The sequence below is a fragment of the Aythya fuligula genome, chromosome 1, assembly GCF_009819795.1.
Source record: "Aythya fuligula isolate bAytFul2 chromosome 1, bAytFul2.pri, whole genome shotgun sequence".
Lineage (NCBI taxonomy): Eukaryota > Metazoa > Chordata > Aves > Anseriformes > Anatidae > Aythya > Aythya fuligula.
This window is the reverse complement of record NC_045559.1, coordinates 190,196,518-190,253,220: the sequence shown is the minus strand read 5'-3', so window position 1 is coordinate 190,253,220 and position 56,703 is coordinate 190,196,518. Positions and strand designations below refer to the sequence as shown.

General features: G+C 40.1%; 1 protein-coding gene across 2 annotated transcripts; it reads right to left on the bottom strand.

Moving 5' to 3' along the window:
• Window positions 1-742: 742 nt before the first annotated feature.
• On the bottom strand, window positions 743-48,647 carry ALKBH8 (alkB homolog 8, tRNA methyltransferase). 2 transcript variants are annotated; one of them, XM_032196992.1, is made up of 12 exons: window positions 48,619-48,647; window positions 44,173-44,316; window positions 38,832-39,072; window positions 37,603-37,734; window positions 36,670-36,765; window positions 35,105-35,209; window positions 32,828-32,898; window positions 15,209-15,315; window positions 11,324-11,478; window positions 10,227-10,492; window positions 2,425-2,574; window positions 743-1,361 (listed from the first exon to the last, which is right to left on the bottom strand). In XM_032196992.1, exons 1-12 carry the CDS (start codon window positions 48,634-48,636, stop codon window positions 792-794), a joined length of 2,055 nt encoding a protein of 684 aa, XP_032052883.1. In that variant the 5' UTR covers window positions 48,637-48,647; the 3' UTR covers window positions 743-791. The 2 variants fall into 2 exon arrangements, with proteins under 2 accessions (XP_032052883.1, XP_032052892.1); XM_032197001.1 differs by having other exon boundaries at window positions 44,236-44,316.
• Window positions 48,648-56,703: the final 8,056 nt, after the last annotated feature.

Here is a 56,703-nt window from a genome sequence, read left to right as displayed (position 1 = left end):
CGGGCACCTTGGTTTAGATGCTGTTAATTACAGCAGCATTGACCTGCTTATGCTGTAGAGCTACCCACAGGCAATGAATCAGTGAAAAGGGCAATGAAGGCATAGCCCTGCAGGTCTGGGTTTCAGAGACACCGATAGCCATTCACGCTGAAAAAGCGAGTCCATTATATTTTAATTCTGGAAAGTCACTGCAGGTGGCGTGCCCCTTTGATAGCACGAGGGCTGCGTTAAATAAATCCTGCTGTGACTCTGCGCTGGTCACTGCAGGCAATGGCAGCAGTGGCTGCGTAACTGTGAGTCAGCCAGCTCAGCGTCAGTTCTGAAGCACAATAAATAAAACTTGTTCCAGCTACCAGCATTTATGGGTTGAAACTACCCTGCAGAAAATTTGCACTGCTTCTGCCCTTAATTTAATCTTTTTCCTGAATTTTTCAGGGCCACCTAAGCTGGCACCACACCACAAGGCCACTACAGCAATATCAGCATAAACTGGCGTAAGAGAATGAAGAACCAGGCCTTTTGTCTTTAAAAGCTCAACCGTGGCCTTACTGACTTCCATGGCCAGTATTTTACTCATTGCATTCTCTTCCCTGTAATTCACAGAAGTGAAATAAACACTCCACGGAGGTAATATCTGAATTTGGTCCTTATTTAGTTAACACAGGCACACAGTGATAGTTACTAATTCAGTAAACAACCTTTTATTCTGTTATTTTAAAAGAGGTAATAGGTATAGCCTGCATTAAAAGTACTTCCAGAAAAAAAACAGGTAATGGAGGAAATACCAAGGACTACAACTTTTCTAGAACCACACACCAGTTTCCCTGATCATAGTAACTCTTCTGAACCCTCACACCATCCAGGGATCTGCACGCTGCTTCCAGCTCGCCTTCGCAGAAGACGTGGTAATAGCGGTGGAAAACAGGGCTGGGTCCTTGCGATTCCTTAGAGCCAGCTGGAAACAACACAGTCTCACCACTTTCCCCTCTCTTTTTAGTGCCACCTTTCAGGTGCCAGGGAACCAGCAAATCCTGAGAGTGAAAGGAGGTTCGGTTGGTGTGAACGGGCAGTCTGCAGTCCGCCACTGGCTTTGCACCACAGCCTTTGTCCTTGGAGTTGTCGAGGAGCTGGTCAGTACACGCTGAGTCTTGGCTGCTGCTCTCAGGCATCTGATCACCAGGCAGTCTCTGGGCCATGCCAGAACTGATTTCCTCCTCCTTGTCTTTATTGCTGTGCTTTTCCTTAAGGTATTTAGACTTCTGGTTCTTGTATTCTTGTTCCATTGCCCAGACATAAATGAGTGCTGTTCCCCCAGGTCTCAGAAGCCGGGCTAGTTCACGGAGAGCTGCCAGCCTCCTTTCCTACAACAGAAAAGCAGAAGTGGGAAGTTAGTATATAAACAGACATAATAACAGACCTGGCAGCACGTCCTGCTTACTGCCGTCCGTCTGCTCACCCCCTGATGCAATGAAGACCAGAGGAATTTTTTCCACTCTGCATTTTGGGCAACGTCCATTTCTGCCTGACATGCGTGGGTACAGAGCACCATAATCCACTAATGGCCAAGCACTGGTAAATAACTCTTAGAATCACAGAATCATTTGGGTTGGAAAAGACCTCTAAGATCATCTGGTCCAACCTTTAACCTAGTACCGCCAAGTCCACCGTTAAACCAAGTCCCTAAGCACTACATCTACACATTTCTTTAAGACCTCCATGGATGGTGACTAAACAACTTCCCTGGGCAGCTTGTTCCAATGCTTCACAACCCCTTCCGTGCAGAAATTTTTCCTAGTAACCAACCTAAATTTCCCCTAGTGCAATTTGTGGCCACTTCCTTCTGTCTTATCACAGTGCTTAGGAGAAGAAACTGACCTCCATCGCACTACAACCTCCTTTAAGATCATTGTAGAGAGCTATAAGGTCTCCCCTGAGCCTCCTCTTCTCCAGGCTAAACAGGAGAAGCTTACACAACCCAGACAGAAGGCAGACAAATGACCAGTCTCCCTGTTGTTCTTTGTAGATGAAGAATGAAGGCACATAGGAAAAACGATGAGATCTGTTCAAGATCTGGGCTAGGAAGTAACGTATCTGCTGATTCCCAAAGCAAAACCCCTTCCCCAGAGTCATTAATTTTAAGCAGAACAAAATGAAACACAAACACCCAGAGATCCAAGTGCCAGGTGGAGCAAATGCACCTGACAGGGAGAATGTAAAGAGAATGTCTCAAAGGCAGCAGCACTGTAACAGCTTAACTCTGCTCAGACAACAGCTTATTTGAATTAATAGCAAACGCTAGTCTTCAATTTCACCCCACTTGTTCTTCCCTTGTGCTCCCATGAGCCCAAACCAGCAGATTTTTATACCATTAATAGCTGTGCACAGCCATACAGCAGTACAGCGGAGCACAGGGGGGCGACTTACTGCTGTTGAGAAATGGTGAATGACGGCGATAGAGATGCAGGCGTCACAGGAACCACTTCGCATTGGCACTGACAGGGCATCGCCCACAAAAGCCTGGAAATTTTTTTCTCCACAAATATCCACAAGGTTTTTGCTGCGATCACAGCCAATCTGTAACAGAAAGCGTTTCATTAAGCTTTTCCTAAGAGGACAATTACAAGACTGGAAAATGATTTTCACTCGATGCTTACACTAATGGAGTCATCACAGTCTCCTAGCAAGGTAACACATTTTAGTTCAAAACAAAAAAGCAAGTGAGCATGAGAAAAGTGTCAAATAAGCAGCAAATATGATTCCTGGGTACGGACAAAAAAGAAAGAAAAAAAGTGTTTACTTAAAACTGAAAGATAACAGATGGGCTATTAGACAGCTCATTATAGCACCTTGATTTTGAACCAGCATACGACAGAACAGCTTTCAGCCTAACATTTCTCAAAACTGGTCACAAAAATAGCATAGGAGCCAGAAAATAGTAACGGAAGAGATGACCCAACCTAACCTCGGTATCGTTGTCTCCTTTCAATTGCTACTTGTAATCCGATGACATTTTAAGCAGCCGAATTCTGAACTCACAAATGCTGAATCTACAAGTATAAACACCAAAGTGTCGACTTCGGTGGCATCTCTAAGGCATGTCACACAGCTTCATTAATCATCCAGGTTTTGTCATTTCAGTGTAAGAAAGTGTTCAGGTACAGTCCTTTTCAACCTCAGCACCAAAATGCACAAAAGATTAAGCTTTCCTATTCAGCACAACAAAATTTTCAATGTCCCTGTACAGTCCAAACAAAATGATCCCCAGGAAGCATTTCAGAACACGTCATTAAATGTTTCTTTTGCCCTTTGAATCTTACCCAGTGTTTAAGTCAAAGATAGTAGGAAAAAGCGTCTAGAAATTTTTTTTTTTTTTTTACATTTGCATAAAAATAATAAATCCAAACTAGTCAACGCTCTTCTGTAAGAGGAGACAGCGTGAGGCATGTACCACTCGTTTGCATGTCAGCCACAAACATTCACTACTCAAACCAAAGCCCCACTACCAAGCCATATATATCAAACTCAGCCTGCATCAGAATATTACGTTTATTTTGATTTTCAATGATTAGCAACAAGCAAATACCAGAGCACAGATTCAGGTTCCTATATAAGTAATTCTGACAGTGTTTATTTTGTTTGATGCAAAAAGAATACTAAACTGTCCTTGATGCACAAGAATAGCAAACTGCTCTGGTTAATCAACCCAGTAGAGACAACAGCATTGCTAAAATTCAAAATCTCTTTTGCAATGATTAGTCTATTTGCAATGATAAATCTATTTTCCAACATAACTTCTCATTTTATCAGTTCAGTTTATTTTAGCTTTCCACCTACCATCACAACTTTGAGGAAAAACATGATTCTGTCCCAGTCAGATTTCCTGAAAGCTTCCAAGTGAGCTTCTGTCTACTGATGCCCCTGACTTTTGGTCCAAAGTAAATTAAACTGTTGTGGAAATGCCAGTCTGACTACCCAGGATCATTTTCCAGAAAGCCAGCACTATGGTTATGTACATATCATCCTGCCAATTAGCTCTGAATGGACCTGAAAAGATCAAGATCAATCCAAGTATTGCTTCCTTCCCATTTATTTCTTGGCCTCTTCTCAGAATTTACTGAAGCATAAAGTGAATAAAAGAGGGAACTCTTGTCTACTTGGAAGTACACATAAATCCCCACCATTTCATGCTGGAAACCAACTGAAGTATCTTTAAATTACTCTCATCAAGAGGCAGGCTTAGCTGACAACCTGCATGCTGGTGATTCCACACCTCATTACCAGTGCCTTCAACTACTTTTGCAATTAAGACATTAGCATGGGGTACTTAATAAAGCTCAAAGGGTCCAATTTGATGCAAACCAAAAAAGAAGGAAGAGCATTTGCAACTTCCACAGGCTTTCCCAGAAAGAATTGCTCGGGCACTACACTACCACAGTAAAAACAGGCTGGAGAGTGAAGTTCGATCCTCCCCTCCTAAAATGACCTTGAAAAGGACTACGTTGTATGTTGATGAAATTCAGTGAACTGAGAACAAGAACAAAGGCACGACTGCCAGAATGTGAAGTCCTCATTTGCATCTAAATTACATCAAATAATTACGAAGTCAGGCTTCCTTGTAATGTCATACTGGTTAAAGTGGATCTACATCCAAGCAAAAAGATTCCATTTTGCAAGGAAAATTGAAGCCTTGAAATGGATCAATTTGGATGCACAGCTGCTCTGAAACAGGTATATTAGGCTTACCTTTAAACTGGTTTTAATGCTTACCTTATAATAGGTGCTACATACATATGCATAAATACTGAAGTTGGGGAGTCACCACAAACCTGCCTGGTTCTGGAGCTAACCAAACTTAGCATCCTTATTCAATAACCTCCCCATGATATTTTAACAAGACTTCTAATCACCACATTCCTGCATTTTGTAGCTTACAAGAAACGCATTCATTCAAAACCAGTATCTGTTGGTTTCAGTCTCTTTGAAACCATTAACCTAGCAAAAAGCAGCTAACTTCAGCAGTGTAGTGCCAGCTTATAGGTAGAAACTGGCTCTATGATTTTTAACATATGGGGCATTTTCCAAAACAAGACGGACATCCCATAAGAAAACATTTACAGCAAGAGACAGAGACCTCAAACTAAGCTTCTTCCAGTCCTGTTACTAACAGATTTCTAGTTCTGAAGCAAGTGGAAGCTTTGATGTGATGAAGCTTCATTTACAGAAAATAGTCCAAAGAAATGTTTTGATTCAAAATAGTTTTGTTTTTTTTTTTTTTTTCTTTCTCCAGTTAAACACAAATCATTTAAAAAATCTTAAAATGAAACTGGAATGCTTTAATTTTCGCCAGTTTGTATTTCTGATGTTGAAGTTTAGCACAGGATACTGTCCTTGCTAAGCTCTCCTAGAACCACGTAGAAAGGTAGAGAAAGTGCTATTAGCTCGGTGTCCAAAAAGAAGAAAATCTTTATCTAGCATATTCCTTGATGAACCAAGCTGTATACATTTTAAGGTTCCCTATTTCTCGTTATCTTTGAGTCTTCTCTAATATTTCTTACACTTTTCTCAAAGTTTTCCAGATCAAACTGCTTGCTTCAGCCATGCAATTTCTTACATGTATCCCCAACAGCATGGCTGACTGTTCAGCTGAACCCAGCTCTTAGCCAGTCCACCTCCAAGCAAGCTGCTCTGCTCCTCTCAGTGTTCCCCCAGAGGATGTCTGCTTCTCAGGATTCATCAATTTTACTCCAGGCAGCCATTCCCTACATCCCTGCCTTTTTGTCAGGCACGTACAAACTTCTTCACTGTTTTTTGTTTGTTTGTTTGTCTGTTTTTGTGATCACAGGAGCTCCAGAGTCAGAGTGGCCACTGACACCTATTTGTTGAGGCTCATGGTACACTTTTTTTTTTTTTAAACAGGTATATCTGCCACTGATTTTCATTTTATCTGGATAAAACCATCTACATCCAACTCCTGTTTTAAGCCAGGAAATGTGTATTATCAAACCTTTAGACAAATTAAAGAAGCATCAAAAAAGACTAAGATAAAAGATGGGGAGAAGGGAAGGGAGAAAGACATGTAAAACCTGTGATTTGTCTGAGTTTCCAGCAGCTCTGCACTGGGTTCCTCGGAAAGGGATAAGACAGGCAGAAATCCCATCCCAATCCTTCAGGTTCTCAGGCAACTTCACCTACCCCATTTCAGCTAGGAGTTGTTAAACTAAATTTTATAAAATCTTGTTAATGCAGTTGTTTGGAATTGATCATTAGGGGCCATAAGACACTAAATAAATAGCTTGCTTTGTAACGGTACTGCAAATCTGCAAAAGGTAAATCTTACAGGCTTAAATAAAGATAGGTAAAGACAGGTCAGTGGTGCCCACCATTATATATTTTCTTTCTATGTTATCTCATTATTACTAACTCTACCTGGTTGCATTAGCTCATTTAAGTATCTGGGAACCTGATTGATTCAGCACATTAGAAACTGATGAAGAAAACCACATCTAATTCTGAAATGCAACTACCAAATGCAATTATGTGGCTCCCCGGAGGAACACCTCAGCTATAACTAATAGCGTCAGAGCCTCAAGGAACCAAATTACATTCCAGCACACATGCACACACACAGGAAGAAACACCAGCGCAGACACGGCAAGGAAGACAAATCTCCTTGCTCCAGTTGGTCTGCCAGGCCTTCAGCGTTCTCTTCACGCGGTGCTTTGTTTTTCCATCGCATGCAGTCAGGGTGCCTATGGAAACTGCTGGGACTAAACCGGGAAGCTCATTCCTCAATTACACAGCAACAGAGCCAAGTTGAGCAAGTCAGTGCTCATTCTGGTTTTGTCTTGCTCTTGTCCAGTTCCTTTTGAGCCCCGAACTCCCATCAGTTTAACGACTCCTAATTCAGTGAGAGAAAAGGGCAGGAAAGGTTCCTCTGCCTCACCCTGCAATCACTGAAATATACAGTGACCTGGCTCTACGTATACCTTGGCCAGATAGTTTTGTCCTTCCTCACTACTAAGGCCTTCAGATAGAAATCTGTTCTCAAGCAGCATGGATCCATTGCAACTAAAAACCACTCACAAGTACGCAACATTAATGCAGCTGATCTTCACAGTCCCTCTTCCGCACACCCTCACAAAATCGAACTTACGTGTACTTACAGTTCCAGCTGGTAACAGGTTGGGACAATAATGCAGGGGGGAAAAATAAAGGAAGATACGCATCTCACTGCCATGGGGTGATTTACAAGGTCACATGAAATACAGACAACATTACTGAGTGCCTCTGAATGACATGCAACGCAGAAATAGGAATGTCTGTATTAAAACAAACCCTTTAGGCTCCTGTGTTGTCATCATTTTTCTTCCTAGCATCAGTATTCTGGCAAGTCGAGTCATTTCTTTTTATATAAGAAAAACAGCTACCCAATGCACGGTCAGTTATTACTGGTTTTCCCACCAGTTTTAGTTCAACTGCAAGTGTTAACCACAAAACTGAAAGGCTTCAATGGCTTCCACTCACACTAGCCCCACAGGAATGCTGCACATTTCTGTGGTGATTTACACATCACCACACCTGCTTGGACACTGGGAGACAGAGCTACAGCTCATCAAAATGGATGAGATACACTGCGATGATGTCAACAGGCTCTGGAAGGAAACCCTTGTGGTGATGGGGGAACAGGAAAGGCTGAAATACTGTGTTCCATAAAAATAAAAGTGCTGCTTATACATATGAAAATTAAGCTTGAAAACGCTTACATATATAGTGTTAAAGTAATCAATCCCCCCAAATGAGGTTAGGTAGGAAAACAAACAAAAAACCTGTAGACATCTCTATTTGCATTCCTTCCAATATAAACATAGCTGGGGGAGACAGAGAAACAAAAGTAATCTGAAACTAGAAGTCAGATTTTCTCCAGTCTCTGCCCTAACTACATCAGACACAGATTCTCTCTCTCAAACATTCTTAACCTGAACTTGTGCTTGTCACGAATTTGCTGTTCCTTGACTGTGTCAGAACAATGCAGCTGTTGCAGTGCTGTCATTTTCACTGAGCACAGCTGGACTCGCGTGCATTTCGTTGTAACACAATGATACCCGGGTAGGTAAGGCTCTATGTAATCATCCAAAGAAACTGAAGCAAATTCAACTGCTCAGGCCACGGCAAAGACATTTTCAGGCACTGCCTGAAGATTAAAACATCAAGAGAGATACCTTAGCTGTGACCCACCGTTAGAGCTGCTACTTGGAAGCATCCTGTCTAAAAATGTACAGTAACCTTTCAAGTACATCACTTTACCTCAGAAAGTGCTTGTCTCAGGTCCCTCTGCCTAATTTTCAGTATTTCTGAGAAAAACATTTCCAAGCTGCATGGCTGTCCTGTTTTTCTCCTTTCCCAACTAGATTCAGAGCTCCAATGCACTGTGCATAAAAACTTACCAAGAGGCACAGCAATCCTGTGAAGGAAGGATGCAGATGAGTAAGTTTCCGCCTTGACTTTATGCTCACGAGCTACAAGGAGTAAGCGAGGGAGGAAATGGGTGCCCTGTATCTAGAGACCGTCCTGTTAGCCCAACAATGCACCTGGTATATAAAGCATGAAGCACCCCCTCAGCCTCAGATCCATGCCTAACCCATGGTAAGTGGCCAGCTGGAGGAAACCATCTCCAGATGCTTATTTTCAACTGTCTCAACTGCTTTAAAACTTTCCTCTCTTTCACTCTCACTTTCCACTTTCGGGACTTCTGCAGGCATGTAGGAGATGAGTTAATACCCAAGGGAACAGAAGGGCAGGGCTGGCATTCAGCTGACTGCCAGCAGAGGCATGATCCTTCTTTCCCTCTCTGTTGGTTAACAGTGGGCTCCAGAACACAGCCTGGTCCTGGGAATTTCCGAACCTCACTGAGACTTCACTTTAAAAGCCTACCAGAAACCTATACAGCAGCAATTTCTCAAATTCATTCTAGCACCAGGTGACTTACACGAAGCCCTGGAAAACCTTTTTCCCCTCTAGTTAGGTTTGCTGATTTTTCTTACAGGAAAGCGATTAGTTGGGAGCAGAAGACTGAAATGTATTGAACATTAATAATTATTTTCAGGCTACTGCAGTCAGGCACAAACATGCCTACTTATAAATCAGTTGCTTTTTTTTTTTTTTTTTCCTCTATCTTATAAGAGCTGTAATGAAAATAAATGCATTACAAATACAGACAGGGCTGTAAATAACAACTTATGTCTTATAGCTGAATATAAATAGCAGTACAGAAACTCTCGTTTCTCTTTTGCAACAGACAAACAAGTCTGACTTTTATTATTGATAATGAATGTTTTGCCTTGCATAGAATCTTTCAAGCCTGATGGATTTTTAAGTGTTTCATGAAAGAATCAGTTCTGGAACAGGGGACAGCTTAATGTACACCTCTCGAAGTTTTGCTTTGGGTAAAAGGAACAACAAAAAGTTTGACCCTGCAAGAAAGTCTTTGAAACATTTGCAGTAAAACAGTCTGTTGGTCCATATTTGTATGTGCTTCATGATCCCATAATAGGAAGGGAGAGAAGTAAAACTGAGCTAAGCACAGACTGTGCGAGAGGGAAGGTGATGAGAACACAGGAACAATAACATCAGGACGACTGAAAAGTGAAGAAAAGAGTGAGAGAGAAATTATAGAAACATGTGCTGAAGTTGAAACTCCCGCACGCATTTTATGTTGGTATATTTACCGGGACTATGCACAGATTCAAGTGGGAAGGCCAACCATGGTATCATTCACAAATGAGCCATGCCATCAGGCCAAAGGGAACTGAAGATGTATTAAAACAAGGAATGTCCATGGAGACCTCAGCAACCTGTACACTGCATTTCCCACATATCAGCCACTTCTTGGAAGAATTCAAATTGCCCAACTATTTTCCCTTTAATAATCTTACTTAATAACAATAACAAAAAAACAATAACATGCATTACAAATTTTCAATCAACTGCACCCATCACAATTTTTTTTCTTAACATATTCTGACTTGCAAAGCAAAAATTTTTTTGAAAGGTTAACACACATCGCAAATGGATCAGGAAGCCTAACACAATTGGTAATTGATCTTGGATCAGGCAACAGCTTTCTGTTCTTGGCACTCCTCCTGCAGTTGAAGCTCCAACATAGTACAACTGCACAACAGAATAAATGCTAGTACTAATGAAAACAAATGACTTTGGCTACTACTTACCATGTACAGATCCTTGTTGATGCCCAGATATTTCCCATTTCCACAACCAACATCAGCGACTACTGACCCTTCTGGTAGTGACCTGAGAAACTCCACAATTTGGGGCCACGGGCTATGCCTGGTACTGCTGAAGTGTGTGGCAATCTCTTCATACACCTTGTGGACATATTCCTGCTCCAGCTCCGAGGCTTCCATCTCATTGTGGGGAAACGATGGTTGTACCTGTCTTTGCTGTCCTTTCTGGCTGTCACAGACAGATGGGTAAACTAGATGTACCAACAGATATGCAAACAAGAACATCTTTTTTTAAACAAAGTCATTTCACATTAATTAAACTTACTTAGCAAAACAAAACAAAAATAAAAGTGAAATATTAAATTGCAACAAGTGTTTCATTCCTTCCTTTACCTTTTAAGAACTGAAACACAGGTCAAACTGCAGCACCGTTTGATTTTACAGCAAGCAACCTGCCCATGTGTACCAGAGGCTGTCTACAGTGATCACTCATCCTACTCTATTAACAAGGTTTGTGTTTTCAAAACTGAGACAGTGCCCCTAGCATCAGAGACCATGCCATTGCAATTCTGCCTCTGAAATTCCCATGAAATGCTGTTCTGAGGGCACAACTGGACTTCAGGTTCCACATAACAACTGAGCAATCAAACAATTATTATCTGTACTGCCCTAAGGCACTTACATGGTTCTATCATTGCAGATCTGACTGCTTTTCCCACTCTAATGTACTTATTTCCACAAAACTACAGTCCACTTCAAATACCCAGAACTGAAGAATAGTAGCTACTTCTGTTATATTACATTCTTCCAGCACTTAAGGTCCCAGAAAAACACAAAATTCTGTATTAATCATCTGACTCCAGTGTTAGAAAATTACCTTCCTGTATACTAAAACTCCAGCAACCACACAGATACAACTAATTCAAACCATACTGCATGGCTAACCCCGTAGTGTTTAGGAACAACTCCCAGGACTGCCAAAATTATCTAAAGGCATAAACCAATTTGCTCAAGAAATGTGCTTACATATTGATGATATGCAAATAACAGTTTTGACTGGGAGATCACCTCAAGACACTTACTGCAGTTGCAAGGGCTTCTCCTCACTTTCCTGAATGTAAACGATGTCCTTGTTTTCCTTTGATTTAGTGTTAAATCTCCAACATCAGCAGTGATCGTTCCAACTTTCTGTCCCAGCTCAGAAGCTTGAATGATATCATATTTTCTGGGTGTAATCCTAAAACAAAGTAACACAAAATCAACTAATAATTCAATTTGCATCAGAAAAAAATAAGCAATCCATCTTTATAACAAGGCAATTCTTAAATGCTCTGACAAGTGTGATTACAACATGCCATTTAATGTACTGCTGCTTCTATTTTCAGCTTATTCAATTTCAGAGAACAAAAAAAGAAGTGCTGACACGTAAACTAATGATGTTAATTAAAGTGTTATTTAATTGAAAGGAACTATATTTCCCTTTCCTTACTTCTTTTCCCTCCACAAGTTCGATTATTTTTTAGGCCTTTATCTGAAATATATTCATTAAAGATAAAATACACTAGAAAAAATGGAGGCTATGGACTTAGAATAGTATTGACCAGCTCTAAACTGGCAGATTGAAGGTTCTTGTTACAAATGAGCCTTTTCACAAAGCCTGCTTTGCAACAGAATTGCTTTTCCATTTATTGACTGCAGAAGATGCAAAGACTAGCACTTCAGAGATCTGCAAAAATGCCTGAAGGGTGCAGCTCTGCTGTTCATCTTTCTTAACCAGAATCTATCAATCAAGTGAACGGAGAACAGAGCTTCGTAAGCTACTTCTGGCTTTGACACAGATTTTAATGGAAAACAAAAACATTTTTGGAAGCATAAAATTCATAAAATGAAAGCAACTTGGAACATTTTTTGGAGGTGAAAAAAGTTTCAAACAATTTTATGAAGAGATTTACATCGCAAAAAGCACCACAATGTAGAATTTTGAATAGCTCTACAGTAGATCTCTTAAAATTGACGAGGAAAATGAGAAAGTAAATTGGGAAACACAACATGAGATAAGAGATACAGCTGCACCCACATGTGGCTTCCTATCACTTGCACATGGGATAAAGTAGATATTCTTTGAAGAAAATCAAAACTCTTTAGGGAAATAGCTTGGTACTTCAAAGCTGCTACTGTCACTGATACATTTCCCTTTCCTGAACTTAGTCATCAAGGAGACAAATGCAGAAATTTTCCCAAGGAAAAAAAAAAAAAAAGAGAACATCTCTAAGGAATTGGCCTCAGTGAAGCCTCTTCAGAGCTGCTGACTTCAAAGTCCTTGATTCCCAAAAGGAAAAACTCTCAGTATAAAACTGACTTCCATATTGGTTAGCTGTGTTTAACCCTCATAAGCTGAACTAGAAGCAAGGGGAAAAGTCTCTGATATTTTTCAATAAAGCAGAACAGTCTCAACTCTTATTGCTACTGGAACTTGTTTGCAGGTCACACGAAACTACTGATCAGTGCCTGTGCTTAACCAAGCAGCAGAATGATGTGAATGCCAAGAAGGCAGCCTGATCAGCGGGACAGTACTTTGTTGTATGTCACCTTTCCTACCGCAGGGAAGCCAATCATTAGTCCCATCACAGAGAAAGAGCACAGGTCCTTCCTGTCTGGAAATCACTGATGGTCCATGAAGATCTTGCACAAAGACAACACAGGGCAGACCTAGTAGAAATCTCCCAGAGACAGCCATGGGAAGCATGGGATCTAATAAGAAAACTGCCTTGTCCATGGCAGTTATTACAACTATGATGAAATAACCAGCTAATGATGGCCAAGATTCCCTTGACAGCAGAACTTCAAATCCCAAGTTTGCAGATTTGCTATTTGATTTTCTCTTTACATAAAGTATTTTTGAATCTGCAGCAATAAGCTGTGAATGCTGTGAATATTTTCAGATATAAGTCTTCTTTTTCTGGGCTCTGTGGTTCCAATCTACATGCTTTCTCCTTTTGTCCATGCTACAAGAAAGAATGCTAGATAAAGGCTGGACTGATAACAATATTCTCAATGTCAACAATAAAATGCTGTAAAAATCCTTTTCCTGTGCACCTTTTGTTAACAGGGTTAATTAAAATAAAATCTCTAGTTCTCTTGGCTCCCAAACAAACAAAGTGAATACATTTCCAGAATGATTCCAAAAATGAACCTTTTGCTCTCTAATTTGATTTCTGGGGAATAGATAAAAGGCATCACAAACGATCTTAAATACATGTTGATGTTATGTATGCAAGTGAATTAACTACACTTGTTTGCTGGATTATTCATCTCATTAATTGCAACGGCGTATTTCACTAGCATGAAGGAAAACTTTCTCTTTACTGGCAAACTGTGCAAGCCCACCCTATTATCTCTGTTCTCCTTGGTTTCAGATGATGCCCATTAAGTAACAAAGTGCACCAGGTGAAGTTGAGAGAAATATCTGAAGTACCTATTGTTGCAACATCAGAAAAAAAAATAAGAAAAAAGATAAAAGAAAAACATAAAAAGCGTTACCCATTCTGAAATAAAGAGATTCCATTACCCATCTACCTCAGTTGAGCATCTTGACCCACTACTGCTTTTAAAAATATTTATCGTACAGAAAAACTATTTTTAAGGAAGGCAGACAAGCACCAGGAATGAGAATATATGGGTAGAAAGTCCCAGGGCTGGAGACGCCCTGCCAGCTCCCCTGGGCCACCTCCTGGTCCCCAGGCCAGCAACATCACTGACATGGAAGCAACTATGTTCTCAGATTTGTAGACAACCCTTCCAAAAAAGACTGACAGTATTTGACAGAACAGAGTAAGAAGTCTATAATGCTGGACTTCATTGCCCTGGACTTCTTTCAGGTTGGAAATGAGGAGACGTTCCTTCTAGGAAAGAGCAGTCAGGCATTGGGATGGGTTGCCCAGGGAGGTGGTGGAGTCACCGTCCCTGGGGGTGTTCAAGGAGAGGTTGGACGTGGTGCTTGGGGACATGGGTTAGTGGGTGACAGTGGTGGTAGGGGGATGGTTGGACCAGGTGATCTTGGAGGACTTCTCCAACCTTAATGACTCTGTGATTCTATGATTCTATAATAATGCATGTCAGGAGTGCCAGCTTCTTTTTACAATTATTTAATTTAATGAGGGAATATACAGGTAGTGTAAGTGCTCTATAAAAATGAACAATGTAAGCATCATTGGGGAGTTCATATTCACCCTTTTTCATAATACAAATTAACCAGTAAAATTAAAAGGCAGAAAGTCTGCCAATAAAAGGATTTGATGTTTAATTTACACAATGTAATTAGTCTCTCCAATTCACTGCTGTAACCAGTGACTGCTTGGGTCAAACAAAGGAAGAAACATTTATCATGGGCATTTTTGTCCAATACAAGGGTTTACACATTATTCCTCTGAAGTACACTACTGTCACTCTCAATCCTCACCAAGTTTTTAGCTTTCTTTGTCAATTTCAGTGCTCCTATTGTAAGTATTTCCCAGTGGTGCACGATTTAAAAATCTTATTGAAACTCTACAATAAGCAAAGCCTCAAGACACCTTTAAAGAAATCTCTTTTCCTAAGATCCCAAACATGTTCACTATACTGCAGCCTTATCAGTAGTTAAAGTGGTCCTAAATCAATGGGAAAGAGCCCAGGAGGACTTCCCTTTGTGACCTTGTGGACTGACAACTAGCTTCCTAAAATTCCCTTTTTTTTTTTCTTCAATTTAACCTGAGCAGAATCTAGACAGAGGAGAGAATGTGTATAGTTATCTTAAAACCTCTTGGTTTCTTTCAGAGTAATTTTAAATACAGAGTCATTTTAGATACAGATAATACATTATTTAATACATTATCATAGCAAATGAATAATAACATTTAATACATTATCAAAGCAAATGAATAATATACTTTCTCCTCCTATTATCAGCATGCAAGGGCTCTTGCACATACCCGTGTGTCCACAGGTATCTGGATTCTCCAGACATCACCAATAAACTGCATCGGGGCAGCAAAACTGCCACTGTGTGGCCATCAGGGTGTTTGAAATCCATCACAATCTAAAAAGAAACAAAAACGACCACCAGCAATGAGTACGACTTACAGAGCATTACAGACATGCCAGGCATTTCCAAGTCTCAAGCTTTGTTTGTCTCCTCATTGTGTTAATCAGAATATTGCCACAAAACAGCTACATATGTCCTAGAGGAACAAAAGCCTCTAGGTTTCTATCCTGCATCCTTCAGATCTCTTCCTTTCAGCAGTGTGTTCAGAAATCTAAGGCTGTCACAAAATTTTTTATATACATTATCTTATATATAATACAATTGAGATACTAAAATAAATAGTTTATTTTCACAATAACAACTTCATTTGCAAGATCATGGGAGCTCTGTTTAATCTTTATACATACCTGTGATGTAGGAAGAGATGATTACCTTACAACTAAAGGCAGCTGCCTAAGGAGAGGGGTCATTTGCTAGCCCAGATGTGTAACTTGGATAAGGCAGTCAGCTACTGCCTTTTTGTAAGGTTTATGCAGAGAGAGAAAAGTATCTCCGCACGGCAATTCATCATAGTCTAAAATGCAGCTAAGTGATGTGGGATGACCCCAAGCCCTCTAGAAATGCCCATTTATTCTCAGCAGATTGAGCTGAGACAATTAACTCAGGGTAGATACATAACATTTAAAGAACAAGTATTAGGGCAGACAAATCATTTCCAACCTGTCCACGTTCTTAGAGCTCTGCAGCACAAAAAGGACAAGGAGTCTCCCAAGATCCTGACTAAGATGCCAACTACCAGAGCAGCCTTTTCTTACGTGCCACCTGGCTTCTACCCATGCCAATATACTGAGGTAATGCTTTCAGCTTTACAAAACTTCCCAAATGAGAGAAAATCCTGCTGTGAAGAACAAGGAACAGGTCCTTTAAGCATGCCAAATGATTAAGACTTAACGATAAAAAAAACAGTGGTCAAAAATCATTCAAGTCATGGTTCTAACTACACTGAGAACAAACACCATGAAAAGTGGTGCCACCTGATTTGTAACCTACTAAGGATGCTATTTAAAAGCAGACTTACTACGCTACACCAGATTGAAACAAATTAAGCAGTTTTGCTTCTGCATACAGATGCATTAATCAAAAGAAAACAATGGTGCAATGATTAGTCATTCAGCACAAAAAAAAAAAAAAAAGACAGACAATAAAACAAGACTGTTTTAAACACTATAAATTACCACTTGCAACTATTGCTATTTATTGTTGTGCACACTGGAGCAAACTACAATGCCATTTACATTTTTAGGGAAAAAAATATTTATGCTTTAATACCACCTACATAGAGCACCAGCTTCTGCTCCTGATGAACTACATAAAATTTGAGAAAAGAAATCAGCATGACGAACAGTGGGACAGAAAGGGTAAAGGAAACACGGAAAAACAGGAATACAGCCTACCTGTGAGCTCTGATTAATTACTATGAAACATTTCAACAGCTACACAAAAAAATGAATGGCAGCCACTTTCTAATATACTCCTTCCCTTGCACATTGCAATTTCTTCCAGGTAAAGAAGCTTCACAGATCTAACAGGGTGGCTGCGCCACACAAAGCATGGCTAGGCACATGCCTCTGTGAAAAGTAGCACTCTGGTAAGGTAAAGAAACCAGAGGATGACTGATCAAGAACAGCAAGGAGGGGAAAGGCATGAGAAGAAGTGAAGAGAGAAGTGGTTGGATTAAAGGGATGAGAGGACACCTCAGCCTCTTTTGCTTCTCTGTCCAGCTGCTGCTCAGGGACAGGTGTAAGGAGCATGAGACTGGGTTCTTCAGGAGCGTAGCAGAATAAACTGAAAAAGAGACACTGTCCAGATTCTTTCTTTGGAGGCTTAGTTACCCCTCTGTCCCGCTATCTGGTAGTAGCAACAAAGCCCAGTTCTTGCAGATGACATTCAAGAGTTACATTTTCTCCAGGAGCTAGTGCTTGCCCGTTCTGTAGGGTCTCCTACACTTCCAGTTCCCATCTCTCTCCAGGACCTGTAAGAGGACCTTGGCCCCTTTCACATTTTCATGTGGGGATTTACATTTCAGGCTGTATGAAGTATCTGGCAAATCTAATCCTCACCAGCAAAGGATCCCAGCTCTGGCCCTGCTCCCTACTCTCCTGTGTAGGAAAAGTTTCTGTGTTATTATCTCACAGTGTGTGGCTGTTCCCCTTCTAAATGTATTTCACCCTTATGTCAAGCAATGATGATTTGGGGCAAAATATAAATAAAGGATTAATTTATTTGCAAATGAGCAATGACATTAAGCAATTAGCTGTAATGGGAAGAGTCAAAAATCCAAATTCAAAACTGCTTTCTGTTTATGAAGCAGACAGATATCCTTAGCTGAAGAATACGGAAATTCTGCAATTTTCTCTTAACAAATTAGACACTGCAGTTCAGAAAGAGAATCAAATTTAAGGAACCCACTGTGAACATTTGAAGAAAAATTAGTGCAATTTCTGCGTTAATGTTTTATGCCTTCATCTATAATACCTGCACCTGAAGGCTTAAAAACCAAGCCAAAGTACTTCTGGTCTTTGTCTATTGTACAGTAGAGAGCATTTAACCCAGAAGGGTTTTGAAGAACCCCGTTCTTATCTCTGAAAAGCCTATTACTGACTGAAGCAGATAACATCCCCACACTCCTATATGTGTCTTTATCCTGACAGAGCATTCTCAGTTGTCACTGTCACACACACACACACACAAAAGATTAACGCATTCAGCCCGCTTTTTAATTTACTAAGGACTCACAGTCAATAAAGTAACTCTGTCACTGCTGAATCAATCCGCTTCATGACAGCTTTGCTCCACGGGAGCTATTTCCAATTTCTTTTTTTTTTTTTTTTTCTTTTTAACCTATTTACTTCTTTCTCTTAGGTGGCTGAGTCAATAAAGATCAAATTTCCTGCTAGCCCATGGTGCATCACCCAGGGATTACATTCAAAAATAAAGAGAGTGGATGCTTTGATCTTACACAACTTCTACCTTCTTTCTTTGTAGTGTGGAAGAAGTGTCTCTCTATATATACACCAAAAACTTGAAAGAAACACAAACAGCTAATAATACCTACTCGTGGATTTAAATATCTTGTCATGATGCCAGGTTATTTAAGAGTGTTCATGACGAGGGAGCACATGAAGCAGTAAACAGCTTTCAAGGATGGCTAAACATCAAAGCAAAACAACACCCACATCACAAACATTGTTCCTCTGGTATAAAATACAGCTAAACAAACACACACAAAAAAAGAGAAAAGAATCCAGCATGAAAGTAAAAGGGAAGAAAGTATGTTTTTCTTAACTCCTCAGGGAACGAGAAGTCTGTGCTACCTTTCAGTGCTGCAGTAATGTACCTCCCAAAAGTGCAGGGGAAAGGAGGTGAACGACTGGGCTATCAAATAAGTACTGATCCAAAGGCAAAACAGAAGTAGAGCAAGGGGACCGTAAGGACAATGTCAATAAGAATTTCACTGCTACAGTGGGGAACAACAGGTTTTTTCTAAGCTTCGTCTCCGATGCAATTTGTATTTGATGTTAATAGACTACCTTAGATGAAACATACTCTAAAACTCAAAGAAGTGCAACATGGAATATTTTTCCATTCTCTGACATTATTTACTGAATTTTCAGAGAGAAAACACACATTATTAGCCTACACAGCAGTTTCCCGCGTGTAAAACAGATGAAAAAGAATTTCTACTTCAAAGACAGCAGAGAGGTTTAAAGCCCACACACAGAGCTTGAACAACACAGTGCAGAGATGAGAGCCTGTTGGCCTATGTGGGACTCAGGGAATCAATCAATAACTTCCAGCATCTTTCATTGACTGCAAAACCCATACGAACTTACAAAATTTGGAATTTAGGAATATTCTGAATATTTAGGGGCAGAGAGTAGGATTACCTTTCCCAACCTATGTCATAGGAAATTTATCTTATGTAACCTGATATTTACATCCACTATCATGGTCTCTAGCCATGCTCCAGAAAATGAGTGCAATGATCACGATGATGAAATATTACTTCACTACTGCCTACCTCAAAAGTCTCTAACACACGCACCAGGCCTCACCCAGATCAGATTTAAGTTAAACCATACCAGCTCATGCTAAGCTTGCTTATCTATCTAGACACTACAATGACACTAATCAGATATTTAATATAATTCTAGGTTCTCTTTCTTCAAAAATTGTATTCAATATTTGATCCATGCAATGCATTATTTATTCCTCTATCATCCTATTATTATATTATTTATATCCATATACATTATATATAGTATTTAGATTTATTCTTGTATTATTTATTCCTCTTAGTTTTTAAGCATTCATTTCCTAGACCTCAATTATTTCAAAAAACAGAGTACTGCGTTCTTTTCCTTCTGAGGTCTCACCTTGCTGTTAACTGTCCTGATAACCACAAGGAGATTGTATCCATGGAACAAGATAGCAGTACTTCTCCCAGCTCAGGCTGAATGTTTACCTACAGTACAATGGATCAGTTGCATTACTACTGCTTCCCTCTCTCTTCCACTACAGTTATAACATCGTCCTTTCTGAAAAATACCTACTCAACCCCAGCATATGACCTCAACGTCCTCCTGTGAATCCTGAGACAGAGTGTTAGTCAAGTTCTCAACATCCAGTTTATTCAATTTTTCAAACATGCCATTTTAAATCTTTAATAAATGGCCTCCCTAGGTCTTAGCTTAAATTATTTTAGGACACAGAAAGCAGGAGGCTAATGCTGTTAGTCTCCATTTCATTTCTTCTATTGACTTAGCCTTCTCTGCAATATTTTCCATCCTTTCAGTCGTATGTCTTCCCTTACATCCATGGGCAGTCCTACACTGACATACTGGGAGCTGCATCCACCTACACCAGAGCAGAGCATGCCCCACATGCACCAAATCTCTCATCTTCTTTTCCTGATACTGTGTAATTTGTACTGTTAGCTCTGTACTGGGACTACAGTTCAATGAAAGAGCACAAGAAGACTATAATAAAAAGGCAAAATCCTAATCCTAGTGGTTTCCAGAGGGCTCAATCTGCTCACGATTTAGAGCCAAGACAACCCAAGGAATCAGTTCTGTACCTTCAAATACATCTCCTCAGACTTGTACTTAATGTATTACTCCACGTCCTGAAAGCAAATACTCCCTCTATTTACACATTTAATGCTATACCAAATGACCACCAAGAAACCACTGAACAAGTCTTTTCAACACAGACACAGATGTTCTGTAATAAGCACAACTTTATTATGCAAGTGTGATGACATTTACAGAGTTCTAGCATGCACATCTGTGCACACGCTGCTCTGGTGTATCCACTTTTTTTCCTACATGTGATAAAAACTTGTAAGATCTCAAAAGAGATTTTCAGGATCTCAGTAGAAAAGAAAGGATTTCAGGGCTCAAAAAGAGTATATCACCTTTTAAAAATCAATGGTCATTTATAAACATATGTGGAAACACGTTGTAAATCAGCTATTTCCGTGTTCCTGAGGTTACAAATACATGTGCAGAACTCTTCATCCCTAACCTTGTTCCCATGCCACCCTACCTGTACATTTATCATCCTGTCATTGACAATTATAATCTTTAACAGCAAGCTTTCTGGAGCAGAATCAGCGTGAAGGACTGTGAACAGTGCCTCCACATAACATCAATAATAATCAATACAGGACAAACCAGTCCTTGGCTGAGTAAAAAATACTACTAAATGTGGGATAGGAAACCCTTACAGTAAAATGAGACTCATTTCCAGAAAAGAGGACCTGAAATGCTTACAACTGGGGTGATACTCACACCACTTACTAGTGTAGCACAGCCCTCCTAGCTGACATAACACTCCAAGTCCTTCCAGGTTCAGGATACTTCATGGCATGGATAAAACACGCTGCATGTTCATCATCCAGTACAGTGGAAGATCATCTTCCCTCACTCACCACAAACACCAGGGTTGTTCATCAAATCCTACTCTCCTCTGCAGGTCTCAGCTTTCTGCTTGTAACGCTGTGGTACAGGAAGCCAAGGTAACTCCAAGCAGTAGGGTAGGATTCAGCTCAAGATGAAGACAACTACATTTGTCCATAAACTCTTAATGCTTACATTAAGGTCCTGTTAGGGCACTGGAAGCTGTGAAAGCAGGTACTAGGTGCCTACATTAGCATAACCTGAATCACTCCCCAGGCTGGCCTGACTCAATCCCCATTGGTATCAGTGGAGCTCAGGCATGAAGTGCACATGTACACCCATTCTTGCAAACATAAAATTTTAAGTGTCTTAATCCTGGACTCAATACCATTGATGACACTATTAAACACAGCACTTAACAGTATAGATTCACCAGATGCCTCAAATCTGTTTAAAACAGTCCTGCCTGAATTAAAACTTCTTCCTGCACTATCGTCACTATGAACTTGCCCCCTACACACTGAGGAAGTAGTATGTAAACAGCCCGGTGCTGAGCATCTGTAATTCAGCAGGATGAAAGGATGAATCTGCTCAGCCTGAGACTGAAGCAAAGCTAGCCGCTCTCATGACTCCATCTAACGACAGTCCCAGAGACCACAACAATAACAAAGAACTGACAGAACACAAGACATCCAAATCCTGTTTTTTCCTGTTTTTTCAAACTAATTCTTGCATCATACCTCACAAAAGAGAAGTAACAGGTTTGAATTAGAAAAAAAAGTAGATTTCGACTAGCTCTAAGGAGGAAATTCTTCACTCAGAGGGTGGTGAGGCCCTGCCACAGGTTGCCCAGGGAAGCTGTGGATGCCCCATCCCTGGAGGTGTTCAAGACCAGGCTGGATGGGGCTTCAGGCAACCTGGTCTGTGGGAGGTGTCCCTGCCCATGGCAGGGGGTTGGAATTGGGTGATCTTTAAAGGTCCCTTCTAACCAAAAGCATTTTATGATTCTATTCTATAATTCTACTATGAATGTACCACACATCTGAAATATACATATTATTTTCAAGTAGGTAAAACGAAGAGAAATAAACATATTTTGATGTTTGGATAGGTGTTGTTCTAATGCTGCTGATTTTCATCACAAATACCATATATTTCTTCTCTCTTACCCTCGAACTGCTTCACTTGCTCAATGAGTGTCTTCACATACTGCAGCTGGAAGTTATGCACAAGGGCTCTACCACAGCATCAGCACCTGGCCATGAATTTACAATTGATGGCTTCCATGCACATGTACTGCAGAGAGGTGTAAGCTCTAAGAGAGGAGGAGGAGGAGGAACACTGCACAAGGAACTCTGAAACATGCAGTTGTCCCTGCCTTCAGCTGCACCATCAACCTGGGTTCCCTGCAACACTCTCCTGCAGCCCTAGCAAACAGATCAGAGCTTCACCTGCCCTTTCCCAACAGGCTGCCTGTCCACTTTCTGCTCCTCTAAGAGCACAGCTCTCTCTGCCCCCACGCAGAATCTATCTGTCAAGTGTAGTATCAGTATCACAGGATTGATAGCTTTGGTTCCAGCACACTTTTAACCTCTCTAAATTGCTAGTTCCTCACTCAAAATTTCCAGAGTCAACTCCACTGGATAAGAGCTCTGTGGAGAAACTATTAAAACACTAAACACAGATGAAAAGAAAAACAGAAACAAAATTGGTGCAGTATACAAGATGCTCACAGAGTATAAAGGCAGACAGAGTTCAAACCCCATTTGCTGTACTTACTGGTATTATCTAAGTCCAGGAGTGACAATATACCACAGCAGGAGCTTAACAAGTGAAGCTTGTTTCTTTGCTTATAGACTACTTGTGATTGTTATTACTGTTTGTCATTTCTACATGAAACTTGCCACAGTCTTAAAATAGGCTCCTGCAACAATAGCGATGACATCACCACCTAATGAAATTAGATTTCTCTATTGAGTTCCAGAGCTGAACTGCTGCTGAAATGCAACAGCTAAAGATAACGACTTTTTAATGCCCTAGAGCTCAGTCTGTTTGCTGTTAATTTGTGGCAGACACCAGGATTTCATTTCATGCACCAAGTACCAATCTTCTAAAAATAATGTGAGGAATAAGAGTAACTTCCACTGATAAATCTCTTGCAGAGATTAAAAATTCTTAAAAAAAAAAAAAAAAAAAAAAAAGGAAAGAAATGAGTAATTCTACTCAAACAGAGGCTTCTAAAGGCAAATATAGCAGAATAGTATTTAAAGAATGACAACCTAAAACTTGGCTTAAAAATAAATTAAGCTGTAAACATACTAATTGTATTAGTTTTCTTCTATTACATGATTACATTTTTCACAGGAATTAATAGTAACTTCATACGGTTAATCCAACCCACCACAGAAGAGTAGTTCATGTATCATAGTGAAGGGTACATGGGAGAAATGAAGTGGAGCAAGAGAAAAAAAAACAGACTTTAGTTTATAAACAACAATATCGAGTTATAATCTAATCCATTTTTTCAAGAGTTTTAGCTAACTTTGTACTTTATATGATATGAAAACCAATTAGAAGTTTCTAACACAATCTATGGAATTGCGAGACAGTTTCTAGAGGGTCTCTTTGATTCCACTGAAAAATTCAACCTATGTATTTGTGTGTCATAGCAAAGCATCAGCAGACAACTGAGAACTGGAAATGAAATAACGCTGCCTCAGCATATGAAATAAGCACACTACAAAAAAAGCAAATAAGTTTGGAGATAACATGTGGCATTAAAACAAAACCAAGTTGATAAAGTGATTACCTAGTTCTCCTTCATTATTTAACAGCTAGGACTGCAGTCAGATAATCTTAAACCCTATTGCAGACTACAAACATTTTAGAAATGTGTTTTCCTCACAGTTTCTTACAATCAAAACAAAATCCTGCTAAATGGAACCGTGTCATATTTTTCACAGCATATCTACATATTCTTCCATGCAATACCAAGTGAATTTCATTTTTAAATTATATCATCCTAACTGCAGTTTCTTTTGTCTCTCATTCCAGCAGTGGACACAAGTTGATGTAACTGCCCAGAGGAGGGCAGGACAAGAACATTCTTCCCACATCCCCTTCTCAACACCAGGGACTCAAAGAAAATGCAGGATTCTAAAGAGCAACCAACCGGGTGGAAGGAAGCAAAGTGATAGGAACCAGGAGGAGCTGCAGCTCTGCCTTCCTCTCTCAGCAGCCAAAATAATGGACCACATGCAAGAAACACAAAACTTCTACAGAGAATACAGTAAGACAACTTCCCACCCTAGCAGAGCCAGGAGAGAGACCTCAAGTCACAGCACACTCTGCATATTCCTACAGCAATCTAACTGTGGTCTGCTCTTCCTCAGGGCTGACACAGGATTTTAGCCAATTTAAGAGCAATCAGGTCTTGCAGCGTGGGGAACAGCTTTACAGAAATGCAAGTCAGACGACACGTTTCTTTCTTTCAGGGAAAGGAAGGGAGGCTGGTATGATTTGTATCTTATCTGTGGCAATTCTCAAAACCAGGCTGGACACAGTCCCAAGCAACCTGCTGTAGGTGACCCTGCTTGTGAAGGGAGAGTTGGTCCAGATGACCTCCAGAGGTCCCTGCCAACCTCGGCTATTCTACAAATCTATGCAATATGAGTCCATGAATCTGATAAAGTGAAGATGAGAGATAAAGCTTTCCAGAGCTATTGGCCCAGTACTGGGCCCACCAGTAGTAAATGCCAGATGTCTGGGACTCACCACAGGAACAACTCATACAAAAGAGACACATGGAAGTTGGAATGTCTCACCAAGATGGAAGAGCAGAAAACTACATACAAAACTTTAAAATACGGGTTCTCTCATAGTTTAGCTTTGATTTTGTTCCTCTGATGTAGCCGAGGAGGTAGTGGGGACGGTAAGATCTCCATGCTCTGTCTCATTTCACAGCAAATTACTGTCATGCAGCTTCTACAATGAGAAGACCTTATAAACAACCAATGCTACAGGAGAGTGGAAGGAGGTGATTAAGTATTGCAGCACAGACTCCCTCTGAAAAATGTACATGAAAGCGGGCTTTCATGACCCTTGCAAAGATCAAAATAACTGATCAGGTGGAAATGTCAGTAAGACACCTTGGTATCTGTGAACAGGATCCTGTATGAAAAAGGTAAGGCAATATCCAGCACAGAAATAAAAATTCAGAACAGTTCATTTACTGAATATTCATCTTTCCCTGAAAACACAGTAAGGCTACTATAAAAATTCCCATGAAGGGCTGCAGGCATTGTTGCTTGTCTTGGAGGGTTCAATTCTCTATTCATTTACATCAGGAAGCTCTCCCTTGATTTCAGTGGGTCTTGTTCACTTTGTTGGGATCCAAGTTCAAATAACAGTATGCTGTGGAACGATGTGGGCAGAAAGAGACACACAGGACATTTATAGAGAGTAAGCATGAAGAGCATCAAGCCATTATGAAGCCTGATGCATTTAACTTGTGGTGCTCAGGACAAATTTTGCATGGAGAAATTCTTCAGTAGTTTTTAAAAATGAGAAACTACTTTAAATGGTAAAAACTGCTAACTGATAAATTATTACAAATGCAACCCCCTTTGGGTTTCCAACTAAATGATACAGAAACTGATGCAAACTGCTCTTCTTCAGAAGCAGATGAAATCCATGACAGTAGGTTACAGCTCAAGAAACCTGTCTTATAGATCTGAAAAACACACTACTGAGCTTCACAAATACCACAACAATCATTTGAGCAAACCTCTGAACTGAGCATTAGATCTTAGCAATTCAAATGAATGTCTTCCATTCAGGCCAAGAGACGTTTTGGTCCTGCCAACCCAATCTCATTTTTAAACATGGATTGCTACTATTACATTTTCACCCACTACAATTATGCTGCTAGCATGGACAGAGTTAAAGCTTTGTCTTAGAGCCTCTATCAGAGTAATTCCTTAAATGAGTTAAGATGTTTTGTGCCTTCCCCTAAAACTGAATCAGCTACTAACCAAAATAAGCAAAATATGACTGAGACCACACAGTTAACACAGTACCATCCAGTACCTGCCTATCTTGTTAGAGCTCCTGCAAGAACTGAAACAGGTACCAACTGTCAATGGCTGGATACAGTCTAGGCTTTTGAAAGGCTTCTGATAAGATCTGTCAAGCAGCTTATTACAGACCAGCGGCTGCTGCTACAACAGCTACAGATTTGTGTTTGTTCACCAAGACAGATTAGAAATAGATTAACAAATAAGAAGCAAAAGTGCAGGAATAAATGGTCAATTCCCAGCCTGGGAGAAGAGTAATAGCAGGGCACCTCATTCTATCAGTTCTATGACTACCACTGGTCATTCATATTTCAAAAGATCTAGTGGAGTACTTCTTTGTAATATCACTCTGTTTTCAAGGCTTAAGAGAGTCATGACTTTTCTTTACAGATCAAGGCCCTTAATATCTGCAGGCTAGGGCATGATAGATGTGTGTTCAGATGAACAGAAGTCAAACAGAAGACAGGGATGATCCACGCCCTCAGCCTCACTGTTTAACCTTGAGCCACATGTCTGCCTCGAAACCCTGAGGCTTCCCTTTCACAGAAATTAGGAGCCGCAGCAGGGCATCAGAGCAGTTCTCCTTGGTGATGTCAGTTTTCTGCTGGGACAAGGCACAGGGACTGGAAGTAGAGTAAGGCACTCAAGGGGCAAAAGCAAAAGCTAAGGAAAAGAGAATGACAAGCCTGTGATTTTAATATCAGGGACAGATATTAGGGAAAAAAAAGAACAGAACACCAAAATTAGAGCACAGTGCCAACATAAGACACCCCTCAGGAAAACTACAACTGGCTTCACCCTCTGGCATGGGGGTAGTCCCCCCCGGTCTCCAAGAGAACGAGGCAGGGCTGATAGGAAGAGGGAGTGCAGTGTTATCACCTGCTATTGACTGGGGGTGAGATCTGCAGCCAGGAAGGGAAAATTCCTTTCTGAGTTTGAGGCTCTCGCAGTGGCACTTTCACAGAAACATTACCTCTGTATTTCTAAAACTCCGATGAATCAGGGTTTACATAACAGCATGTTAAATGGCAAATTAGGAAAGACAGAAAAACAGAGATCTCAATATTGATCGAGCTCCTGTTGCAAGCCTTCAAAGGGAAATTTGACATGGGTTTTGACTAGGATTTTTTCAAGGCAGCTGCAAACTTGGCCAGGCTCCTAAGATGAAATATTGTGAAGTTACGTACCGTTAGAGACACCAAATGGAAGCACTGAAAATAACACCCAAATCAAATCAATATAGAAAATTCTTACCAGAAAGGACTATTCCCTGCTTTGTAGCACTCTCTTCAGATTCACAGACACAAGGATATATGGTTTACCATTAAACTTAATAAAATCACTTCAGACTGATTTTACCCAACTACCTTTCTTTACCCACTGTGGCAACTTCTGAATTGAAGAAAACTATATCCAATATCCTAACATCAAAACTGACATTTATTAATATTTTTTGGAAATCAGCTCATATAAAAAAAGGTGAACGTGATAGTTTATAAAATGTCATTAGAAGCCCATAGGACATTCTGGAAGTCTCACTTCATTCTGCAGTTCCCCAGGAGATGCCAAAGAAATAGATCAAAACCCGAGAAGTGATTACCCTGTCCTGACACTCTCACCTTTTCTGGAATACTGTGGGACAAGACACATCACGTCTCACTGCTTTGCCTTCAAACTGTATAGTGGTTTGTATAAGATAGACAGAAGCCCAAAATAATAGTGACATTTTCTCCTTCAAATCATTTAATGCCTTGTAAACTCCATAAAGCACAACATACTGCAGCAACTAGAACAAAATTGAGCCACTTGGTTTCACTGCGCCTCTTGATAGACCAAGTTGTTCCATGCGACTAAGATGGGAATGAGAATCTCACACCTCCATTTCTGCCTCATTTCATGGAAGTTTAATAACTTGGATTGCTGGAGGTTATCTGCTATACTACAAACGCAGTGTTGTGAAGAATTACCCCCTTCTCCAGATTGTTCGTATTTTTAAAAGTACATTCTAATGCCAACAACTATTCCTTCTTCAACATAAATGAATTTTGCAGAAACAAATCAGACTTACAATGATTCCCCTAACAGAATAGTCCAAAGTGCTTTCTTGCTGGATAAACTCATTCTGCAGAGGAAAAAACTGATTTCAGTAGTGTTTCAGACTGCAAGGTAGCACTGACGGTGGCAGTGGCACTAAGGGAAGTAGGAGACATGTCAGTGGTGGTGTCCTCTAGGGGTCAATACTGGGGCTAGCACTGTTTAACGTCTTCATTAATGACCTGGACGATGGGACTGTGCCCCCCAGCAAGTTTCCAGACAATACAAAACTGGCAGACTGACCAATACACCAGTGCTGCCATTCAGAAGGACTTAGGCTGGAGAATCACAGAATCACAGAATTTCTAGGTTGGAAGAGACCTCAAGATCATCAAGTCCAACCTCTGACCTAACGCTAACAATTCCCACTAAACCATATCCCTAAGCTCTACATCTAAACGTCTTTTGAAGACCTTCAGGGATGGTGACTCCACCACTTCCCTGGGCAGCCTGTTCCAGTGCCTCACAACCCTTTCAGTGAAGAAGTTCTTCCTAACATCTAACCTAAAACTCCCCTGGCTCAACTTAAGCCCATTCCCCCTCGTCCTGTCACCAGGCACGTGGGAGAACAGACCAACCCCCACCTCGCTACAGCCTCCCTTGAGGTACCTATAGAGAGCGAATGGGACAGACAGGAACCTCATAAAGCCCAACAAAGGGAAGGGCCAAGTCTTGCACCTGGTCAGAAATAAGCCCAGGCACCATCACAATTTGGAAACTGGTCAGCTAGAAAGCAGCTCAGCCAAAAAGGATATTGGGGTCCTGATGAACTTGACCGTGAGCCAGCAATGCACTCTTGTGGCCAAAAAGGCCAACAGCCTCCTGGGTTGTATAAGGAAGGTCACTGTCAGGAGTTCGAGGGAGGTGATCCTTCTTCTCTGCTCAGCAGTGGTGAGGATGCATTCGGAGTACTGTTTCCAGTACTGGGAACAAACTGGGCTCCCCCATATGAGAAACACAGAGACTTACTGAACAAATCCAGCACAGGGCCGCAAAGATCATGAAGGAGCATCTTTCATATGAAAAGCTGAAAGAGCAAGGACTGTTCAGCTTGGAGAAGCTTCAGGGGAGATCTTATCTATGTGTATAAATACCTGATGGGAGGGAATGAAGAAGAGGGAACCCAACTCTTCTCAGTAGTGCCCATGGGCAAGACAAGAGAGAATGGGCACAAATTAAAACCCAGGAAATTCCATGTGAACATAAAAAAAATAATAATAAAGTGGTTTTTTTATTATTATTATTATTTATTTTTTTATTTTATTTATTTATTTATTTTTAACTCAGAGATCAAACACAGGATGCTCAGGGACAGTTTTGGAGCCTCTATCTGCAGAGACAGGCTAAATGCAGTCTGACAACCTGCTTTAGCTGACCTAGCTTGAGCAGGGCTTGGACTAAAACTCAGGAGGGCCCCTTCTAACCTAAACAATTCTGTGAAGATACCACATGAAGTCTGTAAACCTATGCTACTGATTACTAAGGCACTAGGCTAGGAAGGCACTCATGTTTAGTCCACTGGTCTGCCTCAAACTCCCTTTTCATATGCCAAGGCATTTATTTCAATTACTAGTTACTAGAAGCTGCCTAACTCAGATCCTTGAAGGACAAGCATACAAACAATGGGAGAAAAGTTCTTTCATGACTTAACACAAGAATTATGAGGCTTTCTGATTTCTTTTTTTTTTTTCTTCTGAAGTGTTTGGTTAGCCAACTTCAGAAAAAGGTTACACAACTAGTTGGGCTGCAAGATTTTTTCTTTATGACACTCCCTATTTAAATGTGTGCATTTCCTTTGGAGAAGAACACAGAAAAGACTAGACATAAGGCTTTATGTTTTGTTTTTTTTTCCAGTAGGTTGCAGCCTAACTTATTCCAGTGAAAAAAAACATAAAGTCACACTACAAGGAGAGGAATAGAGAAAACACAAGAGTCAGGATTTGCTGACGTAGATGCTACTCCAATTACTTATTATCAGAGCGTATACATTTTATGAACTGTGATGGGAATAGAGTTGCAGGCTTTGAGAAACTCTTGAAATAACTCACGTATTACATTTTTATCTGATTTTAAAATGTAAACAGCAGTTGCAGTAAGTGCACAAAAATGTATTAAAGAAATAAAAAGTTATAAAAGTACCAGAAAGCAAAGGCATCAAATAAAGCAGCATTTTCTGTGCCACTGGCTTGTTTTACTGCATGCGTGCTTTGATTGACTGAATCTGAAAAGTTCATTGATAGCCCATTAGGAAAAGGCACTGAAACTTGGACACAGTCTGTTAGCTCCCAATGTCTGTGTCTGAAATATCTATAAGCGGCCAAAGTCTAGCTGTTTCCCTGATTGAATTATATACATTCCAATTTTTAACAGCACCATAATCCTCCAGGCAGTCCTCTTCACAGAAAGGTTTGTATTTCTTAAGTGATTAAAATCACTCTGCTTTTGGCCATCTGTTTGAGACCATCACAAAGCTACGTTGTAATATAATCATCTGGAAATGCACTGCCTATGGTGCCTTATTGATGAAGTAAGAGAGCATCCAAGTCAGAGTCAGTCTTTTAATTGAAATGAAAAAGGTAAGAAAGCCTGGGGCTGCAGAGTGAGGCAGAAAAGGATGTGAAATTACAGCAGCACCAATATAGCTTTTATAAAGAAAACTAAAGTAACGTTTTCACTCACAAGGTCAACATAGGATTAGATGTAAGGCAGGGTCATCTATCTATTGCTGCTGTGCTGCTCTACATACTCAGCATGTATTAGAAAATTAAACTTAGGATTGATAAGCTGCACATAAGATCAATTACAGCTCTTTCCCTAGAGAAATTGCATGAAGAAATGGATGTTCTCAGGTACTGTCTAGCATGGAGGTGCTGACACTGTTAAAAGATACCACTGCCATTGCACAGATCAGAACACACTGCCACAGAAAGTGTTGCCACACTGCCACACCAAAACGAGTGAAGACTACTGACACTGTTTGCAACACCATCACACCTAATTTTAGACTCTCCTACTCTAATCTGATGCTTTTCTTAATGTTTTCATGGCTTAGATTAACAAATGCATCCATAACCTGTCTGAGAGGACAACGCTGACACTGACACTTCCCTTTCAGGGCATCAAGAACACAGAAGTGCCACTGCCACACACAATATTGGGAAGGTTACTCTTCCTCAGACTCACCCCTAGTCCCAGAAGTAACACATCCATTTTTTTTCTTGAACATTTTTTTAAAAGTCAGTGTAAGAACCCAGATTAAAGATGCAAAGAATGTCAGTGCTCATAATAGCCATGGTCCTCCCTCTGCCTAAAGAGTAAGACAAACCAAGAGAAACAATCAAAGTTGCTGTTTCATAACAGAAGGACACTGTCTATTGGTATGCAGGTACATCTAACTCTATATGCACACACATCTGTGTCCTCTACACACCACTGCCAGAACAAAGCAGCAGATCAGATTGTCCTCACACAGGGTTTGCAGCTTTTCAACAGAGAAAAAAAAAAAAAAATCAAAACAGCAACAAAAAACACTAACAACAAAATCAAACCTCTAATACCCACTGCAATGACCTTTTGTTCTTAACACTGTTAAACTTCTAGTTATACAGTGCCATGGGAACACACAGCAATATATACCTTCCCTGTAACAAAAAGCACAAGGTCTTAACGGAAATAGGCCATGCAGCTATGTCTAGAATATGAACACCCTCAGGAAAACATAAGAAGGTGCAACGGCCAACTAGAAAAGACTCGCTGCAGTAGTGCTTAAGGCAGAGTAGGTACCACTAAATTTGTGAAACAGGATGGCACAGGTGCAGCACATGAATTTCAATAGAGTAGAAGTATGGCCACTAACTAGAGGATTAGATGATACAGACTGTTCTCAGCCCTACTACTGGGACATCGTATAGCTTCTTTCCACTTCACTTTTCTTACACTTCCCTTCCTACTCTTTGCCTGCACCACCTGCACATGTTGGAAGATCAGGGCCTACCTCTGCATGCATTATGACTAGCTGAGTAGGGTTCAGACTCTGACCAGACCCTCTACAGGTCTGCCCATTTACATTACCTTACTGTAAACACACTGAATATAAATATTGCAGACCAGAGAGAACAGGGGATGGCACAGGAGAAAATGGAAGTAGAAACATAAACAGGGTATATACTCCCTAAGATGAATACAAAATGAAGGAAGGTCAATGCAGCACTGGATGCTAAGATTTAAAAACAGGATATCACTGCCAAATCATCCAGTGACAACATCTCATTGCAGTTGCTTATTTAATTGGCATATCACATTACCTTGCATGCTTGAGATTGAACTCAGATGAGTGTGAATAGACATTATGCAAAAACAAATTAAATTGTATTAAACAATATAAAAATGAAACTTCTCAGTAAAGCATCATCAAAATATATACAGAGATAAGTTTACCTCAGCTCCTAAACTGAGAGAGATTATTTCATCCTCAAAAGCAGAATGTGTATCAATATGAGGAGGAATTCCTGCACACAAAAGGAAAAAAAGTTGTTATAATAACAGAGGGGTATCTCTTCAGGCAAACTCTATTTACATGGATGTCCTCTTCGAATGGGCTGAACAAACAAAATTTATAAAGGAGCCTTCCAAAACAATTCAGGACAGGATCAGCCCATCGGATTTACATGCCCAGATTAGATATTAACCACACAGCTAACCTAAGTGTTCTCTATAATCAATGGAAATACCTAGAAGACAGTTCAGAGCACCCAAAGGCCTCACTCACCCACTGAAGACTCCTACTGGTCACCTTGCTGCAGCAAGCACCTGAGATCATTATGCTCTCCTCTTGGCTTAAAACTAACAGTTACATTATGCTGGGTGTCTTTGGGCCTTAGCTCGTCCACGATCATGCATTTCTCCCTCAAACTCTTCCCCAGGAAGGAATCACCCCAAATACCCCTTGTGTTGCTAAGCAAATGAAGGTGCAAAGGGTTTCAGCTTCAGAATTAGGACCTACTAACAGATACTGTCAAGGTCAAACCCTGCCCCTCTGCTTTGGAGTTCTCAAGAAAAATCTACACACCGCTGCTGGGCTAACCCCTAGGTAGTAATTCTTTCTGGGGTGTGTATGAGTAACCACATGTATCTGAGAATTTCCAAAAGGACAGCGATTTTTTTCTTTCTATTAAAGAAACTGCCATTCCCTGCAGCCCGTGCCACATATTTTAACACAATCAAATTTCTTAGTTGAAAACATTTTTTCCTAACACTGTCAGTCAGCTCTACAAAACATCATTCTACACCAGATTTTACCTCCAGATATAAATAACCTGAATTTCATTCATTTCAGTGAAAGCAATACTCTTGTTTTATGGAGGCCAACATTTAGTCTAATAGAAAATCAGCCAGATTTGAAAAGCAAGGACACATATCTGCTTGTGTTTGTTCATAAATTTTCTTCTGTATGAAGCACTGAAACTCTTCTTTCAGATGCCCACTAAAGGCAGCATAATTCACTGTGCAACAAGAGGACAGTTCTGCATCACCCAAACAATTCAACCAAGACCACACTGACCTTCCTGCCGTTTACGCTCCACCTACACAGCACATAGTAAGAAACAGTCACCTAAGCATTCAAATGTGGGTGGTTACTTTCAAGTATAAATCCAAAACTTAAAACATTATTAAGATCCTGAATGAAAAAAGTGCTTTCAAAAATGAATTCATTTAATGTGTCTTCAACGTGGCCCCTACAGTTTAGATACAGAGTCATCATTCACTTTTTAAAAATCTCAAGTTTAGTGTCCAGTGACAGAATCTGGCTCACAACACAGGTACTAAAGGCATTAATCTGGCTGCACTCTATGTTCATTTATATCCTAACAATTTGCACTCCAGAAAGGGTATTGCTTTATCTTGGTTTGTTTTTAAAAAACTGCTTCTCTTCTTGATAGAAATCTACAATCCCTGCTAATCTCCTGAGGTCCCTGCCAGGAGTACATGACTGTAACAATTTAACAGATCGGCAGATACATAAACAAATGCAATCAGCTTCTCAGACTCCTGTTTGGCACACACTAAATTAGCTGTCAGACATTGATTCTGAAAGAAAAGCTGTTGTCCTTCGTTACTAAGGACAAATTAGATATTCACTCTAGAGGATGCCAGATAGTTAGCCTTGATGACTGACCTTAGCAAAAAGCACAGCACATGATTTATTCCCTAGAGGTGTGATGAGAAGCAAATTTCTCTCCAGTCTGGGAAAGATTACAGAAATTGAGTAATTTCTTATTCCCCAGATAAGAGAACACTTCTTGCAGCATACTTAAGAGCCTACTAACATTATACCATGTAGTAGCAGCAAGAGCTGTTTTCTGGAGACTATGCACATTACAGGGAGAAAGTAAAGCTTGGGGAAGCAATGAAGAAGTACACAATTGCAAAAGCAAATACAACTGCTTATTCCTGTATCCTTTTGTTTAGTTTCCATGTTATGGTCTTGCATTCTGGAATACCATTAACTTCTGTAAGTGTTATCAAAAACTGTACTTCTGAACACAAGCTCCTGGGTTCAGAAACCAGTATGAAGACATTAGGTTTGATATCAAACATCTCAGGTCACAAAGTAAATACATTAAGTAAATGCTTAAATCCTATCCCATTAAATGCTACTCTCTTCTGAATTTCAATTAAAAGTACAACATTTTTGAAAGATAAAAAAAAAATTACCTTGTCCAGGTTCATACTGATTTACAGTCAGTTGATCAGGTTTATGTTTGATATATCCCTGCTTCAAGCACTTCTCCAAGAACAAGCTACAAATTTCAGGAAGACCTATTTACAGAAAGAAAACTTTAAGCAAGACAGCTTTTTACATTTTTATCCTTTCCGTTTAGATTAAATATAATAACTGGGCAAAATACACAGATACAGCTTCACAGATATGTAAGGCCATCTTTAATAATAATCACTATCAATTTGTTCTAAAAGACACATCAGAACCGTTGGTCAGATCTTCAAGTACCATGTGTATGTAACACCTCACAATTAGAAAGGCCGTTCCTCCAAGATCACATTTAGAGGAAGGCCAGGTCCACTCCTAACACATGCAAACTGTGTTAACCCTACATATAGTCACGGAATCGTCTAGGTTGGAAGAGACCTCCAAGATCACCTAGCCCAACCTCTGACCTAACACTAACCAGTCTTCCACTATACGAATAAAAGCATATCAAATCAAGGGCAAAATTTCCACCAACCACTGCAATAAGGAAGCTGCAGACAAGAACTATATTATGCAGAAAGTCAGAAATTCTGCAGAAAGCTCACTAAACAAAAAAAAAAATACCCCCTAAAAGTCTGTTACTGAATTAAATATCACCACATAAATCTGCTGAAGTCAATCTGTTTTTGAAACAGGAACAAGAGTCCTTCAACTAATCTTTAGTGTGCTATTTTATTAGAGGACGTCATTTCTATTCTGTTGGATATAACACCCACAAACATGTTAATAGCAGCCCTTTCACAAACCTATTGATTTTTATTTTTTGTCTTCCCCCAGTGAAGTATTTCCATTTATTCTCTGCTCACACGTAAAGAGCACTAGCTATAAGACTAGAAAATACTCAAATATCAATGCTTTTATGATTATATACAGTTTCACTGCTAGAACCAAAAGTAACCAGAATCCATCTGTTGAAAGCTACATCCACCACAGTACCCATGCATGACCTTAAACACCTTCAGGTTTCATAGGAGTTTAACCTCCCTATTTTACTATTTTTAAATCTAAGACTATAAGATGACTCACTTGATTTGCTCTGACTTCACAGCCATCAACTCCAAATAAGAGAGTTAGTCAAACCTTTTCAAGCTTGCTTTCAGTCCAAAGGAAAATTTTGGAGCTTCAAGCACGTCAAGATAAATATATGTTGCAATACACACTGCAACCCCAAATTAATATGCGATTTTAAACACAAAATTATTTTATGGAACAAAAGGAAAATAAAATAACAGTTAAAGAAAAGACAATTATAATCCCCAAAGCCTTATTTGATTTGACCTCAACAAAGGGCAGTAACTCCTGGCCACAAGTGTCTGGAAAACAAGCTTCAAATGCTCACAGCAGTCTGGAATGGATCCCATTCACAAAAGCGCTGTTCAGTGTGTGCTTAAGATACAGTGAAGATTCTCCTTTTATTACAATCTCAAATCTATACCTTAGTGAGGATTAAAAACTTTATATAATGGTTCAAATATCAGTGCAAATTATTATTTTATAGGGAAGTTCTTACCTCCAGGTAAAGGTTTGTCTTTATCAACGTTGTTGTTATCATAGCGAAACTCATATCCAAAATGTTTTACTTTTCTATGCTTTAAAGTCTTCTGGGCTGTGAAAAGACACAAGTTTAAAGTAACATTAGACTGCATAAAAGAGTAGAGGCAAATTGCTATGCTTCCCTGTTCCATTTGACCTCTGTTAAACCTAAACATTCTTTAATTAACAGTTAAAACAATCTATGCAACCCTTGTTATTCATGGCACATAATTCTTCTGCCTTGTTACCTTTTGTAACTGCATCAGGCATTCACTGTTGTTTAAAGTCAAATTGACCCTGCTTTTGTACATGCAGGAAGTAGAGAGTACCAATTTTCCGGACTCCTAATGCGTCTTTATTCTTGCTTTGACCTCTGGCGTAGCATTTGACTGATAACCCAGGGATACAGCAAGATCCTCCACTTTCACCAAGTTATATGTTAACTAAGGTCAATATAACCATTTGTGTTGTTTCAAGGGGAAAAAAAAAAAAAAAAATCAAAATCTTGAAGTGAATTCCAAGACATTCGTTTTTTAAGAGACTTGATTCCACAGAACTCGTATGAAAGCACAGAAGCATCCAGAAAGCGTGTTTCACTAACTTATTTCTGATTTAAAAGAAGCAAGATTTTTAAGTAGGACATAAGGGTTTTTTTTTAGAAAAGATTGCCACATCCAAAAACAACTACAATCTTATTCAAGTAAATCTGTATTAAGATACCAATTCAGACCACTTCGCCCAAGTAGTTCATGACTTGTAATATAAGACCCAATTTCTAAAATACCAAAAGCAAATACACAATGATTTCAAACAATACATTTATCAACATGCAGACTTTCTTATAAACTGAAACTGGAGGAAATAACAGCATAAAATCATAGGAGGTATGAATTTCTTCGGTTTTACCCACCATTTTGAGCATCTTCATCTCCTATCCAGTCAATACTTTCCAACATTCTCCTTTCTTCTTCTGGAGAAACCACCTTTTCAATGACTGTGAGGCCTGGAGGCAAGTTTGTAGGAACAGCATTCTTCCAGAAAACTAGGGTGTACGGAAAAAGAGAATATTGTCACTCTGTAGGGAAAATAAAACCAGGTATTCCCTAGAGGATTATTGCTATGTATGGGAATATATTATAGCTGTAGGAATATTTGCTGTAATGATACAATGGAGTATCTAATTTAGTGAACGAGTAATTCATTTTTGACACAGGGAAACAGGGTAAGGCCCAAGTTTTGCATCACAAAAAGCACTTTTTAGATGTTCCTGCGTAGGACTCCACACTACCCAAACGCAAAACCACCTGTGATTTTCCTGTCAAAATAATGATAAAAAAAAAAATCCAATCATTTCAGGATTCTACCAGCATTTTAGTTTTCTACAATTTTGATTTACCTCTACTTATAGCTCAAAAGCAGAGTGCCACTGTAATTCTAATATTCCACCTACCACTAACAGGAAAAAACGTGATTTCTTATTTTCTATTAGTTTTTGATATTTGATGTCTAGGGAAGCAATTTGTAACCAAATACAGACAGCCATAACACAAAACCTAGAAAAATAGAAAATGCCTGTGGTATACAGGCCTTCAATTTGATGTCCTTATTTTAAAAGCTTTTCACTGGCAGAATATACAAACCCAGAAGTCTTTTCACTAGACACTATAAGAACTCATAGACAGAGGAACCAATCTTGTATGAAATAGCTTATAGGCAGCCATAAAAAAAAGTTTGAGAAGAAGGAAAAAAAGCAGAAATTTTATTCTGCCTATGTTCAGTCTTGGAGCTAAGATAGAGATCACAAGACTGTCACCACACAAGAAGTCCAATGAAGTACTCAGAGATCCCCTGGGTACCAATTTAGCTCCTTATTCACAAAACCTTCAAATGCAGCAATGAATGGTCTTGAAACTACTTAAGAGGCCACCCTTCTCCTCATGCCTCCAAGTAAAAGAGTTCAAATTCAAGTATCCTATCATGGAACACAGACAAAAAGTTATTTTCTGTGCTGAATCTTAGATTCTGGCTTTCATTCTCTTTCTCTACTTAACATACTGTGTGCTTTTATCTATATTTACTGTCTAAGAAGTTAAAGCAAAGAGAAGTGTGCAAGTTTATAGATAAGCACAAAAATAATACCTTTTTCCACAAAATTACAATACAGTACAACATTTTGGTCGGAGTCTCCCAGCATTAATTCTTTTCCATTGAGGGCATCAAAGGCTTTCTTGGCTTCTTTCGTTGACCCATATTTCACAAAGGAATATGGTTTATTTGGTGGCATTAGAAGTGCTTCCACCAATCCGTATTCTTCTACTGTCTTGAGAAGTTGTTGTCTACTCATCCCATTACCTAGGCCGGCATTGGCAATAACTAGGCTCTACGTGAAGAGAAATAAAAGAAAATTTAAAGTTATTGATTACTGCTGATTGATCTAAATCTAATACTAAAAAATCAGCTCTCAAGAAAAACGAAGAAATCCCATGATTACTTTTTAACATATTCCACACAAAAAACTTGTATTTTAATTTGGTAGGTATATGAGGCTACGGCAACCTGTCTTAGCATAAATTCTAGTAGAAATGCTTGCAAATGCTATTATAAGACCACTTAAGCTTCAAACTGGCATATGTAAGAAGTGTTCTGTATGCAAAAAGTGACACCTGCAAAATCATTTTGGAGTTTTCCAAAATAAAATTTTTCTAGAGCCCAGTTACTGCTAACAAAAACAAACAAGAAAAAAATCCTTCAAAGACTATGATTCTTTGTTGTTTTTATGAAAGTTTTCTCTTCTTTGCCAAAGAATCTTTCTAAGTATAGAGTGACTGATATTCCCAATCACACCATACACCAGGTTCACAAAAAAAAAGGCAGCCTCTATAAACAGACCATTAAATTCTGCTCCACCACTCTTTTCTGAGAATTCCCACTTTCTTTCTTTTCTAAGCAAAAAGGATTTATGGCCCATTCTAATTAACACAGATTACTTTGAGCACCATCAGAATAGTATGGGTTTGAAGGGACCTTAAAAATCATCTAGTTCCAACCCTCCCTGCCATGGGCAGGGACACCTCCCACCACACCAGGTTGCCCAAAGCCCCATCCAGCCTGGCCTTGAGCACCTCCAGGGATGGGGCATCCACAGCTTCTCCGGGCAGCCTGTGCCAGGGCCTCACCACCCTTCAAGGGAAGAACTTCCTCCTAACCTCTAAGATAAATCTCCCCTCTGATAATTTAAAACTATACCCCTTGTCCTATCATTAGTCTGTACTCATGTCTGGAATTGCCCCGACCCAGGTGCAACACCTTACACTTGGACTTGTTGAACCTCGTTAGTTTCACATGGACCCATATCTTTAGCTTGTCCAGGTCCCTTTGGATGGCATCCCTTACTTCAACTGCACCACTCGGCCTGGTGGCATCTGCAAACTTGCTGAGGGTGCACTTTATCCCATTGTCCATGTAATAAAGATATTAAACAGCACCGGTACCAGAATAGACCCCTGAGGGACACCACTTGTCACTGGCCTCCTCCTAGACATAGAGCCATTGACCACCACTCTCTGGGTGCAACCTTCAAGTCAACTCCTTATCCACTGAATGCTCCACCCATCAAATCCATCTCTCTCCAATTTGGAGACCAGGACGTTACATGGGACAGTGTCCAAGGACTTACAAAAGTCCAGGTATGACATCGTTCAGTCTTCCCTTGTCAACTGACGCAGTCACTCCATCATGGGATGGAGTGGTGGTTGCACACTGGAACAGGCTCCCTAGGGACACAGTCACTGGACCAAGCCTGTCTGAATTTAAAAAGTGATTGGACTGTGCACTTAGTCACATGTGGGTAGACCTGTGCGGTGCCAGGAGTTGGACCTGATGATCCTTATGGGTCCCTTCCAATTCAGGATATTCTGTGATTTTATGATCACAAAACACCACCAGATTGGTCAGGCATGATTTACCCTTGGGGAAGCCACGTTGGCTATCTCAGATCACCTCCTTGTCCTGCATGTGCTTTGCAAACAATTAACTGCTTTACTCTAGGTCTTCACTGTGATTTATGTACAAAATTCTCAATGAGTATGCAGTTCGTAATACTACTGCTGGTTTGCTAAATATTAGAAGAAACAATAATATAGAACTTTAAAAAGAACTGTTATAAATATATATACATATATATGTGTGTGTATATATATACACACACACATGTACTTCGCAAATCCACAATCTTTTTAAAAAGATTTAAGTTTTTTTTGACATCTAGAGTGCTATTTGCTGTAACTGGATGTTCAGTCTAATCATGGAAGTTTAAATCCCTTTCTAAGGACAAATAAGGATGCAGTCTTGAAGTTTTGACTGAGCCCTGTAACTCCAAACAACTAGCAACAATTTACTCAGATTGACTCGATGCAATACCTTTCCAGAAAGCTTTCACACAATCTTTTCCTTAAATGCTATAAATGCTCTATGACCTTTTCTGAAAGCAGCTGGCAAAGCATTCAATAGTTTCAAATTGTAGTGTTGCACTTCCCTAAAAGACAGAAAATCATGTTTAAAACTGAACAGAAAGATTATTAACAAGAAAGATTTTTTTTTTAAATCAGTGAGCACGCCTGAGATACTGCTGTGATTATGCCTTTTGTAGTGGCTCTGTTAACACCTGCCGTTAGCAACACATCAGGCTGTCCGTACCGATGACATTTTTCAAAGGTGACCGTATCACTAATTATTATTTTCTGGAATGTTACTAAAGGGGAGGCCCATGTGTGCAAAGGAAATGAGGAGACTCAAACCAGTGCTCTCACTGGCTGTAAGCAGACAAAGACCTTCACTACACCACAGCAGCATGTACAGAGATTGTTCACATTCTCATGACTGGGCAATTTCAGTAAAATCACTCTTATTACACAAAGCCTGCAAGCATTTTCTGTACTCTCTGCACAAGTTTGTTGTGGTTTAACACAGCAGGCAGCTCAGCACCACACTCACTCACACACTCCCTGCCAGTGGGATGGGGGAGAGAATTGAGGGGGAAAAGAAAGTAAATGCTTGTGGGCTGCGATAAAGACCATTTAATAGCACAGAAAATGAAAGAAATAACGATAATGGTAATAAATTGTGCAAAGCAGGAGATACACAACTCAGTTCCTCGCCACCTGCTGAGCAATGCCCAGCTCCTCCCCAAGCAGCAGTCCCCCTCAATCCCTGCCAGCCACCCCATTAGTTGCTCAACATGGTGTCATATGGCTTGGGACATCCCTTTGGCCTGTTGGGGTCAGCTGGATGTTCAAAGGAACGGTGCCTTCTACGCATCATGCAGCTGACACTACGTGGAGTGAGTGAATTACACTGATCACACAATGGGATCGAATAGGAAACCCCAGTCACCCAGGGATCTGGGAAGTGATCATGGACTGGCCAGAAGGCAAAAATTTTGGATTATCACCAGAGGAGGAGATGACACATGCTGAAGAAGCCCCACTGCATCATAAGCTATCAGCAAATGAGAAGCAATATGCCTTGTTCACTGGTAAGTCCTGACACATCGTGGGGAAGCACTGGAGGTGGAAGGCTGCTCTATAGATTCCTACAAGGCAAGTTGCAGAAACTGCTAAAGGAGAAGGTGAATCGAGCCAATTTGCAGAAGTAAAGGCCATCCAGCTGGCTTTAAATACTGCTGAACAGGAAAAGTGGCCAGAGCTCCATCTCTATACTGACTCATGGATGGTAGCACCCCAGGAAGAACTGAATCAGACAACGAGACTTATTTCTGAAACAACCTCATAGATACCTGGGCCAAAGAGCATGGTTTTGAGTGAGTGTATCATACCTCCTCTTATACACCAGCCTCTGGGAAAATCGAGTGACATAATGCACTGTTAAAGACTCCACTGAAAGCAATGGGTGCTGGGACATTCAGACTTTGGAATACACATTTGGCAAAGGCCACCTGGTTAGTCAGCACTAGAGCATCTGCCAACTAAGATGGACCTGCCCAACCAAACCTGTTACGTAGTGTACAAGAGGATAAAGTCCCTGTAGTGCATGTAAAAGACATGCTAGGGAAGACAGTCTGGGCTATGCCTGCCTCAGGCAAAGGCAAACCCATCCGTGGGATTGCTTTTGCTCAAAGATCTCTGTGCACTTGGTGGGTAATAGTGAAGAATGAGGAAATCCAATGTGTACCTCAAGGGGATTTAATGTTGGGTAAGAACAGCCCATGATTTGGGCTGCATGATGTTAATTACTATATAATACTGTCTGTCATCACTACTGTGATTGCTGTATGTCATACTACTCATGGTAACACAGTAAGAGTCACCCAGATAATCACGAATGTTGATAGAACTCAACAAGCACGGCAGTGATGGAATCAGAATTGGCTTCAGCATGCAACAATCCAACAGCACACACCATCTCTTCTGTCCTGAAAGATTGTTGTGACAGGTGGAGCCCAAAGTCATGGACTAAACAAACTCAGTGGACATTTTATATATGAATGTATATATTGTATGCATATATATAAATATACATACATTTCTGTATCTGAATGGGAAGAAGTTTTAGGATCAAGATGAACAAAGCTAGAGTAAGTGGTATAGCTCTACAATACGTTCCAAGCCAAGTTAGCAGCTTCCCACAACTGACAGAGGGAAGTAAGACCCTCTTTAATTTCTTCTTTCTACCTGAAAGTTCCCAACACTTATCTTCTGCTACACCAGTATTTGCCAGGTCCACTTCTGATCTCCTGAAACTCTCTACTATAGCAAAAAAAAAAAAAAAAAAAAAAAAAAAAAAAAAAAAAAAAAGTAAAAGATCAAACAGATGGGCAGTTTGCTGGTAGGTTAGGAAATAAAGCATCTTATGGTAAAGTTCATTGAGTGTCATAAGAAAGAAGCAGAACTGCCCCATGTCCCCTTTTGTGCATGTGAAGAGAAAGTTCTCTTTTTAACAGCTGAAAGTCAGTCAAACAGTTCAACTCCCACAGAGCCACAGCCTAAATCAATTTAGGTGAAGAAAACAATGTGGAAAAGATTTCTAAGACAAACATGCTATTTTTTTTTCACCACGGAGTTAATAGATGAGACAAATTATACTTGATGGAGAAGTATAGAAGAAAAAGATACAAAAGCTAAAAGCCAGAGAAGAAAAGAAATCATAGAGAAAAGAGGAGAAAAGCACATCTCCTTCAAAAAGGTAACATTTCTCTTGCTGCTGTCTTCTCCTCCCCAATTCAAGGAGCTACTGTTTCAGATACAAAAAAAAAAACAACCTTACCTAACGATTTTCAAAGCCTCTCTGCAGACATTAAACTGATGAAGTACACTTCTGCTTTGAACTCAAGAGGGAGAGAAAACCTTTAATCTCAGGAAGTGCTTTTTTTGGGGAGAACTGCATTTTAGACAAAGCGTATGCGAAGACGGAACACATATAAACAGCATTTTCTCATATGATCAAAATCAGAACTGTCAATCACCTGTGTGGCATGGGAGACACACTCAATGCCCTCATGTCTCATCAACGTATGCTGAGCTCTGACCTGTTTCCTCATTATCTTCTTCTTCATTTTGCGGACTTTCAAATGATCTTCACCAGTTCTGTCAACTTCCATGTTGGTGATCTGGGAAGCAAAAGTAGCAACATATACTAAGTGTCTTGCCTAAAAAATGAAATGCATTGGTCTGTTGTAGAGAGATACAGCAAACCTCCCTGTCCTGTAAGTCATTTTTAGGACACCAATGGGGTTTGTCTTGGGACCAGTGCTGTTTAATATCTTTAACAAAAGATAATTCCAGACTTTACAAACTACTGGGGGCTGACAAAACTGAGTCAGCAAACTATGCTATTCCTCAGTCAATAGGTCAATTTTCCCCATTTTATAAGTTTTGCTGATTAACTCCTTTATTAAAAGAATGTAAAGTAAATCTTTATAAAGATTGCCGTGGTATTCGATTTCATTTTCCAGTTTTTATCTTCCCCTTCACTTCCTTATTCACAGTATCACTACATTCAATCGCAGTTTTTATGCTGCCCACCCCTCCTGTTTTCACAGAATACTTTCAATTGATTTCTTTCTTCTTGCATATGTGGAACTGCCATGAGATTTGTACGATCTTAGCTTCTAAGTTAGTCAGTGCCTCACAGAATGCTTAAGCTGGAGATGTACTGTTCTTGTTTAGCCTCCTTTTTCATAATTGACACTTCCAAGTGAATGGCAAAAATTGCTTTTTTTTGCACACATTGATGCTCAAGGACTAGCCATCAGGATGCTCCATACCTCATTTAGCACACCTTCAAAGACCAAACCTTAAGTAAATCACACACTTGTCATGAGAAAAAACAGAAAACTGTGTACATCAATTAATACAACTAACTTATTGGCAACTTACCATCTACCTGCCAGCAAGCTTCTGAAACATAACCTCTTCATAGAATACAATCATAGAATCTTTCAGGTTGGAAAAGACCTCCAAGATCATCTAGTCCAACCTTTAAGCTAGTACTGACAAGTCCACCACTAGATCAAGTTGTACATCTACATGTTTCTTGAAAACCTCCAGCAATGGTGACTCGACCGCTTCCTTGGAAAGTCTATTCCAATGCCACATAACCCTTTCAATAAAGAAATTTCTCCCAATATCCAACCTAACACACACACCAGCACAACTCGAGGTCATTTCCCCTCGTGTTGTCACTTGGTGCTTGGGAGAAGAGCCCAGTCCCCACCTTGCTTCACTGGCCTTCTCCAGGTTTTGTTGCATCTTTTGCCACTTCTGTTCTATCACTTAGATCACACAGCAGCTTCCTACACCCCCCTGAGCCTAGCTTCTTTTTCTTTCTTTCTTCAAACTTCCTTTAAACCCAGAGGAACAGTCCAGACCTCCCTTAAGACACTGACGTGGCTAGATTTTCCTTTTTTTTTTTTTTTTTCCTTCTCTTTCTCTATAGCATTATTTCTTACCCATGTTTTAGGAATTTCTTATCTTCTTTCCCCAAAATCCTCCTAACTATACAGAGTTGGACAATCAAACTGCAGCTGTGTCCTTTCTCACTCTTTTATTACTGTAGAACTGATAACAAACTTTCCACCTCATTTTCACTTCACCTCAAAAAAACATTGTGGAGTTTTTTGTCTATTTGAAGAAAAAAAAGTTACATCATCCACAGTTATATTTACTTATTTAAATGTGTCAGCTGCTTTCACAGTCTGTCATCCACTTGAATATCTTCTGGCTTGCTAGACTTCATACCTGGTTCATGATATCTAAATTGTAGACACAATCATGATAATATCACAGTGAGCTACAGGAAAATGGTAAAGGTCAAAAAGAGTTTCACACTAGTAGTTGACATAACTTTGTTTTGAGTCTTAGCAACTGTTTTCTTTCAAACAAATGCAAATATGCTAGTAAAATTGTTACAAAAATATTAAAGAGCCTCATAGGATATGTAAGTATATATTCGTTGTGACCGCTGCAGCATTACCATCATCAAAACGCACAACTATTGCCTGCACTGAAAGAAATATTCTTTAAAGGGAATCAGAATGATGAGAGCAGCAGCAGGTAATAACAGATTCCAAAAAGGAGCAGAATAAACACTGCTGAAGATTCAGTCTTTTGCCTTTCCTCACCTTTTGTTGGTTTTCTCCTACCTTTCCTCTTCCACTTCCAAACCCAATTTTACAGCAGTCTCGAATAAATTAAAACAGCATGCAAAGAAATTAACAACAATTTCTGTCAAACCTAGAAGGTTACTGGCATAGCAGGCTCTAACAGTTCTATCCTGAAACCGTGTCACATTCCCACTATCAACTCTGAGATGGTACGTGCATGGCCATAACAGTCTGAACCCTGACTTCCTGGCCAAATAGAATTACTGAATTTTTACAGAGATCCTGACCACATAAAATTTAAACATACTCCTGAGCATGACAAAGAAACTAATCAATTAATAAGCACCATGATCCATCCTATCACCATGAGACTTTTGCCAGTTCTTAGAGTTTCTTACTCAGAGCTAAATCAAGCATAACTATGCTAACATGCAACGTACAAATAACGTATGAAAATCTTCCTAGTGATAAGCTGCAACAGGGAACAGTTTCTGAAAAAGGAGACTACTGAAATCATAATTTCCTATGACTTCAGAAACATAAAGAGTAGAGGCTGAAAATCTCAGTTGGTTATATATATACACCAATCCTTCTGTAAGATTGTTTTTCATTTTGAATTTGTTAGCAAACACCCTTACCAGGATTCATCCAATTTGCAGGCTTGTTCAGCAAGCTCATCCCTGAACAGGATGCCCAACTGACATATTTGGTCCAAATGGCTTGGCCTGCTAGCCTTCCTTGCCACACTTGGGTGAAAGGAGGCCAGTAACTTCACTGACTGCCTATGTGCAGGTTCTCATCTTCTCAGCAGTGGGGATAAGCAGCCTCAAGTTACTTTAAAAGAAAGTATAATAGAGACATCTTTTATTTGATGGGATAGGGTTACAGAAACAGCAACAACATGGGGTGGTTTACTTTGTGGAACCATGCAAATCCGGTTGAGAAGGAAAAGCATGTAGCTACTTTGCCCAGACCACACAGATTACTATTGGGAAGCCTCTACATAAGAGACCCAGATGGAAAAAAAGGATGTGGAATTGAACAGATCAGGCCTCTTACAAAGTATCTACACTTCCGTACACTGTGTGACTCCATCCAGTCCCAGGGGAAAGCCACTCTGAGTTTAGTCAGGCCTCAGACAAAAGGTCCTTACAAATTCCCACATCCTCCAAGCAAAAGCTAATAAGTCACGGCTCAATACCTGACAAGCTAGCACAGAAACCGTAGCTGAAAGACAACTTTATATCCTTTCACTACCTCTGAACTAAGCAACACAAGGGCCAAGCAAGGTACAACTCAGAAGCCTAAACAAAAGAGCTGGTGGAGAAGCCCCAACCCATGCTGCCTGGCCTCACAGCTGTTGCTGAAAAAGCTGCAGACTTTCCCCAGATGCTGTGTAATGCTTGTCAACATCACCCAGATGTCTCCAACCCCTGAAGACATCTCAGACAGCACCACCTGCCTTCAGTGGGACAGCACAACACTCTCTCCATCTGTGTCTGAACTGAGCCTGAATTCTCTGCCTTGTCAGTTACATGAAGTCAGTTCTGCAGCCAGAAAACCCCACAGTCTGACATAATTCCAGACTTAAGGAACCATGCTCAGTTGTATGTAATTGTATGCAAGTATATACCTGTATTTGGTGGCTTCTCAGACCCACTTTACAAAGCCCAACATGACTATAAGGGTAGAAAAACAAAAAAGCATGGAGCAAATACACCGAAACAACCTCCCCCGCAATTCTAGCTCAGGTTACAGCATCAGTAACCGGTCTGACATTACAACTGGGGTTAATTTAAAGTTTAGCAGCCACCCGGGGGCCGCTGCTGTGTGCGGAGCTGAGCGGCTGCTGCCAGCGGGGGGAGCGCTGCGCCCACTTATCAAGTTCGGCAGCTTATTAGTGGTTTGGGGTCGGGTTTGTTCCCCGGAAACCGAAACACGAATGTAGGCAGACACTGCATATATACACACATCAAAACTCGTGGAAGAAATAAAATTCAAGAACGGGGAAATGAAATTCAATTCATGGGGATACCTGGATGTTCCAGCATCGCCCCTAAACACCTGAAAGCGCCAGCGCATCCCCGTCGGTATCCCCACCGCTTTTTCACCACTGAAAGCCAGCACCTAAACCTCCCACCCATTTCCCTCAAATCTGCAGGCTCTGGGGACGTGTGAAAAATAGTAAAATAGTAGCTATTTTTTTAAATAGTAAAAGTAATGACAACAAGGATCTGCGCACGCTTTTCCGCCCCCCCTTTCCGTTGGGGAGCTGCCCCCCTCTCCCCAGCCGGCGCCGCGCGGTACCTGGCTGGCGGCCGCCATCTTGGGGCAGGCAGCCCCGCCGCTCCGCCCGCCGACATGGCGGCGCCCCGCCCTGAGCCCGCCCAGCGGGACGGGTGCCCGCCGGCTGGCGAAGCCTGAGGGAGCCCTTCCCTGGGCAAAAACACTGCTGGGTGAAAAAAGAAACCCTTAAACGGTGGTGCTCGGGGCTCCCTGATGGGTTTTCCCGAGCGCTGGCGTGGGCTAAGGCTGTGTCACGGTGGTCGGGGACCAGGAGGCTGGGCGGTGTGCGGAGGGAGGGGAGTGGCCGTGGCCCTCTCCTTCTGTCTCCTGTCAAAGATTCACGGTTCTTTTTCATCACTGAAGTGCACAAGATAGTCGTCATCCTCCTTCCAGTGTATAAATTCCTTCCAGTGTATGAATTCTAACTCTGAAACGGCAGCAGAAGCACAGCAACATTTGAACCCTCATCCCCAGTGGAGCAGCAGCATTCGGCCTCATGCTGGACTCTGTTTCACAAAACACAGTGTTAAACACAAAAACCAGAGCAGACCCATCCAGCATACCCTACCCACAGCTGGAACCCCAAAACCTGGCACAGAGCTATCACCCAGAACTGTAATGTCAGTGCCCACAGAGGCCACCGCTGCAGACAGCGCTGATCAAATGACCTTTAGCAAGCTCTGCGCTGGAGGCAGAGGAAAGCAAAAACACCCCAGTAAAGCTAAGGCCACATGTAGACTAAGCCAATGTTTGTATTTCCCCACACCGCTTCTCTGCTCATGAGTAAACCCACTAAGCCTGCTCAGTAAATCTGCACTGCTGAGCAACCTGTGCCTTGCTGAAGGAAGTATCTGCACAGCTCACTGTGCCTTAAAGTCATCCCCTGAGTCAGAGAGAAAATGCCTAAATTTTCTGTTCCCTTCATTTTTCTCTGCCATCATCAACTAATCTAGCCTCATGCTACACCACCACCACAATATGACCTCTTTCCCCTTTTTTCTCCAAAACACTGAAGTTCAGCATTACCTACTTTTTTTTCTATTAGCATTCTATTCTCACTATAGCTTATTATCTAAAAACTGCATATATTTTTTTCTCTATTTAACTACCAGGCTGGTTTCTTTTCTCTCTCTCAACCTCCTCTGTGGGTATTTAACCTTTTTCAAGATCAATTTGATGTGGGATTCCCAGGTGGGTGGTATGCAAAGCAGCCAATGAGCCTTGTAGACCTGCAGTCAGAAGCCAGCTCCATGACTTTGTCCCACATCCACACTCAGAAAAACTGTCCCCATATAGTTCGGTAGGGCTGTGCTTACCCAGGAAAAAAGGTATGTTTTGCTTGGGGTATATACCATGACCTGTGCTGCAGACAAAGCTATCCCATAGTACAAGCACACTGAGGATATGAAGCTGATGGGGCACATCTGCTAGCCCATGAAGACAGTATTTGGTCAGAAAGGGCAACACACTTCTTTCCTTCCACCACAGTCCATGGCCCTACATCACTCTCCATCTTTGACCCACACAGGCCACGTGTACCCTCATGAGATACTGTGATAGCAAAAATCTTATGCTTAAGTTGTCTCACACATACAGCATGGATATGAAATGTCTACCTAATGAGAGTATGGTGGGGAGCTTGTTAACCCTTGCAGACACTAAGTATTAGCATTGTCTGGTCTTTTTATAAGCCAGAATGAACAGAGGAAAGAACAACCACGCAGTGCCAGCAGCTGCTGTCTCTATAAGGATATTCTGTGAGGCTCTCAGCCCTGGAAACTATGCAACCCAAAAAACACTGAAAGGATGATTTTAATGAATTCAGTTTGTACTTCATTACCATTTGTTCTGACAAGTGGAAAATACCTGCCCAAAGGTTGTTTCTCTCAAGTGCCCACATTCCAATTCAAAGCCCTGACTGTGTGGGCTCTCAGTTCTTGTACTTGGCTGTCTATGTGTATTTTATTCCACTGGGACTCACTGCTGGTAGGTAAGAAATAGAACATAGACTTAGTGGGATGTTACATTTCAGAGCACAAACCAAGAGATTCTGGCAGCTGCCTAATCCTATGTTCTCCAGCCATCGTTTGGGTTTATTCAGCTTCATTCTCTTCAGGATTGCTTTCTGGGGGAGAAGAGACATATAGTGTAATTTTTTTCTTGAAATATCCCCTTATGATTAACAGTAGTGAAGAATTCAGCATGCATATTGGAATAATCTTTCAGTTTTTCCATTGTAAATGTATCAATTTGCATATCAATATAACTTCTATAAACAGCGTTTGCACATAAGAAAATTCCACCAGTTAAAAGTAATACAGTTAAGAAATGGCCATGTGGTTTTGTTGTTGTTGTTGTTGTTTTGCTTGTTTGTTTTTTTCTTAATATAAGCTTATTTTGGTCAAATCAGAACCACCATTTCCTTTACAATTTAAGCCCTGAAGCGCTGTGCAGTCCCTTCTAATGCCAGCTAACATGGGCACAGATTCTTCCCACAGATAACACCGTGCTTATTGACCACAAGTAAAAATACATCTCCATATGGTTAACAATATCATCACTGACTAACCCACAAAATAGCTTACAGAAGAAGGGATTCAAACACATTTGCATTTCATGTTAATATAATCACTGATAAAAAGCACTTTGGGAGAAATCTCATTTTTTCTTTAAAAAAAAATCCAGTTTTAGAATAATATTTTGCTTTGAAAATTCACTACATATTCTAGTTTGGAATTAATTAACAAATTAATTTCATATTTTTCTTAAACGAAAAAATCTCTGTTAGAAAGACTTGGCTTTGTCTCATTTTATTTTATTTTTTATAACTGATAATCAGGAAACATCTTCTGAAGCAGAATGTACCCGCTTACTTGTAGGTGAGGAATAAAATGCTTATGATTTATTCCAGGAGCAAATTACAATATTCACTATGCTGTTAGCTGTTTCACCTTTGACATATTTGCCTATTCTCTCTAATTCCCCATCCACTTCATATGATAGTAAGCAAACAGATAAGAACACTTCTGTTTCCTTCAACAAAACACAGGTTATGGAAAGACAATCTCACTCCCTTTGATACTGCTGCAATCCAAGCCATGCTTTAGCCTAATGTGATCACAATGGATTTCCATCATTTTCAAAGCCAATTAAAAGAATGTCACAGGAAGGTAGCAGGATTTGTTGTATCAAATCTCTTGATTTAAGAAGCTGCAGTTTAAGAATCATGACAAATAGGATATGTTCCAGAATAACATTTTGTTACAGAAATAAGAAACCTCTTATCTCAAAATCACCCGAGAGTGGGTACTGTATGGTACTGTAAAGGAGTACCATAGTAAGTGATGAGACACAGATGGATTGTTTTAGGATAGCATTCATGTAATAGTGAGGGACTTTGACAAATGTCTGTTGACCTAAATTCAAAATGTGCTACTGCTGCCGCTTACAATAGTAAAATTCTCCATAACAAACCTCTGCAATGCCAAAGGCTTATATTTTTCAGGAAGATAGCAAGGCTGGCTCTGTGCTGCATGTCATTTTGATTCTGTATTTGTGCTGTTCAATGCTAGATTGCATATTTCTTTCTAAACAAAGAAAAGCAACCCCCAAATAACTTTCAGAATCTTTTAGCGATTGCATAAGACCAAGAACAGAGACAGGGAGAAATCTAGGCCCTGGTAAAATCAATGGGGGTTGTGCCAGTTATTACAGTGAAGGCAGGATTTATCTTGATTTTCAAATACTAGCAAATAAAAATATGTTATTCTCAATAGAATCAGAACATTAAATAATATGTGCTTGAATACTTGTTTTCCCTTTCCTTTAATATAAGCTGATTTTTTCCTGAAATCTTTAGACTCAGGGTATCAGAACTTTTAGAAATACATTACATAGCATAAATCTCACAATAACATTGTATGGTTTGTGTCATAAACACAAAATTATTGGTATGTTCAATTCCATCATTGTGAGGTACCATCCTCCTGTGCAGCAAGTTTCTTTGACACAGTGATACAACTTTCTCTGAGTTTCTGAGCAGGCAGATCTCAGCGCTGCGTTGGAACAGCTACAGACCTCATCAGCCAGGGAATGTAAAAGCTCAATGAATGTTTAGGATTGGGCAGAGGTTAACTAAACCAAGCACTTCTGCTACACATTGAGATTGCATTAATGCAATGTAAATGTGTTATCAGACTTGGCAGGGAGAAAATTTTAACTTCCATAGCCAGATACTGAGTCCCCATTCCTGGAGGTCTTCAAGAAACATGTAGATGTAGAACTTAGTAGCATGGTTTAGTGGTGGACTTGTCAGTACTAGATTATCTTGGAGGATTAGTTAGTACTAGATGATCTTGGAGGTCTTTTCCAACCTGAGTGATTGTGATACACTACAAAGGTGTGCCTGCATTGCTGGATCATCATTGATATGTCACTAGAACAGGGAGCACAATTCTGGAGACTTCAATGAACAGTAAATATTTGATCCTCTCCTGGAAAGACCTCAGAAAATTCTTCTAAACTTTAAGGCATAAGACAGAAACAACTGTAATTCCAATGTGCATGCCACAGGTCTAAAGACCTTTCAGTATCAATACTGCCAGTACAGAGCTCCAGCTCTTGCAAGGTTCCTGACATATGCACACAAATGTTGACAGAGGGTTTCCTCATTTGATTTAAGGAAGATTCTAAGAGATGTAAATTCCCTAGACACAATTAGTGGAAAGCATAATATCCATGAAGATCAACTAAAAGCTCCCAGTGCAGCTCCTGATATGCTGTCTCCTGCCAGCTTTTTCTGCTTACATAAAACCTCTCAGCGAATGGTACCCTGCCTCTGAAATCCTACATGCACTGATACTAAGCAAATCACACACTGTAGGCAATTATTTTGCCCTCAGTTTTAATCTTCTGAGTTTTCTCTGACCATAAGCAATCTTGGAGACTTAGAATTTTAAACATTTCCAGAGCCTTGACTCCTCTGCTGTAAGAATACTACTGGCATTCCCACTGCTCCAGAACAGCAGTCCTCATGCACTTTGAAACAATGAGCCACTACCAGTTTCTCATCAGGCACTACACACCTTTATCATCATATTTTAATTTGAAAATACAATTGCAGTACTACATGACATGTCCATGGACCATCTACTTTAGGCTTGGAGATGATTACATCCATAAATCACTTTCAGAACCACTTCTCCAAAAAAAATAACGGAGTCCTCTGTTGGCTCTGCTGAACAAGGAGTGCTGCTTTCATTGCCCAGATGACTTTTTCTTTGCAATTCAGGCAAAGTCTGAGGAAGATTATCTTGTGCTAGTCTAGTATAATTTCTAGGGTGTCAGAATGTGTAGAAGAATAATATGAATAATATATATAATATGAATAATAATAATAAGAATAATTTACTGAAAGAAACATACAAAATATCAATCTCCCTCCAAATTATTGAACACACCAACACATCTTTTAGTTTAGCCTTGAAAGTCATGTTAGATTCAAAGCACAAAGGCTGAAAATGATCGTCTCTTCTTCAAAGCCTGCACATACTTTACATTCTCTTCTTGCTCTTTACACCTGTTCCCTATAATGAGACAGGAAGCATTATTTTCTGGAATTACTAGTTGAATTGTATTATTCTCTTCTAGCCCTACAGTCAAAATCTTACACTAACCTGGCAAAACCCAGTTCTGTCACAAGCAATTAGGATTTAGTAGGTGCTCAGAAAACAACTCTACACAGGGATCCTCCCTGATATATATCTATACTAGGTAGGCAGTCTGCTTTCTTGCATACCTGGAGACCACTATTCTTACGGTTATCCTTCAGGGTATAAATGTAAGATAAAGACAATCACAGAATATCAGGCAGTGAATACGCCTATTTCAGCAGTCAATGCATTTTTAAGGACACAGTGCTTGCAGTCCAGACACAATCTGCAAAGCTAATTTTTAAATGCATAGTGTTGTTTACACATAACTAAATAATATTAAGATTTCTCAAGTTTTTTGCAATTCCCTAAGTCAAATCCTCAGTTCTTCAACAGGACTGAAGAAAATACTGCAATCTGTTCCATGGGCTGCGACTCTATACTTTCAGCCCCTTCCAGGCATCATCTCAGAAGGTCTCATTAGCTCTTGCTCATGCAATAGATTTGCTTTATCTGGAAGAATAGCTGTGCAACCATAAGCAAAGGATTTTAAGTTAAAATTCTGAATCATGAACAGTTATTTGGGTCACTCCACTTGCTTACTCTTGTAATCCAGCCTTCATTGACTTCTCTGGGTCCATAAACATGTTCAACACATGTGAAAAAAAATGGAAGTTGCAAGCGTTTCAACTGGATAGGACAAAAAAATTGATTCATCCAAAATTAGTGGATTTTTTGTCAAACATCACTTCTCTGTGACTCAGTTTGTCAGTCTATATGACATTTGAATAAATATTTACCCAACTCACCAAGGGTTGTGAATCTTTATGAATCATTGCTTGTGTAACACCTTGTAATCCTTGAAAGAAATGCAGCATGTGCATTCAGAGTATGGATCTGCTTAACTGCAGAGGATACAGGAAAAGAAGAATAGATAAAGAACGTTCGTGTCTCTTCTTTTCCCTTGATCAAAATTTGTTTTCAAAGAAATTCTTTATTATAACTACAGTTCTTTCTTATTCAAACATGTATAATATGGTTGGTACGGATCTTAATGAAGAAGATTAGGACACAGTCTGACTCTAATCAGCGTATTCAAGATTGTTCACTTTTATTAGGATAAAAATGCAAGCACTTTTAGCATATAATAATTGAAATTCTTGTCTTTTTTTTTCTTTCTTACTATTTCTATGTGAAAATATCAAACACTGATTTAAGTTAAAACATAATGACATTAAATGCTCTTAATTCATACGAAGACAAAGCCCTTTCTGGTAGAATTCTTTGCTTCAAGAGACGGGTAAGCTAAATGAGCATACTGCCTGCCTCACTTAGCTGTCATCTCTCTAAAGGCCATATGAGTAAACCTGACACACTTCATCTCTCTTCTTACCATCATCTACATGCTTTTGCTATTGTCTCCCATGTTAAACTTTACAGCATCTTTTGTGAAAGAATACAAGAGAAATGAAGTATAGCACTGTAAATAAACAACATATCTAGGAGAGAGGTTTAAGAAATGATTGTGAAGGTTGTGTGTAAAGTGCTGTGGTTGCAATAATATCAATGCAGAAGAGCCATGCAATACACCATCTCAGGACATTCCTGTGTTTGATGATTGTCCTGAGCTAGGCACAAAGAGCTGCCAGCTGGTCAATATTTCAAAGCAGAACATTGACACAAATTTCAAATATTGCAATGATTTAACACACAGTAAGAAAATAGTTCTTAATTTGGGGAACCAGATTTCTTAAGCAAACAAAACTATAGATGGTAAGGATTGAAAACATATTTTGTCATCCTACTATTCTCTTCACCACAGCAGGTTAGTTCTTTACAACATATTTCTATAGTTTTCTGCAGCTCACTTGTAGGAATGCATTTTGGGGGAGGATATCTGCAGGAAAGTCCCCATACATCTGTCAGTTGCACAGGACACTGTCCCAGGAATGGATTCAGCACGTACTTGAATTTCCATGCAGACCAAAGAGGGGAATCCCTTACTGCATCACATAATTTGGGATCATGGCCATTACCTGGGCACTGTTTGGAGAGGGGAGGAATGAACTACAAACCCCAGACCTCACCCAGTAAATCCCAGCAAGGATATGCCATGATTATGCAGAATAAGATCAAAAGGTTTGTAGATATGTTGTGCAGTATCAGACATACAAGAGAGATGCTAGTCCAATTAGCACATGAGTATCCTAAGATGAAAGGCTCCAAAAGTGCTATAATTCTTACTTATAAGCAAATTTGGAGATATTTAGTTCTGTTTCTGATTTGTATGAATCCCCTAGGGGCCTGTTTCCCCTTTTCCTCTTATATTTCATTTTATTTATTAAAAGAAAACCATAAAGCTTCAGGCAGATGTACAAAAGTTTCTGGCTATAATGATATAGGAGGAAGAACTGTACTGGGAGCACCTGTCCTGCATACGTGGTACAGAAAACAA

Bases quoted from the DNA above. Each gene is read 5' to 3' on its own strand.
- ALKBH8 (XM_032196992.1), bottom strand. The intron at 37,735-38,831 runs GTATTATTTTTG...CGTACACCCTAG, and splicing joins TTGTAATTTTGTGGAAAAAG to TTTTCTGGAAGAATGCTGTT. The intron at 36,766-37,602 runs GTGGGTAAAACC...GTCTTTTCACAG, and splicing joins AGATGAAGATGCTCAAAATG to CCCAGAAGACTTTAAAGCAT.